The sequence below is a fragment of the Diadema antillarum genome, unplaced genomic scaffold (assembly GCF_040938485.1).
Source record: "Diadema antillarum isolate AM-2024a unplaced genomic scaffold, OU_Dant_1.0 seq00002473_RagTag, whole genome shotgun sequence".
Classification (NCBI taxonomy): Eukaryota; Metazoa; Echinodermata; class Echinoidea; order Diadematoida; family Diadematidae; genus Diadema; species Diadema antillarum.
Genome location: NW_027273079.1, coordinates 5,503 through 77,591, shown reverse-complemented (window position 1 = coordinate 77,591; position 72,089 = coordinate 5,503). Strand labels below are relative to the sequence as shown.

At 38.2% G+C, this 72,089-nt stretch overlaps 1 protein-coding gene across 1 annotated transcript; it reads right to left on the bottom strand.

Annotated features, from left to right (window-relative positions):
• Positions 1-23,262: 23,262 nt before the first annotated feature.
• On the bottom strand, positions 23,263-63,778 carry LOC139714851 (probable E3 ubiquitin-protein ligase HERC4). The gene is made up of 14 exons (XM_071626498.1): positions 63,694-63,778; positions 62,260-62,430; positions 60,497-60,599; positions 58,939-59,149; positions 57,021-57,166; positions 55,793-55,951; positions 53,648-53,743; positions 49,610-49,864; positions 40,649-40,753; positions 36,724-36,845; positions 26,807-26,992; positions 26,159-26,333; positions 25,263-25,365; positions 23,263-23,510 (listed from the first exon to the last, which is right to left on the bottom strand). The coding sequence occupies exons 2-14, from the start codon at positions 62,421-62,423 to the stop codon at positions 23,263-23,265; spliced, it is 2,073 nt and encodes a 690-aa protein (XP_071482599.1). The 5' UTR covers positions 62,424-62,430; positions 63,694-63,778.
• Between the last annotated feature and the right edge of the window lie 8,311 nt (positions 63,779-72,089).

The following is a 72,089-nucleotide window of genomic DNA, read 5'->3' as shown; positions in this document are numbered from 1 at the left end:
AAACTTACCGCTAGAAAGGAGCAGTAGGTCCAGCGGTAAGGGTTTTATGCAACAGGGCCCAGGCTTTAACTGGTATCAGATTCCCAGGTGGGTTCATGACTTTGAATGTTGTATAAACCATTTGTTGTCGACTGACACCCAAAAAGGGAAGCCATGCGTGATTTGTTGTCTCAAGGTCGTGCAGTATCGTACACATAAAAAGTGATGAGATATTAGAGCTGTGATAGAAGTTTACCAGTAAATGAAGTTTATCAAGATCAGCATGTTATAGCCATATGTTTACTATGTGAGAGAGAGAGAGAGAGAGAAAAAAAAGAATCAAACCCACAGCTCCGATTCTCAAGTAAAACACGTTTGTAGAAGAGATTTGAAACGATCGTTTTATAATGTGTTATTTGGCACAAAATGATTTCACTTATTTTTAATAATGTTAATCGATAACCAAATGAAAATCAATTTGCCCGATATTAGCCAAATTTAAGATCTTTTCATTAAGTTGGAGCAACGAGCATTAGTTCAGAGTCACAGAGGCTACTTTCGAGTTTTTATGAAATACATTCATAGGAAACTGATAACTATAAGTTTGAACGATGATAGCACCCAAAATATCATGGTTACAGTTCGTATTGAGAAGGTTCGTTATTCAGAAGGTTCGTTCTTCCAAAGATTCGTTATTCCGAAGGTTCGTTATTCCGAAGTTTCGTTTTCCAAAGGTTCGTTAATCCGAAAATGAAACAAAGCTCGTTATTCCGAAGGTTCGTTACAGACCCTATTTCATTGTCGGATCAATGAACCTTCGGAATAACGAACCCTATTTCATTTTCGAATAAACGAGCCTTCAGAGAGCGAACCCTATTTTTTCGGATAAACGAACCTTCGGAATAACTAACCTGCGAAATAACGTCACAAATGTTCGGAATAACATACCATATCTGATTTTCGGATTAACGAATCTTCGGAATAACGAATATCCGAAACACACAAATTCCTTATATACTTACATACTTATATATACCGAAGGTTCGTTAGTCCGAAAATAAAATAGGGTTCGCTATTCCAAAAGGTCGTTTATTCCGGCGAAAATGAAATAGGGTTCGTTATTCCGAAATTCGTTAATCCAAAAATCAAACAAGGTTCTGGAACGAGTCATAAGACTTTTTTTAACGTTCTAGAGGGTTTTCAAAAGTTATCTTGATGTCTATAACGTCCAAACGTTTTTCTGTCGGTCCTTAAAACGTTAGAAAGTTTTTTTTAGTGTTATCTTACCGTTCAAAAAACATTTTTATAACGTGCAATTGAAACGTTTAAATACGTCGAAAATCTTCCACCAGAAGACGTTCTGAAAAAGTTTTGACAAAACGTTCAAATAACGAACTTGGAATGTTTCAAGAACGTTTAGAAAACGTCTTTGTGTTAGCTGGGTTAAGACGTAAAATTCAAGTCAGTTTTGAGACGTATTATTTACTTCATATTTACGACGTATTAGTGAAATAGAATCTACTTTGCTTTGCAACCTATTTACCACGTCATATTAATGACGTGACGTTAAATTTACGTCAGTTTTGCGACGTCTTTGTGACTTCATATAATAAGGCCTACGAATTATAATTCTATAGAGTTATATCAGTTTGCAACATGCATACTGTCGTCAGAACGACGACAATTTCACGTCAGTCAACTGTCAAAAATAAGATTTTATTTTTTTTTGCTCAAATAGAAGACATAGAGAGACGTCATTATCTAGACTTTAGAAAGGCGTCATAACTCTCGTTTGTTTGCGGTAAATAAGCAGAGAAAACAGACGCTGTTTAGACGTCTCAAACTGACGCCAATAAGTCGTGTTGTTGTTTGAAGATGTCTAAAAGACGTCATATTTGTGACGTCTTTCTGACGCCTGGTTGGTTATACGAAGACGTTGTAAAGACGTGTAGATTACTAATTTAAAGTCTTATAGACGAAAATAAACACAGATACTTGACATCATATAAACGTTTCAAACTGACGTGAATATGTCGTATTTTTCAAACTGACGTCAATATGTCGTATTTTTGCTCAAATAAAAGTTGTCCCAAAGATGTCATTGGTGGTCATTAGATTCGTCTAAATGACGTGTAAATCACAATTCTAAAGACAAGATTTACGTCAGTATAACGTCATGAGCACGTCATCTACACGTTAATTCATGCCTTTTTGGTGTAAATTGGAAAAGAAAAAAGGAAGGCGTCTGAAAGACACCTTTTTCACGAAAACTATGTAAACAAGGAAAATGGACGTGATTTGACGTCATTTTTAGATCGTGGGCGGTTAAGGTCTAATAAAGCGCATGTGAGTACCTCAAAGTACAACCATGATACAAATCTGGGTCCTAGCTGACATTTAGACGTTTCTAAACGTTCTTGAAACGTTGCAAGTTCGTTATTTGGACGTTTTGTCAAAACATTGTGCAGAACATCATTTTTCTGGAAGGTTTTCGACGTATTCAAAACGTTTCAATTGGACGTTATAAAAAAACTTTTTTTAATCGTTAAGATAACAAGAAACCTTTCTAATTTTTTAAGGACCGACAGAAAAACGTTTGGACGTTATAGACATCCAGATAACTTTTGAACAAAAAAAGTCTTATGACCCATTCCAGAACCCTGTTTGATTTTTGTATTAACGAACCTTCGGAATAGCGAACCCTATTTCATTTTCGAATAAACGAGCCTTTGAAATAGAAACCTATTTTATTTTCGGACTAACGAACCTTCGAAATATGTCACAAAATGTTCGGATTAACGAACCTTTCTTGAATTTAGGGTTAAGAAACCTCTAAGTATAGGGAATTTGTGTGTTTCGGATATTCGTTATTCCGAAGGTTCGTTAATCCGAAAATCAAAAAGGGTATGTTGATCCGAACATTTGTGGCGTTATTCCGCAGGTTAGTTATTCCGAAGGTTCGTTTATCCGAAAAAATAGGGTTCGCTTTCTGAAGGCTCGTTTATTCGAAAATGAAATAGGGTTCGTTATTCCGAAGGTTCGCTAATCCGAAAATGAAATAGGGTTCGTTATTCAGAAGGTTCATTGATCCGACAATGAAATAGGGTCCATAACGAACCTTCGGAATAACGAACCTTTGGAAAACGAAACTTCGGAACAACGAACCTTAGAAATAAAGGACCTTCGGAATAACGAATCTTTGGAATAACGAACCTTCGGAATAAAGAACCTTCTGAATAACGAACCTTCTCAATAATGAACTGTATACACTGTATAACCATGATATTTTGGGTGCTATCATCGTTCAAACTTATAGTTATCAGTTTCCTAGGAATATGAATGTATTTCATACAAACTCGAAAGTAGCCTCTGTGACTCTGAACTAATGCTCATTGCTCCAACTAAATGAAAAGATCTTAAATTTGGCTAATATCGGGCAAAATGATTTTCATTTGGTTATCGATTAATATTATCAAAAATAAGTGAAATTATTTTGTGCCAAATAACACATTATAAAACGATCGTTTCAAATCTCTTCTACAAATGTGTTTTACTTGAGAATCGGAGCTGTGGGTTTGATTCTTTTTTTTTTTCTCTCTCTCTCACATAGTAAACATATGGCTATGCTGATATTGATAAACTTCATTTACTGGTAAACTTCTATCACAGCTCTAATATCTCATCACTTTTTATGTGTACGATACTGCACGACTTCGAGACAACAAATCACGCATGGCTTCCCTTTTTGGGTGTCAGTCGACAACAAATGGTTTATACACATTTAAAGTCATGAACCCACCTGGGAATCTGATACCAGTTAAAGCCTGGTGTTTGTTTCTATAATGTGATTATCGATCATGAAGTTTATAAAAAAGTTGCGAGTATAAAAAAGAACTCTCGAGTTTTGGAGTGCGCTCGGTAACCAGCTATTTTGTACGTGTGAATGCGGCTAGTGTTCTTACAAACTAAGAAACAAATCAGTGTTTTAGTATTCAATCGTTTCTCTTCATCATTCAATTACGGGTGCTAGGCCATGTGCGCATTGGAGGGAGGGATCGAGTATGAATATGTTGCCAGTCGCAATGCTTATTTAGACTTATGATAATGATGATGATGCTGAATTTGAACTTTGAAAGAGATTTCGTGAAGTTGTTGTTGATGGATTGATGACATGGAAAAAAGTATTGATAGTGGTGGAAGATACATTGCTTGTGGTGATATGTATACAATGGTAATACAAGTGATAATCGTGGTGATAAGATGATATTATCCAGTTGTGAAATGATAGTAATGATGTTTTGTTATGGTCGTGCATGGTAATCTAATAAAAGCAATGATGGTAGTGATGATTGGTTGATATTAAAGGAAACCAAAACCCAAAGACCAATATGGATTGAGTGAACGCAGCAATAGCATTATACATCAGTGAAAGTTGACGAAAAATCGGGCAATCGATGCAAAGTTTTTCATTTTTATATTTTTTGTGTTGTGATCACTGAATAAAGAGTATTATAGAGACCGTGATGGGCAACAATATAAAAAAAAATATGAAGAGAATTCCAAAAAAAAAAAAATCGATGAAATTATACATTCCATCAACTTAATTGATACTGACATAATTTACGTTAAGGATAGTAATCATTCCCTCTATTTTCTGAAAGTGGTTAATCAAATGCTCTTCCATTACTCAAGAAAAGTGAAAACATGTTTGCTTTCTTTATATTTTCTTTTTGTTATTGCCCACACATGATGTCATGCATCCAGTGGTTCTAACATCCAAACTTAAAAAAATTCATAACTTTTGCATCGATTGCCCGATTTTCCTTAAACTTTCACTGATGTGTTCTACTAATGTTGCTGCTTTCACTCAATCCACATTTCTTTTTGGGTTTGGGTTTCCTGCAGTGATGGTCGTGATGGTAGAGGTGACGATGGTAAATGATGAGGAGGACTATAGGGTTGGCAATAATAAAGACGGTAGTGAACATCAAAAAAAAAAATATTGATAGAGCAATTCAAACCGTGATACTAGAGCAATTTTGCACATATATATGGACTGGGAAAATGAATTGATTTTGATGGAAATAGCACATCTTTTGATTTTTAAATGCCGATCCACAATGCCTTTTTAAAGCTGATAAATTCAAATATTTATAGAGAGATTTCATCGTTCAAATTCGATGATTACTAGCCCCCCCCCCCCTCCCCCGCAGTTTCTCTTCCCTTCCCCATCATGGATGTTATTGCATGAGAATGTAATCATATACGTTGATATGAACCTGAACTAAAAAGGAGCCTATTACTACGCCTTTCTGAATCATTGTGAAGTTGGAGGATAAACCCAAATTAACCTATAGGAGTTCATCCATGTTACCAAAGACCAAGTGCCCTCTTCGAATCTGGTTTTGTGGGGCTTCATAAACATGATCAATGTTAACAATAGCAATCGCTGCAGACCTAAATATTTGTGAATTTTGTGAATCTTATTGACTCTTTCGACCCCCTCTTGGGGTATGAGAGTAGCAAACAAAGAGTATAGATAACAATATACCAGTGAATACAATACTCAAAGATTACACATGACACAAAAGATATACACGATTATAGTGCTCGCGAGACAAAGGAAAAGTGTCAGCAGACGGCGAAGAAAACTACAGAAATACCATCTAAGGCAAAGCCGAACGCGATGGCAATGACATGACGTGAAGTGGAAACACACACACACATGCACACACGCTCACACACACACACACACACACACACACACACACACACACACACACATACACAAACAAACACTCACACACGCGCATACACATACCCATACACACAAACCCGTTGAACGTTTCTGGTTGAAGGACGGCGTCCTATTCTCACATTGTAATCTGATTCTGTGGTTAGCAGACGACCATGCCAATGTTACTCTGTATACAGCTGTACTGTGTAACAGTACGAACTCAACGCCTAACTGCGTGAAGTCCACGCCCATGCGTACAAAAAACCAACTTGTACACTGATAGTCTTTGCTCAAGTGACACAATGGGGAATTTCGACGCGTTAGGGTTACGGAAAAAAAAATCGCCCCCGGGACGCTCCGTATACACAGTTACACACTGTGGGAGCGTCCTGAGTCAATAGAGTGCTATATCGGTAAGCTTGAAAAACATACACAGTCTGTCACAGATTTTCGCACCTCCGTAGGTTTCGAATATCACGAGGAAAAAACGTACTTTTATAGTATACATAAGATTCTTATCTAATTAATACCCTTCGTTCACCTTGTTCTTGTTCACATTGGTCCAATGATCTTGAAAAAACGTTTTTTTCACGGCCATATACGGGTCCGTAGTCCTAGCTCCCCATCCCATTCACCATTTTCGAAATCAGTATGCAGTACACTGCGCACGTAAATATTCATGTGCTGGCGGAGTCGCAATGCGTTTAGCCTTCTGACAAGGCGTGCGCGCGCGCACCCACCCAGAAAGCAACGCAATATACAGCGAGAGGGTTTGCCAACAGTATGATAAGGCCTTACCACAAAGCTACACGACTTGATGGCCAGCGCATGCGCACAAATCTCAAATCCATTTACTGTATAAGATGTAGTTCTCCCGAGTTCCTCTCGACCGAGTCGCATTTAACTCATCAAACCGAGCAGAAAGGGACTATTACCAGAACCAAAAGTTGAACGCAGTCAGTCTTCAACATTACATCTTCACCTGTAAGTCTTCATATTGCGGAATTTTTGCGATTTCATATTGATTTTTAGGCGCTATACTTCGCCTGTCATGATCATGTCTGCTACAATGCGCAGCCCCAACACTGCGTGTTGGGGCTGGTCGCAGTTAGTTTACCACCAACTACCAAAATATGCAAAATAAAAAAAAAAATCAAGTAGGCCTAATTTAGGCCCTGGGGCTATACACTCTGTACGTTGTGTGTTGGGGCAAGCAGCTTTGTACATGAAAAAAAAAAAGTACTATCTATTTATGTAAATTTGAGCTTAGGTGTAAACTTTACACGTAGATTTATTCTTGTCTAGCTAGAGTCACAGTACCAGTGGTGGGTCAGTGTCAGTGACAACACTACAGTCGTTTAGATACTAGATTGTCTAGACTGACTGTGTACTCTAGTATTAAAGTAGAGTAATAGTAGTAGTAGTAGTAGTAGTACGAACAGTTATAGGGTAGACTGAAGTTCCAATGATATTGATAATACTGAATAAATTTAACTATTCTAGTATATTACTCAAATTACTTACTTTGTACTAGGTAATGTCAGTGTCACGTCAGTACTGAGTCTGTAGATTCTAGTTTCTGCCCAATTTCTGGTAACCTTTATCTGTTTATTTTTACTTCTGTCTGAATTAGCTAGACCTGACTGATGCGTAACTCACTAACTGTTATTGCGCTGACATGTAAGTCTCTTCTTACAACAAAGTTAGGGGTGATATTGGATATAAACTGTCAGCTGCCGGTGCCTTGTTATTAATCTTATCAGGAGCTTTCCATGGACCATGTCCATGCATGCAATCATCATCATGCTTGCCATAGTTGTATTGTAGGTACACATGTTTTATGATTATGAATATGAGGTCTATGCAAATCTGATATGGTAATAATTTTCACATGTATTATGTTCTCTGTGTGTTAAAAATCCTAGATTTCCAAGAAGGAGTGTTGCTCTTCGCCAAAGAAATGGATTGTGAACATGAGAAGAGACCACTGGATTCCAAAACCATACCGGTACTCTACCTTGTGTTCTGACCACTTTGAAGAGAAGTACTTCGATCGCACCGGCCAGATAACAAGGCTGCGGGCAGATGCTGTACCAACTTTATTCAACTTTCCACAACATCTCATGAGGGTACATGCAGAAGAACAAATTTTAATTTTGCATGATAGGTGTTTGAAATTTGAGTTTTAGGTTTGAAATCCGTCCGACCAGGAGCAGACATATACCCTTGTGTGTATGTCTGCTTCAGAAACGGATTTTAATCGACCATCACATCGCATCCTGGTCGCTGATGAAGAATGCGATATCTAAATAATGCGCTTTCCTCGCCAGGATAAAGCGTCTTGAGGTCTATTGCCATTTTAGATTTTTATCACATTCACTTCTGTTCTTTCAAACTATATTGCAGGATTTCATTTTAAATGGTGCTTAACCTAACAAGAGCAAGTGCAATTTTGCACTACATGTGGATATGAATGTATTGCCTTCGTTATCATTGCCAAGAATGCCTTTCATATTCTTGCCAGACAGTGTCCATTATTCATGGATTTATTTTTATGTTGTTGCCACATTGCCAATTTAATGCATGTTCATAAAACATTGCTTTCGCAATATGCAATATTTGCCATACATGTATTTGCGAGACTTGTCTTGCCTACATATTGTTGCCACGTTAACATTTCGTACTATACCATAGTATGTTTTCACATTCATAAGGATTTCATTTTGAATTGCGCTTGAAGCGAACCAGTGCAAGTGAAATCATGGATTATACAGTACAAATTGTATTGCCTTTGATATTTTTGTTAATATTCTTGCCAGTGTCCATTATTCATGGTTCTATTTTGCTGCCATATTGTATGCTAAGTGATTGTACATGCATTTGCTTTCATGATATACAAGACATGTAGTTGTCATATTTTGTGACACTGTCTTGTTTTGCCTACATGTACATACTTTGAGATACAGTGTAGTATGTTTTCACACTCTTTAGATTTCACTTTGAATATCGTTTGAAGCAAACGGGTGCGTGTGAAATCTTGCATTATACAGATGTTCATGTATTGCCTTTAGTTGATATTGTTATGCCAAGAATGCATTTGATATTCTTGCCCGACAGTGTTCATTATTTATGGATTTTATGTTGTTGCTATATTGCATGATAGTCGATTATACAGGCATTTGCTTTCGTGATATACAACATTTGTTGTATATATCTGTGATACTTGTTTTGCTTACATGTTGTTACCAAATTATGTTTTCATACTACACAGTGTATGGGATAGTTTTTGTTAAACTCATTACTAAGGATTTAATTTTGAATCATGCTGAGCTAACAAGTACAAGTGAAATCTTACATTTACAAATGTATTGCCTTTAATACTGTTGCCAGGAATGCCTTTGGTGTTCTTTTCAGTGTCCTCAATTCGTAGATTTATATTGCCATAGTGCATGCGGATCAACACAATATGTTTTCATACTATACCATAGTGCGTTTTTACACTCATTAGGATTTTCTTTTTGAATCACGCTTGAAGCTATCAAGGGCAAGTGAGCGTTGTGCACTATATTGATGTATTGCCTTAGACAGTGTTCATTATTCATGAATTTTATGTTGTTGCCCTATTGCATGTCCATTATAGATGTATATATGCATTTGCTTTTGTGATTACAATAGTTGTCACAAATTTGCGACACTGGTGGTCTTGCCTATCATTTGCATAATATGTTCCTGACGCATGTACTGCCTGTGATTATAGCCGCCGTATTAGGTATGATAATGGTACGTGTACTTCAAGCAAATGGTATATCACTGTACTGTGGTTGATTCTCAGCAATCAACTTTGACCTTGATAAATGTCAAATAAATTGTAAAAAATCAGGAAAATTAACTCTGTCCAACTTAACTTCCTTTTTTTTGTGGGAAGAAATCTTGAAAGGAGTTCATGCTTGTAATGTGTGTGTGTGAGTGTGTGAATACATATATATATATATATATATATATATATACATATATACATATATAATATATGTAAATAAATATAAATATATATATATATATATATATATATATATACATACATACATACATAATTTTATATATATATATATATATATATATATATATATATATATATACATGTATATTGATTGAGTACCGGCTAGTCTACATGTTGGTGCAGCAATATCATGATATCGAAAGTAAAACAGGAACCAAGTTCATGTTGATCACCAACAATTTATTTACAGCACACAAATATTTGAGCGATTCGCTCTTCTCAAGTGTTGTTGCAAATCGCTCAAAAATTGGTGTGGTGAAATAAATTGTCGGTGATTAGCATGAACTCGATTTCTGTGTTATTTCATGTATACAGATATACAGTGTATATATGCCTATAGGCCTATTGCTTCCTATATCAATATGTGCAATAGTGATAACTACATTGTACAATGTACTACACACTACTAATGATAATGATCACAGCAGGAATATAGATAATTAAGGTGATGTTGTCTTCCAAATTTCTAATATGTTGAACGAGTATATGTCAAATGGGGAAGATGTATTACATGATCATATCCACAAATCATACATTTTTACAACTGGACTGACTGGAAATTTAATTTGACCTGTTTAATGGGAGAAAAATCAAAAGCACGAACACACATCTTCTTACAATATCATTGGAGGGGAAAAAATGCAAGACATAGGGTTGAGAGGGGTATCAGAAAAATGGCAGGACACAGACAAGGACAGGCGCGCGTCTTAGATTATTTTATACCAAAGCAGATCACGTCTCCGAAGTCAAATAGATCTATCCGAAAGGGGAAAAAACACCTGTTTCAATACAGACAACTTTCAGGGAAGAGTGTGAAATAAATAACACAAATGAGTACATGAATCTGTGGTCAACGCTGGATTGAGAAGTACCAGTTTGACAGTTTACAAGTTCAAGTAAATATCAAGGGCTATAGCGGCTGTCATACTGTCCGATCAGTGAGTTGACCGTACCGTACTCGCGAGGAGCTGCGGAGGTTCCGCTTAAAGCAACATGGCGGCGTGTGCACTGAGGCGTCACATCCGGGGCGCGCGGTGGCGACACCGAGCTCAGCGGGTTGTGAATGGGTGTGATTCTTCTATGCGTAAGAGTTCTGTGGGTACGAAGAACGTATTGGAAGCAGCTGTGCATGTATAATAGAGGTCATATTTCTTAATTGACTTTTTAACATCATAAATGTGTTTTTGATGATATTTGCCCCTACGTATGAGAAATTGCACATTGAAGGGTTGTAAAGCTTCTCAAAGGGACACTCTTGAAAATGATGCCCTTTGGGGTTTTTTCAAAAATAAATCTTGCAGTGTTGATCAGTTCTTCATAAGATGAATACATAGATGCAGGCAGTTATTCTTGATTAAGGGGGTGTCATCATCACCTTATTGCCTACAAAGTACTTTAAAAGACTTTGTTTTGTCAAACAGATTAACTTTATGTCTTTTGAGCTGTTTAAGTGGTAGCCAAAACAAAAAAAAATACATTAAAATACCACAGTCATTCAAAGTTGTGTGATACTGATGATTGCTATGTACCAAGATCTAGTACAAGAACATAATAAGAAAACAAATTGTAGTCAAGCAGAGTTAGGGGTAGAGGCGGAGGAGGATAGGAGGGGGATAGAGGAGGGGGGGGGTAGAGGAGGGGGTGGGGAGGAGAAGGGGGAGGGAGGAAGGGATCTGACACAATAGATCAACATAAACCAGCAGAGCTTGTATGGGATGAATACTTTCCATTGACTGGTGTGCGTTACGTGCATTCTCTGTAGGGCTCACACGGGTAAATAATTCCCCATGGGAGACGTGTGTTAAAATTCAAAATTCAAAAAATTCTGTAAAATAGCTGGGAGAAATGAGGTGTTTCATCTTCACTAAACTGGATAAGTGAGATATACCCTTTCATCCATCAAAATTTCCAAGGGGGGTTCTTCGGCTCAAACTCTGTCTGTCTGTCCAAGGGTCAGCAAAGCCAGACTACGAGTTCTTTTCACTCAAAAAAAAAAAATCACCTATTTTCTGTACATGAAGCCACTGAAATATAGTCCCCTCAAATTCCAGCAGAAAAGCTTTCATCTTCCAACAAAAATACAGTTTGTAGAGGAATTCATACTCAATATTTACAGCTATTCAGTTTTTTGCCAAACTGCATCATTGGTGTTTAATTAATTTTTTTTCTTCATTTATTTTGGTATCTTTGGTACGAATTTGTGATGGGGTCTGGGACGTTCCTGTTTATTTACAGGTGTGAGCCCTATAGGTGTATCTAAGAAGCAGCAAACATGTCATGTGTTTAGTTTATTTCGAGCATATTTAATTTTCAATGCACATTACGTTAGTTACTGCATTGCACACTATAAAATGAAAGACAAACAAGCACAGAATATTAAAACACACGTCACGGCCAAACAGGAGTCGAGGGAAAACACAAAGGAAGGTGTAGTACATGAAATGCGAGATATTCTCTCAATGACCAATGGACCGTGTCTGATGTTAATGTACTCGAATTCTATGCATCTTTGTTCATATAATATTGCCTTAACAAAAACAAAGCTTGACGAAGACATGCTCTGCAATGTCTTACCTAGCAACAGCTACATTGAATGCCAAGTAAATTGCCGCTACAACAACAAAAAAATTAATTGGAGGGAACAGGTGAAGGAGATCGGTACAAAGCTGTGGAAAAGAAAACATTCATGAAGTTTGACATAGTTTTTTGCTGTTCATTTGGTGAATACACCAGTCAAATTGATTTTGCGTTCATTCAGTTTAGCAGGTTTTAATCATACACAGCCGATTTGTTGTTCAAAGTCATTCTCGAGCAGTAAAATTTGTACATGTACGTTATAGCTCATATCGAAAATGTCTTCATTCAAATTGGTAGCATACTTCAACTTCGCGAAGTGGTCATTTGATTAAGCAAGAGACGGTGATGTGATTGCGTAGTGCTACTACTCCAACATTTCGAGCAATCAAATTAGCACGATAGTTGCTTCAGTTATATCTCATAATCATTGTTATCACAGTCATGTGTTTCATCTATTCTTTTATATTTATGCACTCTTTTCGTGCCTATGTCTTTTCTACTTATTCTTTAACTTTTGCATATAGGTACATGTATAAGTATTTACGGGTTAACAAGAAATCTTATTGAAAACATTATGTAGTGATCTGGGTTCTTCCTTTGCATAGTACGTCTTGTTGGAAAAAGTGTATAATTTGATTTTGCTTCTTCTTTTTTTTTCATTGGGAAAAAGGTGCTCGGAACACTTAGATAATGAATGATTTATTGATCAGAAAAGTTCATTTGACAGGATGAAAAGGAAACCAAAGCCCAAATCTTTAATGTCGATTGAGTGAAAGAAGTAATGTTAGTAGAACACATCCGTGAAAGTTTGGGGGAAAATCAGACGATCCGTTCAAAAGTTTTAAATTTTCAAAGTATTGCTGGATAAGGATAAGGAGACTACTACACTTCATGATGTCCATATTGACAACAATATAAAGAAAGTATGGGTCTGTATAAGGAAAATTCCACAAAAATTAATTTTTAATGAAAAGTACACATTCCGTCGATTTGTTTATACTGCTATATCAACGGTAATATTCTACTGCTTTCTGAAAGAAGTAAGCAAGTGTGCTTTTTCATGAAGTTAGAAAAGTGAAAATATTTTGAATTTTCTATATGAAGTGCGGTAGTCTCCTCATGAAGGCATGAATTGCAGAAGTCTCCTAATCCAGGGATGATGGCACCGAAACTTTAAAAATCCATAACTTTTGATTCGATTATATACTTCTCCTAAAACTTTCACTGATGTTTTCTACAAATATTGCTTCACCCATCAACCCATATCTATATTTGGGCTTTGGTTTAATTTAATGTCGGGTGTGTCTGCCATAAGCATGCAGGTTAATCGGTTTGACGCCTCTCGACGGCGCCATCAACCTTGCTCTATCTTCGTCCGATGTACGCATGCACCTTGCGCATGGATCCAATGTGACAAGTTGGCGTGAGAGAAAGGGATATTCAATGTAACTGATACCGACCGGTTAAGAATGTTACATCGAAAAAGGCTTTCATTTCATTTCATTCTATATGAGAATTTCTTTTATTTCCGACAAACAAAAATACAATTCCTGCAAAACAATCATTTAAATGTACATAAGTGGCGCAATCGCACAAAAATCAATGCAACATAGTAATACGTAAAAAATACTGTGAACTAAAGTAAAATAAAAATGGCTTTTATGATATATTTGCGAACAGAAGAATCACGTAATTTATTTCTTCCTTGTAGCTATAGCAACACAATGAAAGTCGTATGAAAAAAAAAATGTATTTCAAAAATTTCATTTTTAACATTTACTTGTTACCATAGGAGTAAAAACTAACGTCCAATAGTGATAACTTGCAGCAAGTTATTCAGAACGCGAATGTTCACATGCAAATTTGTATGACCGAGAAGACAATTCTTTTCATTGCGACTAATCTGAATGCTCTCGACCGGCATCCTTATTTAATGATGAAAATGATAAATTCTTTAACCGAAATGGGAAAAATGAATTATTAAAACACGAATTTTTTAATGTCCAGCTGCATATCGCTATTTTTTTCCTCGTCTTTGAATGACCCTGCCCTTTGAAAGGGCGAATTCAAAAGACCTCCTACGTCAAAAGACCCATCCATTATGGTACAAACAAAAAGACTAGCTCCAACTTCTGAAAGTCTTCACCTACACCAAGTTTTTGTGCAGCATACCTTAATAGCTATAATGATTTATGTCATTTATATTGTCTTCCAATGCTATTTTTTTCGGCGACTCAATGAATGACCCGACTATCAAATTCAATGACAAACGAACGGCGAAATGTCTGTAAAAACTTATACGTTACAGCAACGGTACTGGTACAGGTGACAATGATAATTCAAAAAAAGCACCCGTTAAAAAGAACCTGCATTAGCCATTGTTAAACCCAAGCAGAATGAGCTCAAAGCACACATGGACGAACGAATAGATTCATTTAATTAATGTACATTCTTTCCTTTGCAGAAACAGTTATATTTTGTTTCTGTTCAACATTTAACCAGGTGATACTGACCAAATAAGTTCATGATTATAATGAATAATAGCACACATTTTGAAAACATCATAGATAAACAGCATCAACCGGATGAATTCATTCCTTTTCTGTGCCCAGTTATGTCTACACGTAGACTGAAATGGATCTGCTCAAGTGCCTGTATCTATATGTTTACATTTCACAGTTCTTTAGAAGACGAAACTTGTTTATCAGTATATGGTCTGTTTTGTTTGTTCGTTTTTTACTCATATGCAGTGCGATCTACAGTCTATCGCACTAAGCAAATTACCATACCAATTAGGATGAGAGGGATTTTTTAAATCTCTTTTATTCCAATTGAATCTATGAATGCAATAGAACCAATATTGAATAAACCGAATATAAAATGCATAGTTGCGTTTATTTGCCTTGGTATTTCAGTGTATGCATTCTTTTCAAAGGTTGTTTATCACTATCACCCTTCAAATGCAAATTAAGACAGTATTTACTGAATAATTATGTTAATTCAGCGCATTGAAATTCTGTTTTGTGCTGTCCAGGACTATCCCGCTATATTAGTCCAGTCAATCTAGCGATTTTTAGGGGGTAACCCACCACTAATTGCAACAGTAGGAATTTCACTGCAGAGCAAGTCGTTGAGGCCTCCTGAACACCATACTAAAAGTCCCAAAAAATCCAGCGGGGCAAAATAGTAAAATTTGCATAATATGCAAATTAGCACCTGAAATGAGAGGAAATTGACAGATCTCAGCTTCCCGTTATCCAATTTTAAAGATTTAAATGTATAAACTTATATTTTGTAGGTCAATGAACACGATAGATGCCTTTTCGAATTGGTCGTACAAAAATAATTTACATAAAATGCAAATTAGCGGTAACTGTAAGAGTACATTCATAACAACAGTACTCACGTTGGCATAATGCACGTTTTGCATATGGGGACGCGGGGTTGAGGGGGTAACTTTGGGCGCCTCCCAAGGGGCCGCTTTAAATGTGCATCACTTTTTACTATATAAGTATTGTAAAGCAATGTCTCCTGTATTGATTACATTGCATTTCTTGAAAACAAAAATACCCTTGCTATAAGGCACGATCGAATTTTGACAGTATGTACTTTTGGAACATATATATTCGCGTTATATGATATTATATGTTTTCTATATTGCCAAGAGGATAAAGGGCATTTCGGGGGCACACGCCACAGGGTCACCCTTCAATAAGCACCCTCTTTATTGTGTAGATCTTGTAAAGCAAATCTTCTTCTATCATATTCATGACTTTTCATTTATATAAGAGTGTATTTGCTGTATTGCTGGACCTACATTTAAAACCATTCACGCTAGAACAACTGCATTTGCGTTGCTAATATCCGTATCTTGTCATAAAGGGCGTGAGCGTAGGTGTAAATTTAGACACCTCCCCAGGGATTACCTTTGCATGTCCATCTTTTTGACAATGTAGTTATTGTAGAGCAAAGTTTCCTCTACTAATTAGTTGCATTTTTTTTGGGAAACAAAAGTGCCTTTGCTATACGGCACGATGGAATTTCGAAAACATGTACGTTTGGAACATATATATATTCGCGTTATATGATATTATATGTTTTCTGTATTGCAGTGAGGGTGGAGTATTTTTGGCACATCCCACAGGGTTGCCGTTTGATGCGCACCCTCTTAAGTGTATAGATCTTGTAAAGTTAAGTTTCTTCTATCATTTTCATAACTTGTCATCGATGAAAATTGTATTTGATGTATTGCCGGAACTACTTTTACAACCATTCACGCTAGAACAACGGTATTTGCGTTGCAAATATCTGTGTTTTGTCTTAAGGGTGCGTGAGCGTAGGTGTAATTTTGGACCATTCCCAAGGCATTGTCCTTTAATGTTCACCCTTTTGACAATATGGATATCGTTAAGGGATGTCTCCTCTATTAACTACAATGTATTTTTGAAAACAAAAGTGCCCATGCTGCATGGCATGATCGAAGTTTGAAACATGTACGTTTGGAACATATAGTATATTCGCGTTAATGATATTCAATGTTTTCTATATTGCCGTGAGGGTGGGGTACTTTGGGGCACATCCCACAGGATTGGAATTTAATGTGCATCCTCTCACTGAATAGATATTGTGAAGCAATGCTTCTTCTATCATTTCCACGACATTTATCGATATAAAAGTGTGTAGCTGTATTGCCGGAACTACTTCTAAGACCATGCACCAAAGAACGTCAGTATTTGCGTTCATAGTATCCGTGTGTTAAATACGGGGCTTGAGCAGAGGTGTAATTTTGGACACTTCCCAAGGGATTGCTTTGAAATGTTCACCCTTTTGACAATAAAATTAAGGTAGAGCAATTTTTTCTTCTTTTAATTATATTGCATTTCTTGAAAACAATAGGGCACTTGCTGTACAACCGTTGGAAAATTGGAACATATTTGTGCTAAATGATAGTGCATGTTTCCTATATTGCCCTAGGGGTTGGATGATTTGAACACATCCCACTCGGTGGGCTTTGATTGTGCACCCCTTTGACTATATGATATTGAAAAGCAGTGTCTCTACCATTTAAAAATCATGAAAAGTAAAGTGTTTTTATTTACAACCCGGCAAAACGACTTTCTACGTGCATGTACAACTGAATTTGCTTTGGCATATAATACATGTTTTGTTAACCTGTTTTGGGACCACGAAGGTCAAGGTATGGGTGATTTGGGCACTTCCCAAGGGCTTGCGTTTGAATGTCCAACTTTTTGACAATTTATAGATATTGTAAAGCAACGTCTTCTGTATTACCTGAATTGCATTTAACGAAAATAAAAGAGTATGTGCTAGACAGGCGGAAGAACTTTTCAGAGGCATGTACCCATGGAACATTTTTTTTTCGCCGTTGTATATACTGCATGTTTTTCATTGCCCTTAGGATTTCACCTTTTCATCTTATAGATATTGTAGATTAATAATTCTTCTATAACTTCCACTGAAATTTAATGGAAATGAAACGAAAAGGACGTTATAGAGGGTTGTTTGTTTGTTTGTTTTTTCGCTTCAAACAGCTGTATTCACGTGTATATACTGTGTTTTGTACCGGGCTGTGATGGTATAGGGATAAATTCGGGTACCTCCCTCCGAGTCGCTTTGACTCATGTTCACCACTTTTTAAAGATGTACTTTCATGGAAATAGTCTTTGCTAGACGGCCAAACGACTTTAAAGAAAAAAAAAATCTTGTACGCTTAGAACAACGGAAATCGCGTTGGTTGATGCATATTTTGCAAATGGCCTTGGGGATAATATGATCGATAGGGGTAACTTTGGTCACTACCCACAGAGTTTCCTTTGACTGTGCTATCATCAATATCTCAAAACCCTCAAGGGTGCAAGAGCTGAATCATCCAGAATCGAATAAGCAACTCTCCAAATTGGACAGGTTATAGATGTTGACAGTTGTTTATATTCGTACTTTGATTCTACGTAATTAATGGATAAGCTATCATTATCTGTCTGATAACAAACTATTATTCGCTTAAAATCATTTATGCTAGGTTTCTAATGCTGAAAAGTTTGTTTTTGGTGAAGAGAAACTGAAATATCACATTTGAACACTCTTGATATGCTCATATCGGGCACTTTGGTGCATTTGAATATTCCGTTGGCTCGGTACCCTTTGCATATTATGCAAATGAGGCCCAGATTATGTTACATGGAATTGTTTGCATCGCACTAAGTGACATTGCAAACATATGTTTCAACACTTTCGGTGTTCCAATCTGAAACCTAGAAGCATAGTTTTCATGGAAACACTGTATTATTATCATTATTGGAGCTAATTTGCATATTATTCAAATGAGTCCATGAATATGTACATGGGAATGTTTGCATCGCACTAACTTACATTGCAAACATATGTTTCAACACTTTGGGTGTTCCAATCTGAAACCTAGAAGCATAGTTTTCATGGAAACACTGTATTTTTATCATTATTGGAGCTAATTTGCATATTATGCAAATGAGGCCCAGAATATGTCCATGGACATGTTTGCATCGCACTAACTGACATTGAAAACATAAGTTTCAACACTTTCGGTGTTTCAATCTGAAACCTAGAAGTATAGTTTTCATGGAAACACTGTATTGTTATCATTATGAGGAGCTAATTTGCATATTATGCAAATGAGGACCAGATCATGTCCATGGAAATGTTTGCATCGCACTAGCTGACATTGTAAACATAGGTTAAAACACTTTCGGTTTTCCAATCTGAAACCTAGAAGCATAGTTTTCATGTATACACTGTATTTTTATCATTATGGGAGCTAATTTGCATATTATGCAAATTTAGCCACTTTACCCCATTGGATTTCTTGGGACTTTTAGTATGGTGTTTAGGAGCCCATAACAAGTTGCACTGCAGTGGAATTCGTACTGTTGCAATTAGTGGTGGGTGAAACCCTATTTTGACTGGACTATATAGTCCATGGGCCAAGAGCCGAAAAATGGGTTGTTGGTACCATCCGAGGTGGCAAAACCTTTTTGGTGTCATTTTGTTTGTCGGACATAGATATGCTTATCAAGCTATGATAGCATTTCCAAATGAGTAGCTTAGTCATAATAAATGAATTTTTAACCAATTTGGTCTCGTTTTCATGTCCCTATACTTCTGAATCGAAACTAACCGCTATACAAATACGAGCACTGCCTTCTGCATGTCCACAGGTGTTCTGCTGTAAACGCGGTGCGCTTAGTCTTTATTCAAGGCAGCGAAGGGAATATCCAAAGGGTTACGATGTCCACAGCTGTCACGCGGTGCGCTTAGTCTTTATCTAGAACAATGTACCGTTAATCATATCTAAAGTTCCTAATAAAAGGGATTATCTATACTGTTTTTATACCACCCTCTCAACAAATACATCAGTTTTAAACAAAAATCACTCTGTTCATTTACAACATTGTTAATTATAATGTATTGTAGTGTACCGGTACATTGTTTTTGCATAATCTTTCATTGTTGGATGGAAATAAAGCGACATTGGCGTGGTATTAGCGTTTTCACTGTAGCGTTTTCATCGGAAAATGATAAATAATTGAAAAATACGCTAGAATTCACTAGAAATTGCTTTTTTGTTGTTGTTGTTTTTAGATAAAGGGATATACACTGTATTATAAGCTTTGGATATTCCCTTCGCAGTCTTGAATATTAGACTAAGCGCTGTGGACATCATAACCCTTGGATATTCCCTTTGCTGCCTTCAATAAAGACTAAGCGCACCGCTTTTACAACAGAACACCTGTGAACATACAGAAGACAGTGCTCTTCTTTGTATAGCGCTTGGTCTCGATTCAGAAGTACAGGGATATAACAACGAGACCAAATTGGTTTAAAATTCATTTACTATGACTAAGCTACTCATTTGGAAATGCTATCATAGCTTGATAAGCATATCTATGCCCGACAAACAAAATGACACCAAAAAGGTATTGCCACCTCAGATGGTACCAATATCTGGCCTGGCCCATGGACTAATACTGTACTCCATGTAGGGTTGTTGTCATGTTAAACCAGACTTTAAGAGCCCAGCTGTTTGCGCCCTTAAATTCTATCACTGTGTTCATGTATATTTTTCTTTCTTTAAAGATAGCTGGGACGAGGTAACAGCTGGTATTTCACATTCTCACTGCACTGTAACTGGTTGTTGAATGTCTTTTTTTTTCTGGATTTGCAGGTGCATGTGTTCCCTTCTTAATACACGCAATGTACACATTTCTAATACTGTCTAAACGGTATCATTGTTATTTTATATTAAGTCATATTGTATTGCCAGAACGACAACGGTTTATCTGCCTACAGCATGTGGCTTTTCCGACCCCTAACCTGCACTAGAGAAGAATTTGCTATATAACTGTAAAATTGTACTCTTTTACTTTGTTTTTCTCTTATGTTCCGGTCATTGTTGTACCCGTGCTCCCCTTCTCAATCTTAAACTCGATTTTAACTGGGACCTACGCTCAACAAGCTCGCTTTTAAGTAGGTTCCGCCATATTTCTTAAGCATTCATTCGCAGATTCCAAATTTAACAGATCGACCACTATTATGTTTTATATATTTGCAATATTCTATGTATGTCATGTATTTCATTTAATTTTGTTATATTTGATGTAATTTTTCATCGAGAAATATGAAAATAAATTGAAATTGAAATTGAAATTCTTTTCAGTTGATATCTTTGTTATTTACTTTATAAATTATCTTGTCTCTTCCGTATTTTGATTATGCTGTAATGCGCAGGTAAGTACATTCCCACAGAAATTGCACAATACTAATTTACAATCATTATCTTCATTATCATTTGTCTGAATTCGACATCCAGTACGGCGATAATGTTCTGCTACAAGCTAGCAACTGTAAATGGTGTTAAGTGACAAAAAAAAAAAAATGATGTGGAAGCCAGATCATGCTAAGCATTATAATAAAACATGACACACGGAGAATCATTCCAATTGTAAATATGCCAACAGACAGTAAAAAATAAATCCATGAAAGAAAGTTCGTCTAAAAAAAAAATGAGATTTGATTTTGTTGACAAAAACTTGTCTTTGAATTAGATGCTGTACAAACCCTCACTACGTAATCCTATATTGATTTATCATTGAAAATCTTCCTTTCTGCAAATGTAAGATATTCACCTGCATGATTTCAACACCATTGCCACACTGAAATTTGAGTGCTGTCTGCTCTTAAGGTCAATATTTTAGTTGATGAAGGAAAGTAATTAACCCCCCCCCCCCCCAAAAAAAAAAAAAAAAAAAAAAATTGCGACCATCACTCCAAGTGCTGTCGAGGGTGGCATATACCAAACTGTATACAGCCAGGATCTAACACCAAAAGATGACAATGACATATTTTGTGTTACTCTGCAAAATTTGCTAAGTTTAAACGATGTAATACATATCAAAGTACTAACATTATATCTATAATACAATTAATCTAAATATAACCATCTTCTTACACTTTGCACAATCTGAAGAAAACAATGTGTAAGTAGCTGTGTAAGTATCGTAAGGGTTTCTTGTGAGTTTCATGGGTCTTTGTTGTACATCAGAATGTGTGTTATACTATCACACATTACATCCCGGTAGCACAAAAATGATATATAAAAAATGTACCAACATGACACAATCATTATGATTGTGACGGCGATCAAATGTTTTCCATTTGCCATTTCTGAGAACTTTGTTGGCTCAAAACACATTTACGATGGGCCAAAGTACTGGAATTCACTTCCCAGTAACATTACAACAGCTCAATCTCTGAATTCCTTCAAGAATAAATTAAAATCATTTTTATTGAAATTTTACAACATCCAACAGAGTTAGTTTCCCTTTATCATCTCAGTCAAGTCATCATTCTTTTTTACATAAGTCCTCCTAAGTATGTCCCTGTCTGTGTTCTAAATATAACGATGTGTTTTTCTCTTTCTCCTGCATTCTTACCAACATAACTACGTATAAAAAATGTTTTGCATTACATTCAATCCAGCTTGTATTTTATCACTTATTTTACATTATGAAATCTAGATTGCTTGCGTCCACGATGGCACATGCTGTAGTTCCCTCTTTTTTATCCCTTTTTTCCCTCTCTTTTTTTCCCTCTTTTTTTTACCTTTCCTTTTCTCTCTTTTTCCTCTTCCCAATCATTTTGATGTCAGTTGACATCGGTTCGTTTATTGTGTTTTATATTGATGTTTTGTGTATTTTCTGAGGGTCCCATATCGTACAAGCTTTGCTTCTTAGTGGGACCCTCCACTTCCATCCTCATCCTTAGTTGACTTGTATTATACGCTTTATGTATTTAACAAAGATGTAATCGCATCTACTTTTCATTTTCATAATTTTCTTATGTACCTTTTCAAATTTTGTTATGTATCACAAATATCCCGTGTATATGCAATGTACATAATTTCTTTGTTCATTTTGATGGAGGTGAAAATAAAGTTGAAAGTTGAAAGTTGAAATTATGTGAATTTCTATAAGGATTTTGCTTGAAACCGCAGTTATAGGCACGCATCAGTTTTCATGACTTATTTGTCTGCGTGCCTTCTTATGCAGACAGCAGTAGCAAGTTGAAATTTTGCCAACATCTTGCTGTTTTAACTAATAACTTCTGTATAGTTCATTTGGTTCCCGCTTTTCCTCACATATTAAAAGTGGGATATTACATGTAATATGATTGCATCCATAAAACTTAATGTCTCTGTAAGATACGGTCTCTGTCTTAGACACCGGTCTGGTTTTTTTTCTTTCTTCCAGCATCTCGCCATGGATTTACAGGTACATCAAAATCTTGAACATGAAATCAGAAACATGTCATTGTATCTTGGCTTGGAAGCAAATGACTGGTTTTTCCTCTATTCTTTCCTTCAAGGAATGTGTAACTTGTGGAAACCTGTGGTGATATTGAGAGCTTTTCTCAGCCGAAATTCCAGGTGTTCCTTGCGTCTGTACATGGGGAGATGTAGCACAACGTACCCCTGGCAGGTGTTCACTTCCGGGCACATGTCCTCCGGTGGTCCCCCGCGACAATCTTTTTCCCCGCCCATGGGCCACATTCGAGGACCGATCACTCCGAATCCACCAATAGGTACATGTGTGGCTCCAGTGAAGAATCCTACAGGGATATAAAAGTACCCATACGCATATGCTCATATACAGATACAATGTACATATAAACATATTAACATAATTATATATACATTTAAAAAATATTCATCATGCTAAAAGATTCAATTCATTTGACACCTTTTTTCTATTTAAAAAAATCCAAAATTAGGCCTATATACACATCATTTTATATAAAAGAGAATGCCTGATAATCACCTGTAATATTCTCTTGGAGAGGTGTAAAAGCAGCTTTATTTCACCAAGATGAAACTTTTTTTTCACAGATGTAGCAATTGTTGCTTTTAATGCAATTTCTATCCATTTACCTCATTACTCTGTATGCATTTCCGCAAAGAGAATGAAGGAAAGGAACTATAGAAGCCATAAAAGATTCTCCTTCATTCATGCCATCATTTTACAAACCATTTTATTTCAACGCTTCGACTGTAACGTTTTGTCATGGTGACTTATGATGATAATAATAATGATAATGCCTTTATATGACGCTTTATACTTGTGTTTCTAAGCGCACACGTGCTATTCATACAAAGACTATAGAAAATACAATAACATTAATTACAGTCAAAAGACGATGAACAAGAAAAACGATACGTGTGATTCAGTGGTACAAGAAATAATAACTGTGTGCACCTCCAGCAAAAAAAAAGAAAGATAATAAAATAAAAAAAATATATATATATATGTACAACTGATTAAACAGATGAGTTTTGAGAAGGATTTAAAATGATTCAATAGATGATTTGATTTGATTTGATTTGATTTGATTTATTGATTCCTGTATTATCATTGTACATGAACATACATGTACATGTACATATACAAATGTACATACATCGTTGGAGCCATACATATATACATAATCATCAGTTGTTAACAAAATAGTTTTTCTTCATTGCCTTTACACAATGTACAGCAGAAACATATCAGTAATACAAGCGTACAATGAATGAGGCATTTTGAATATGAAGAGGGAGTTTATTCCAAAGGGTGGAGGCAATGGAGGAGAAGGCTCGGTCACCATAATGGGTTTTTGTACGTGGGCCATGAAGTAATTTGAGAGAAGAAGATGAACGGAGGGGTCTGGCAGAAGAGTTTGAGCGAAGAGAGACTAGGTTTGGAAGATACGTCGATGCAAGATTACATATCGGGTGCTTATGGTGTTGCCCAGTGCCGAATATACAACGACGATGAAAATGATAAATTCAATTATTCGTACAGTTTTACAAAGACTCAGTTGAATGATAACCCACAGCAATAGCCAGGAAGAGAAAGGCAGACCATAAACAATCGTCTGATGTAAAGATATTAACCCTCAAGGGTCTAAATGAGGACCACAGGAAAAATTGCTTCAACCAAGCAGATGCTGGCTTTTGATTTAAAAGAACACTGTGTTGCTAACCATGGTTTTACTTTCTTAATCTGTGTACGACTGCAAACGACAAACTGAATCTTTGTACTCTATTTATTGCAGTACCTGCTTAAAGATTGAGGAATAAAACTCTGCGGAACATTTTTATTGGATTCCCAACTTGACACTGTCAGTTCCAAAGTAGTATGACATGGTATTTCACAACAGAATATTGAAAGACTTGTGCAGGGGTGTTTGGGTTTTTTTTTTTCGGGTTTTTTTTTCAGAATACATACGTGGAAGTCTTAACCTTAGCAAAGCTATTGACTGTTGTGATATGCAGGGAAAAACTAAGGATTGTTTGAAAGCTCCTTAGTAAGACCAACTTACTCAAGAATTCTCTCTTCTCTTCCTCTAGAAGACTGTGAAAGACTTCCCAGAACATCTTGATGACTCGATGTTCTCTGGTGTATCCTTGCTCGAACCGAAAGCTCTGAAACAAAGGTTTTCATGTTTGTATTTATTTTTTACTTAAAGTCGATGTATTTTGTACATTTCGACAGGTCACTTTTAGCAATAAAACAAACAGACTCTGACGACGACAATTCGTGAGAAAAAGAAATACTGGGCGTAAAATTAATATTCACTTTACTGCAACATCAGAATCACTCACACACACACACACACACACACACACACACAAACTGTGAATGATTATTGTCCATAATGATGGCTTTAACAGGTGGATGCATTTCGTATGGAGATTGAAACGTGATTCGCTCGTAAAACTATGAACATCAGTTTTGAGCCACTACAAAATCTGTCATCATTCATGTGGGTATTCCACATTTACATTAACACTGCAAGAAAAACAGTCGACATGATTACGTACAGAGGATGATGAGATCATTTTATGATTTTACATATTTTACCATTGATGTCCTCTATGTTTACGTGAGTACGTAAAATCTAACATAAATTTGCTCTATGAGCATATTGCAGGCACTTTGACAGTGTATTTCATTCTTTAAGGATACTGCATTATGTATCCAAAAAGTTTTAAATTTCTTAAATTTGGGAACTTTATTTGCAAGTTTCTTAAACTCCTTGAACCTCACTACACCATATTCTCGACAAAGACCTGTTTGAAGTCATGGTTGACCCATTTATGACTAAAAAATGATAACTGAACCGAAAACATACAAAACCATAGGGGAAAAGACCTCTTCAGAGGGGGCAAACGTGTCGGGGCAAATGACGAGAGAACAAGACGAAACAGAACGTACCTCCTCAAACGTCCTCCAGTCGTATTCTCCACCGAGGAAGAGCGCTCTCATCTCCTCCCACTTAAAGAGCTCCTGGAAGCGGTTCATCAGAGTTACTTGCAGAAACCCACTTTTGAATGCCTGCACCTGCTTTTCAGCCGTGTGGTATCTGGAGTACAGCTCGATGTACTCTTTGCTGTTGGTGGGGTTAAGATCGTGGACAACTTTAGAATCACTAGTCACAAGAACATTACATCGGAGATTTAATATGTCTTAACATGAACGGGGAAGTTTCTCCAAACATAATCTGCGGATTCAGTGAATTTTGCTGGCAGATGTAGTGAAAATCCGAGAAAACTTGACGATCCGTTCAAAAAATCACCTATTTTTGAAGTTTTCTCTGGGATTATACAACCGTAAGTAATTTGAGATGTCACAATAGGACACTACATGTTTCGTATGTACGTCCACATGAAACAGTATAAATTCAAGTCACTTTCAATACGTCGAATTCTTAACAACAATTTCATGAACAGTCTGAAATGTCTGTTGCTATTTGTTTGTATGATTGAAGTTGCCTGTATCAAAAGGTTGCGCCTGAAATTACGTCGGCTGTCTGAAAAATTGAACCCAAGGTTAAAGAAACAGAACATTACTTTGCAAACCTACACATTGTCTTTTGTCACCATCACTGCTTCACCACCTTCTTTTAGCTCCTTGGTCTCTCCACTGGAGTCGTCTACAAGAAACGTCATCTCCATGGCTTTAAGGTCTTCTTCAGACAGCTGTGATAAGGACTGAATGCTCTTGGCCATATCCGGTTCTAGAAGCTGCAGGTCCTTGGTGCTGGATACTCTGTGAGACATTAATTGATTTTGTTTTATTATTACAGCTACAAAACCTAGAACTTCATCCATTCAGATAAAAACATACAGATAACAACTTACAGGTTACGGATATAGACGACACATTTCATCTTGATTCACACGTTATTTCCATAAGGGTTTCATGAGTATAGAAATTTATTTTGCTTCTTAACCTCGTACACACTGATGCTTTGTATGACATCTGTTCTTTCTAGAACAATTATTTCACTTATTGGGGTGAGTTAAACTGCAGAAAACTCCTAAGTTTTGTTGTTGTTTTTTGTAAATTTTTATGTTCTATCGCATATATCCAAATATTCTGCCTCTCATTAGTAGATCTCTCAGAAACACAAGACTTTGTAAGAAGTGGACACGCGTGAGATGAGAGGGAACCATCTCTTCATAATAATGCCGTTCTAGTATAAATTTTCCCGCACAATTTCGTCACATTTGCATTTTTGATACATAATGATTCGTGCAATTGCGAACGAATTCGAATGATCACTGAGATCAACATTCAAAAAAGATAACTAGTTCTTTCAATTCAATTTCATCAGCGTGAAATTTCATGATTTTCTCACATAAACGCGTATCAAGCGCGTTCAAAATAAAAATGCTCGTGAGACGCATTCAAATTCGCACCATCACCGCCCTGATGAACGTTAAGGAATTCGAATTCACGAATTCTAGTCAAGCAATTTATAGCATTTGGGCAATGTTTTTGTTCCTGCTTAGATGTGCTATTTGTAGCTCTTCATTTAACGTTTGAATATACAGTTGTATTAACAGACCTTGTGATAAAACCTTTGCATTAGGCCTATAGTGAAATGTTTCATTCCTTTAATCTATAGCTTGTACATAGAACGCCACTTCAGTCATGGACCTAATAACATGGACTATTCGCGGCAGTCTTTCTTTGATGTAATGATCATCTCCGACACATGATTATGTACATCTTAATGAGTACATTCAGGTGTCTTGACAATAACGATTGTGTAATCATGTATCGTCACCAAAGAATCGTTTCCCTCATTTCAGTCTTGTTTCTCTGATGTGCCTTTTTCAAATGTCTTTGAATAAATACAGATGATGAGGAGCGGCAAAACCTGAGATCATGACAAATATTGTGTCAAAAGATGGGCAATTGTTGATTCGCACATTTTCGCACACGCATAAGACCTTGCCTAATGGCAAGATATACCTGTTCTCCACCATTACCATTATCACGCTGTCACCCCGTTCAGAGAGCTGAAAAGTGCCCGATGTGCTCCGATGTACCCCGATTCGACTGTCGATCTGCAGTCAGTCAACTTATTAGCATGCAGAACCGAAGAAATATACTGTGGACCTCGAAGAGGCTCCTAACCTCACGGTTCTTTTGCAGCAATGCATTGTTATAAAAAAAGACGTGCTGATTTTTCCAAGGCTTTTTCTTGATGTTGTTATGAGGTCTGGTGCATAGACTAGCATCATATGCAAGGTACACAGTATAGTAAGCAGTACCCAGCACTTGAATGTAGGCCTGCAATGTGGAGTACTTCTAGCATAGAAAGAGCTAACATGTTGTCTTGGAGTGGAGATCTCCGTAGCAGAATGCAATATCTGCCTCCAAAAGGAATTTTCAAGGTGGGATCAGAGAGAATTTGGATGTATGTTCGATTTGCCCGGCATGAACAATTCAACATTGCATTGTGCATGCAATCTTGTGACTGTACTGCAGCTTGTATGGTGATGAAATCGGCGGGTGTACCCAGTCACGGCAGTTCGCGCACTGAAATGCTAGTTTGAATTCGTTATTAAAGTGACTTTCCAAGCCTCAACTGCTAGAATGGCATCATATCAGATTCCCCCTCCTCCCCAAATGCAATGCAAAGGGAATACAGAGACGAATTGGCTGAATTTTGAGGAAGCATGGAATGATTATTGCATTGCCACTGAACTTGATAAAAAGGATGTCAAAATCCACGTTGCTACACTGAAGACGGTGATGGGCCAAGATTGCCGCACAGTGCTTACCGGTCTCAAATTATCCACGGAGGAAATGAAAGACATCACCAAGATTCTGAGTAGCCTCAAAGAGCATTTGTTATGAAACGAAATGTACTATATGAGAGGTACATATTTCACACAGCAGAGCAACAACCACAAGAGACTGTTACTCAATTTGTTGACAGGCTGCGTAAGCTGGCAGCTACCTGCAAGTTTGGAGAGCAACGCTTGGAAAATGAGATGATACGAGACAGACTGGTCATCGGCTGTAGGGATCAAGGGCGAGAGCAAGACTGTTTCGGGAAGATGAATGCACATTACAGAGAGCCCTTGATACCCTGAAGATCAGTGAAGCAACCACACAGCAGTTGAAAGTTATCAATAGTGGTGAACATGAGCAGCAGCGAGAACTAAACTTTGCTAAGAACAAGCAAGGACGTCAGTCAAAGAATCCAAGAAAGGAAAAAGATGACTGGAAAAAGAAACAACAGCGAGAACAACAGCTCCCGTTGGGAGGAAGTGCATGCCTGTACTGTGGAGGCAAGCATAAAAGAGGAATGAGGAACTGCCCAGCATATGGCAAAGAATGCAGCAGATGTAAGAAAACGAACCATTTTGCAAAGGCCTGCAAAGCCAGAATTGAAACTGTACATGCCGGTGACCAGGAAAGTGACACAGACGATACAGATGAGTCGAATTTCAGCCTGGAACATGTTGGATCCCTAAATGAAAAGAAAGGGCGTAAGATTGTAGTCCCTATCATGATGAAAACTCAAAAGCATGTTCAGAAAGTCATGTGTCAAGTTGATACAGGGGCCACCTGTAATGTAATGTCCTACAGAGAACTATGCAAACTTTAAAAAAGTGACAAACCATGCATGCACCCATCAGCCACAAGGATAAAATTATACGATGGAAATTACATACCGGTCAAGGGTGAGACAGATCTGATATGTAGCTATGAGGGGAGCTCGTACAACATCAACTGTAAGATTGTGGAGACATCGAGGGAGATGCTCCTACTTAGTGGACAATCCTCCATCCAGATGGGCATGATACGAATCAGCGGCGAAGTGGAGACTGTGCAGCTGACACAATCAAGAGACCTGATTGCAGAATACAATGACGTCTCCGAAGGTCTTGGCTGCTTGCCTGGAGACTACAGCCTGACCTTGGACAACAATGTCATGCCTGTCAAGCATGTTGCACAAAAAGTTCCAATCAAACTACAGGACGCAAGCAGCTATCTTACCACTTTTGCTACACCATTTGGACGCTACAGGTGGAAGAGAATGCCATTTGGGATCTCACCGGCCCCAGAGGAGTTCCAAAGAAGGCAACATGAGATCATCGAAGGGCTCCATGGTGTTGAAGTCATAGCTGATGACTTCTTGGTCTTTGGAAGTGGAGATACCATGGACGAGGCAGTAGCTGACCATGATCGAAACCTAGAACAATTCCTACGTAGGGCCAGGAAGGTCAACTTGAAGCTAAACAAGGCCAAGCTGAAGTTGAGACAGACCACCGTGTCATACATTGGACATAAACTGACAGCGGATGGACTTCGACCAGATCCGGCGAAAGTCAAGGCTGTAGTTGACAAGGTCCCACCTGAAGACAAGAAAGCAGTGCAGCGTCTACTAGGCAGTGTGACATATCTAGCGAAGTTCTTGCCAAGGCTTTCTGAAGTAGCAAAACCGCTGAGGAGGTTGACGGACGCAGGAACACACTTCGAATGGCTGGAACATCACACAGAAGTCCTGAACGAAATCAAGCTAATGCTCACACAAGCTCCAGTCTTAAAGTACTTTGATGAGGCTGCTGAAACGACCATACAGTGTGACGCATCTGAGAAGGGGTTAGAAGCTACACTCCTGCAGAATGGCCAGCCGGTGACATTTGCTTCGAGGGCTCTATCCCGAACAGAGCAGTGCTACGCACAGATAGAGAAGGTATGTCTAGCTATTGTTTGCTTGTGAGAGGTTTGATCATTACATTCAGTTTGAGTTCAGTTTGAGTTTATTTTATTTCACCACGGGTCACTCACTTCAGCCAATGGCTGTTCTTCTGTGAGTCCGTGAAGTAAAAAATCATACAATTACAAAATACAACATTTTATACATAGTATAGGAAACTTTAAAAAAAGTAACAAAAAAAAAACAAAAATCAAATACAAAAATCAAACAAGCAGACACACAGACGTCACAAGGCAAACCTGTGACGGTAGAAACAGACCACAAGCCTTTAGTGCCGATTTTCACGAAGGCAATCCATGGTGCCCCCAAGAGACTACAGCGAATGCTTCTTCGGCTCCAGAAGTATCACCTGGATGTCCAGTACAAACCTGGAAAAGAAAAGATGTGCTCCTTGCTGATTGGCTGAGTCGAGCATACCTATCGGGCACATGGGGGTCTGATAAGATATACAAGGAGATAGAAGAAGATACACTTGGTTTACGGTTCACCGTGATTCGCAAACCAAGTGTATCTAATATACCACACCATGCAAACACCTTCTCTCAAAAATCACGAGATAGAAGAAGTCAGCAAATGGACCTCCTGAAAGTTAGCGAGTCCACAGAGCACCAGATCAGAAATGGGACAACTGCTGACCAGCAACTGCAGGACCTCATGTTGATGATCCAGCAAGGATGGCCTGATACAAAGGAAGCAGTACCTGGCAGTATAAGAGAGTACTTCAACTTCAGGGATGAGATCACAGCACAGAATGGAATCCTGTTCAAAGGCCAGAAGGTGATTGTCCCCCAAATACTCCGAAGCAGAATGGTGGAGAAGGTACATAGCAGCCACCTAGGAGTCGATGCATGTGTGAGAAGGGCTCGTGACACACTCTTTTGGCCAGGCATGGCAAGCCAAATCAGAGATAAGGTGGAGCAATGCTCAGTCTGCAACGCCATGAAACCAAAGCAACAGAAAGAGACAATGATGACTGCTGAAATCCCTGCAAGACTACGGCAGTTTGTGGGTCAAGACTTGTTTCATATGAACAACAGAGAATATCTGGTGACAGTGGATTTCTACTCTGACTACTGGGAGTTGGACCAGCTAGAGAGCACCACGGCCCAGGATATAGTAGAGTGCTCAAAACGCCACTTTGCACGACATGGCATACCTGAGCGGGTCATAACAGACAATGGACCTCAATTTGTGGCCCAGGAGTATGCCAGATTTGCAGCAGAATGGGACTTTGACCACGTTACCAGCTCCCCCCGGTAGAGTCAAAGTAATGGTAAATCTGAGTCGGCAGAGAAGATAGCCAAAACACTTGTAAAAAAAGGCTATCAACGATGGAAGTGATATTCACCTTGCCATGCTTGAGTGGAGAAACACGCCTGACCATGACAGAGCAAGTGCAGTGCAGAAACTAATGTCCAGGCGTACTCGAAAAAGGCTTCCAACGCCAGAGGTACTACTCATGCTAAACGTAGTGCTGGATGTACCAGAACAGATCAGAATGATAGATATGATAGAGGGGCCAAAGATCTACCAGAGCTGCACATAGGCCAAGGGGTACTTCTACAACCAGACATGGCTCACCTGCCATGGAGACCCGCAATTTGCAGACAAATCCTTGGTGACCGGTCATATGTGGTGGAAACGAAAGACGGACGTCAGTATCGGCAAAACCGGAGGTTCCTGAGAGAAACGGCTAACACCAAGCCAGAGTCTTTAACCACCGTAAAGGTAGCAGAACATCCAAAACAGCCAGAAGGCAGTCAACAGCAGCCAAATCATCTCGGAGATACTGCTATGAACGTCACACATAAGCAGCTGGACCAACTACCACATGGGACCGACCAGAGAACGGGACAAAGAAGGCCCAGCGAAACAGCCCAGCAAGCTCCGCTCCCATCATCTACTGCAGGCAGACCACAGCGGCAGAGAAAAATCTCAGCAAAGCTTAATGATTTTGTCCTTACTAAGTGATTTGTGGGAACCCAAGAGCAGCAAAGGGATAGTGATTAGTCAGCTAGAGTCATGACATCGGGCAGAATAATCCTGAGACTCTTATCTGTGGGCCAGTACCCTCGCTCTACTGGTCCAAGGTGCTTTTTGTTATTTTTTTTTTTTGCTAGTAGATTGATATTTTGTAGCTGCACGTTAGTTGTTAGTCAGCAAGAGTCATGACATCGGGCAGAATAATCCCGAGACTCTTAGCTGTGTGCCAGTACCCTTGCTCTACTGGTCCAAGAGTGCTTTTTGTCAGTTTAGTTTAGTTTTTTAGTATTTTGCTTCCACGGTAAATTATTTGACATGGTGTTGAACTGTAAGATTTAACAGTTAACAAGCATCCAGATTGAAACAACTCGCCTCGGACACAGAGAAGCAGCGAGACACATTTCAAGACTGATGGACCGACTTAAAGAAGCAAAAAATGTATTAGGTATAATGTTGGACAGACATGTATGTTTGTTATATTGAAAGGAGCCAACTAGCTTTCCCGACACCTTCCCAACTTGGCAGATAACAATGACCTTCATGCTTCAATGAATTTACACAAACATGAAGGGAGGGGGTTAAAGGGGTTGTTAGAGACGGTTCGGTTGTGAATAGGGTCGTAGATTAGCACATGATCATGAGCTTGCCTGACCATGCAGCTAACTACAGAGCAAAGGGTGTCCATCAAGCTGTGGTCACAACTCGCCGTACTTGCAAGTGCGTGCTGTCTACTTACAAAAACGTGGGCAAAATTTGGGGATCCGTACGTAGTAAGTTCCGCCTCCGCACGAATTTTCGAGCACGCAGACACGCCGTAGCACTTTTAGGACCCGAGGAACTTTCGCTGCGTTCGGGCTACGGATTCACCCTAAGTGCGGGCAACGTAAGTGCACTCTACAGCGAACGTGCGTACAACGCACTGATTCCGTGCGTTTTTTTTAATTTTCCCACCGTCACTTGCTCGGCTGACGGCACACGTAGCACGTACGTGTTGAGCACGTAATAAGTGCGCAGCCCGTGCTTATTCGACAATTCCCTGAGTTCAACTGTTCAATAGAGCACGCAGACTGTACCGAACTTGCCGAATAAGCACCTGCTCCGCACTTAAAACGTAAGTTGTGCGCAGTGATCTCTGCAAGGTACTCGAACCGAGCCGACGGACGAGTATCATCATTTTCGTCTCCAAGATGTCATGATGATGGCAATTATATATTCATACTGTTCTATTTCACCTACCGGGCAGAAATTCCCTGTAAGGATTATAGGATCGAAAAAAATCGCATACACAGTAAAATGATTGTTATATCACTTGAAAGGGCTTTCAAAACTCTTTCGAATTGTGTCACAAATCGAAATTATTATGTTATAGGACCCTTCTGCATGGTAGGCGATTAGTAATATATTTATATATATGTATATACACACACTTGTATACACTTGTACCATATTTTGTGGCACATAAGACAAAGTAAAAAAACTTCTTGAAGAAGCAAAACATATAGAAATCTTGGTCAATGCATGAAGTGACAGGATTTTTGGGGTTACAAAAAAAAAATACATTTAAGATCTGCACAAGCGTGGTTAAAAGGCATTGATCATCATTGTATATGCAGAACAGTGATAAAGTCAGTACCATTCTCTGAAATTGAGAATGTGTATATTTTGAAATTAAGGAAGGAAGAATTTTCTATAACAGTATTACCTTATATAGGGCCTTAATTGCAAACGTGACATCTTTAGTCTCAGATGAAACTGCAAACTCATAGGCCTACATTCATTGTTCTATTAATATGCTGATGAATCTAGCTAAAAAATGCCTCCATGTCTGAAATGCCACCACCTCTGAAACTGGGTATAAAGATGGCAGACTTAATAACAGTAAATTATACGCATCTCACCTCAAGTGCCAATGTGTTAGGATGTTTTAATCCAAATAATGTTATACAATGTCATTGTATACCTGATATTGACATTAGCCTATTAGCCTACATCAGGTAAACAATGCCATTTTATACGTGATGTAACCTAGGTCCTATACATAGAGCTGTACAGCTCTTTGGTCCTATACCTGATATAGCCTATTAACCCTTTCTCTGTCAATGAGTCAAATATGCACACATTTCACATATTTCACTTAGTTTATTTATTTCAATCTCATTTCTTTCAACTGAATATATAAAAACCTATAGACATGAAATGAATATGACACACAGAAGGTTAAACTACTATACAACCATGGAGAAGAAGTATGATTATACATCTGAAGAACCTTGGAAGGTGATCCTATAATTAGGCCTACCCCTAGTAGCATCTGACGGGGAGAAAAAAATCATCGCACTTGCACGCACTTACAACATGCGACAGAGTAGGGATACCTTACGTGAGCAGCACGTGTAATTACAGCCTCCGCAAGAGAACGTAGCAATCTCACGCAGATTGTAAGTTGTAAGCACGTACAACTCACTTACCACGTGCACAACGTACGATGCACGTAACCCCTCATTGCCAGGCGTGGCGTGCGGGCCACATACTTACATCCTGCACAACCGTGCGAGTGTCGTGCGTTGACGTACTTCCTCCCTGCGCTAGTCACTTCCTCCCCACGTTTTTAGAAAAAACGTGAACGCCGTGGCCTCCGCCAAGAACGTACGGACGAAAAGCACGCACGGCGAGTTGTGACCAGGGCTTACGCGAAATGTTTGGGAAGGCGGGGTGGAAGTAACGGACCGAAAAAAAAAAAACCTTCCGAGCCCTCCCCCCCCCCCCCCCAAAAAAAAAAAAAAAAAAAAAAAAAAAAAAAAAAAAAAACACACGACATTCTGCCCTGCACTTGCACCTTTAAAATGTTAGAAGCGCAATTTCAGTGATAAATAAAGTGATGCAAATTCTCTGTAAATACCCCACTACCCCGAACAACATTCACTGTAGCACTGCGGTTGTTTTGTGTAAATTCAATGGTGCAGATGAGCCCATTGTCTAATGCTAAGTCGGGAGAGCTGAATGCTTGTTTTTCGACTATCCGTAGAATCGATAGAAATGAAGCATGTTTTCATGCAAATTTTTCTCAAGCATGCGATATTCACATTTAATGCTTAAGGTCTCATGACAATGAAAGAAGAAAATATGAATATTTGGTGTATGAACATTGTTTTTCGAAAACGTAACGTTAACAGTCTGAAAACTCACTCAAAGTCACCATTTGCGCGTGCAAATGAAAATTTGGAAGCACCATTGTTCGTTGTTCTAACTTAGTCATGCATGAATGATGAACATTAAGTTGTACATCAAATGAAGGCAGAAAAGTTTATCTTTCCATTGATGCTTATCTCATAAAGAAAATGTATGATTTCGATAGTAAAAAGTTGCATGGAAACCCGGTTCCGTTTTTTCTGGGACACGCTGTACTATATGTTATTGAATCAAGACAGTGTATTTGAGAGAAAATTGAACGCCAGTCGTGCTGGCGCGAAATTGAATGACAATTGAATGACAATTTCGCGTCGTTAATATTAAATGAGTTGCTCTCTAAGTTGAATGAGATAGAATTGAAAAGGATTGCTATGAAACGAATGCTTAAAGAATGTAAACGAACCAGGAGAGTATAGTGTTGACGAAAATCATATGACCTCGAGAGCCTATTCTTGAATTCGAATGCAAATCTCATAAGAATAGGGCGGTAAACCTGCATAATTATCAATTTCCCTGACTCAAGAGTAAATGTAGCACAGTCAATATACAAAATTAATGCATTAGTGCGAAAATCGGTACTGACATGTCCACCACGATCTTCTTGTAGAAGAGATCCGGGAAAGGAAGAGTGATGATGACTTTGTTGTAGATCATCAGACCAAAGAGTTTCCCAATGGCCTTCAGCATGTCCAGGTCATGGAAATCCTGTATCAATGGATAAGAAATAACGTAGCGTGGTTTCATTTGACCATATACAGGTGGTCTTGCGATTACGTTTTGTTTCTTTTTTGTTTCCTGCTGAGTAACACATTCAGTCACAGCTCGTTATTCCGAAGATTCGTTATTCCGAAGGTTCATTATTCCGAATTTCATTAGCGGATTATCGAATCTTCGGAATAACGAACCTTCGGAATAACGCCACAAATGTTCGGATGAACGAACCCTTTTTCATTTTCGGATTAACGAACATCTAGGTATAGGGAATTTGTGTGTTTCGGATTAACGAACCTTCGGAATAACGAACCTTCGGAATAGCGAACCTTCGGAATAACGAATAGCACCCAAACATTCATTTAGCTCCAGACATGGCACCAAAAGGATTGTTTTACTTTTCTTTTGTAATCGACCTTGTTGTAGCCGGGAACTTGCTAAATCGAACTCGCTTTAAGCGTGGCGATTTGTCATCATTGAACACGCACGGAAAATCGAGACTGGTAAATTCACCTCTTTTAAGCCTCGGTAACTGCATGTTGCGTATGTGGGCGAAAAACATAAGGATCATAAATGGGTGAGATTTACCTTAGAATGAATGAGAAAACAATACTACAGTATCATTACACCTTTTTGAACCCCACACATAAAACTTCTCGAAACTATTATATTTGCTGTCGAGTTCAAGCAAGTTGTGATATCCATACCCCCTGTAGAATGAATATCTTAGACTGGATATTTTTTGTAAAATCTATGGTATGGTATGGAATGGTATGGAATGGTTTATTGATCAAACTTCGCAGCCAAACGGCTGAATTGTGTCTGATTTATATCGATAAAAAATACAGTGAGACAAAATAACTTACATACATTTGTATACAACACACGAACAAAATACAGCCATTACGACAACAACAAAACAAATCATCGATACATCAGTAGTGGAAGTACATTCAGTGTATAAATTACATGTATATTGGAACAAAAACAGAGTTGAGTGAAAAAAACAAACAAACCCGTTTTACATACATGTATGTTATATCCTCCATTAGTGACGTATCACAACCCTTTAAGCTAATAAAAAGGGTATAGAAGGATAAGGGAGGAGGCGTGGAATCACACCATTTCATGTCTTTTAATAGTAGTGAGTTAGTGTAGACCTATTAAAATCCATGATTGATCTAGTATTGTATGCATCCGCTACCAAAATTTTATCAAAAGTGCATAGCTAAGCTTAAATGTGATAAAAAGTAAAAATCTACACCTTACTGAAACGAGTGCAAATATCGTGTAATCATCCAATAGTCACATCACGTTCCTCAGTTGAGTTTGTGCGCATCCTAGCTGCGCAGGTTGGCAGTGACGTAACAAAGAGCGTAGAAGCGCACGCACGAGTGATGAGCTGAGCTCGCTGAGCTGAGCAGCTGCTAGAGTAGATCGACGTTTTTACATTCCCCGTTGATGCAATTTTTCGAGATTTTTATATTTCCCGGCGATACGTTTTTACATTCTATGACACCTATCCAGCGTTCTGGGCACTTACTTGTACAGTATCTTACTGCCTGGTGAATATTCATGATGAAGCGGGACGGGTACCCAAATAGTGCTTACCGCTAGAGTGTGGTACGTTCGGATACCCGACAGCTCCCGACCGCGGCCGCGCTGGGCGGCCTCGCTCGGCTCGCGTGACGACTGTACGCGTTACAATCTGTACATACTACGCAAAGTTCAGCGGTCCGAGCCGCATAGGCCCTATACATGGTCATGGTAGCACAACACTGATCGACGGAATCGGGAAGCTTGGAAGTGGAACTCCGCTGTTTCCATTTTCAATCCATAGATCTGTTTTGTGACATGCAGTTCATTATCTGTTCATCAACATGGTCAAGTGGAGTACTAAGGTACCTGGGCCTGAAGGGGATAGGCCCTACTCAGGGCTACTAGTCTACTAGTCTAGGTGTTAAAAACAACAACAACAACAACAACAACAACAACAACAACAAAACAAACATATGACACACATTTCATCTTTAGGTCCAACAACTAATTCAATCTGAGTATCTCTGTTAAAATCTAAATTAGATCTAAACTTGTCTTTACTAGTACAAAATATTTTTTTTTTGTTACAAAATACAAAGTCACGAAAGTATTATCAAGCAAGTATTTATCACTTTCACCATTCAGATATTAATTTTTGATTACCAAATCTGGTGTAACAAAAGGAGAATTAAAGAATTTTTTCGGGGGGGTACTCAAGGTACAACTCCATAGTTTACAACACGCACTTTACCAACCACTGCAACAACCAACACATGCAATCTACAATCAAGTCATTATATTAAGATTTGTTTTTTCTTTTGGAGGACCGTCAGACTAATGCCAAAACTCCCATTTCCTTATATTTATTCCTCTTCTTCCATTATCACTTTCTGCACATGGTTACAAGAAGTGGGTAAAACAAACAAACAAACAAGCATGTCAATGTGGAGTTTTCCACGCTTGCGTCCACATAATATTATTATGCTAATATGGCTGCATAAGGGAAATAATAACAAAAACGCACATGGACCTTCCTTTCTGAATATTTTTCCTCCATATCACTGCAATTGTGATACGTATTTGGCTAGTTTGTTTTAAAAAAAATGGGGTTTTAAGTGACCGCATGAGATTCATGCATCCTAGCAGGGTATATCCCTGCATTGGTTCTTGACCAGATTTGGGGGGTCTTACGATGATTTCTGTCGCAGGGAGGCTCTGCTAGCATTAAAACGAGCACATGAACCCCCCCCCCCCCCCATTTTTTTTTTCAAATGTTCTGCATTAAGTAACCCTTCTTCTACAATTTGATAAATTTTCGAATAAATGACATGGGTTTTGAATGTACAGGCATGACATTAATGAACCCCACCTAATCAGGGCACCCACGATAAGTTTATAACCAGATTTTGGGGTCCTAGGATGACTTCTATCGTATGGGGATGCTGCCATCACAAAAACTAGCACATGAATCCCCACTTTTTATCGTTTTTCTGGAATAAGTAAGCCTTTGTCTACAATTTGGTCAAGTTTCGTGAAAATGACATTGGTTTTAAATGTACAGCATAAGTTTGATGAACCCAACTTGTCAGGGCATCCCTGCATGGGTTCCTGACCAGATTTTGGAGACTTACGATGATATATGTCGCATGGGGGCGCTGCTAGCACAAAAACGAGCACATGAACCCCCCACTTTTTATTATTTTTCTGGAAATAGTAAGCCTTTTTCTACAATTTTGTCAAGTTTTGTGAAAATGACATGGGTTTTGAATATACAGCATAAGTTTTATGAACCTTGCCCTTTAGCTCACCCCGAACAGAAAACGTCGATGAGAAGGATTTTAGAGATTTCGGTGTTTCCTGCCGCGTGAGGGCGCTGCTTGGTCAAGAATGAGAGTGTAAACCCTAACTTTAAAACCTTTTCCTCGTTTTGGGTACCTTTTTCTGCAATTCTTGCAAATTTGGAGAAAATAACGTGGATTTTGAAAGAATTATGTAGCTTTAGGTTTGTCATTGCAGATTTTGTTGCCAATCATGGTCTTGATCCTGTAACGCTATCATTTTGGTACAGGACGGCAGATTAGTCATATTCTTCAAAGTCCCGTAGAAGAAAAACAAGCACGTGAACCTATGGTTTTATTTACATATTTGGGCTTCGGATGGGTCAAAGTTACGACATGGAAAGTTTGAAGAAAATGACATGGACTTTACTTTAGCTGAGGAACGTCCTTAAATAAAGTCGAGTGATATTATCTACACACCTTGTTGAACCAGCATGTTGTAGACATGGCACAATCCTTTATTCTCTTGAAGACAGGATACTTTCCTGGCTCGAGAAGCTCGTCAAAGATCAGCTGAAAGAACTCCTGGTAGGAAGTAATAAGTTAAAATGTTTTGGTCAATGACGTAGCAACTTCAAACCTTTTCCCTATAGGTCATTGCTTGCTTAATTTCAGTTAAGATTACGATAATAGAACACAAAGGATGCAGCAGTTCTTATTTACATTATGATAGCAAGAAAACGCAAAGATGATTCATGTGTAAGACAAGAAAAGATTGAAGAGGTGATTACATTCCCTGTTCTACTTTGTGCATACGTCTGTCACAGGGGTATGTGTGTAGATTATATTCATATATATGTATGCATAATTATATCTATATATTAGTTAGAGTAAACGTACATAATGATTCTTAACAAAGAATTAAGCTTCTAGAACAAATTTTTCTGCCTTGAGCATATTAGAAGGTCTCGTGTTTCTTCTAGGGTCTCCTTAATCCAGAACTACGTTAATATTGGTATGTCTTGTTAGAAAAGCTGAGCCCGCGAAATGAGAGCAGTGGCCACGTGATTAGTTTCATCATCCATTCATTAGAGCCTCCAACTTGAACAATACATTCCCCTACAAGAGATCGACACCAAAGAGTCATATAGCCCGCGAGTCACACATCCCCCGAGTTGGACACTACACAAATAACGCCCATGAGTTCGACAATATAACACGGGGCTTGTAATGTTGTCGGTCTCGTGGGCCTTGTTTGCTTAGTGTGGAAATCATGGACTGTATAACTCGTGGGTTGTATGATTCGAGGGAGTCGAACTCGTAACATGCACCCTACAAGGGTGTGGTTATTGATGACGGAACATTCTTATCGTTGCAGCATTCTCTATTTTATACAAATAGTCCATGGGCCAAGACCAGGTTTTTACGATATTGGTACCATTTAAAAGGACAAATTCTGCTTATGCATTTTGAAATGGTATGTATCTGTAGATGATATTTTGCTATGATAGCAATTCCAGAGAAGTAGCTTAGTCTCAGTATCAGCCGTTAACCCTCATAACTCCAAATACCTTTTTTAAGCTCGGTAAACCATGGAGGGCACAATCCGCTCCCTCTATCATTTCAATATTTTTCTATCAATTTCTCTGAAATGTGGCACAAATGTAACTCAAGACATACTCTACAAAATGGCACCATCAAAACTTTTCTTGGAAACCATAAAGAGGGAGCAATTTGTCAAAATACAAAGAAAACAAAGAGAATTCCATTAAATAATATTAAATTAACTAATTTTAAGACATATGTCGGGCAGTCAAGGCGAAATTGCAAATAGTTTTTGCTGTTGATTTCTATTTAGACATATAAAGACGCATTTGAACTTCATTTTAACCTTTTCGGAGCATTTACAGGTCCAAATCTTAAGGTTGAAGGATGGCGTGTGGTGTTTGAAGCATCGCTAAACTGAAACATCGCTAAACATCGCTAAAATATGTGATTTTTGAAGTTTCACAGAATTGTGTCTTTATGTTACTCCGCTGCAATATCTATGAAGGAAACATTCTGAAGCTTTTGGGGAATCATGTCGAGTTTTTTGAGGACCTTTTCGTCAGATTTCTGTGAGCGAAAGTGAACTGAGTCCTGGGAGTAAGGATCTGCGTAGTCCCATGTGTATACAACAACGGCCGTAGCCGATTCAACATGATGTGCGCAGATTCATCTGCGAGCAAAAACCAGAGTTACCTGTTATGTACCCATCACTCTTCATTCTAAGAAGTGAACAGGTGAGCTCATATTGTTATATACATCTTATCTCTCGGACAATGTGCAAGATGAATAATGACGCAGCTTAAAACGAACAATTGTCACGGAACTCCCGGAGAAAGTAACTTTCGATACAAACTACCAAAATACGTGACGAAGTAAGCCTTACGAAAGCAACGAATTATCTGAAAACTACAACTGAACTTCTCGGCAAGGAAACCGACACAGATAGTGTCGAATATCTAACAAATCTACTGAGGGACATTTTGCCTTATCTACACATTGATATATGCAAGCACTTCGCCTGTCTGACTGATCGAGAATCAAACGACTCTAGCGAACATGATGCTAGCCGCCATATTGTCACAATCTCAGATGACGGCATAAGCCAGTGCCCTCTTTGTAGAAGATCCCCCGCCTCCGACAACAATGGAATCGGATTATGTGAACAATGTCTCTCCCTGCCGGACATGATTAGGTCCATTCAAACCCGACTTGATCGTCTGGAATCCGTTCGACGTCCAGAATTGTACAATGGGACAAATACCCCCGATAGCTCTAAACACGATGATGTCAACAGCGAGGGTCACAATGAGGAGCAATTGGAGTGTGACGATGACCATAGTTACACGTCACCACCATCATCACCTGTCACGGAGCTCACACACCATTCCAACGATGTTCCAACGAACGACGTAAACGGGTCACTCTGTTCACAGCTGGATGAATACAGGAGGAAACACAAACAAGTGTTCACGGCTTCTTGTTCTGCTTCGGAATCGAATCATATCGATGATCCCCGCTTGAGTGTTCAGGCACCTCAGACAAATACGGAAAACAAGCCAGTGAATTCTATTACGTCAAACAACACCCTGGCCACTCAGACCGATGACGAAATCAAAATGTTTGTCAATCCATCAAACAATACTACCCAGGCATGCCAAACAGAAGTGAATGATTTTGCCTACAATGACGCATCTAGCCAACCAGACAGCGACTTCAAGGCAGATATCTTGCTAGTTGGAGACTCAATGGTCAAATACATTGATCCGAAAAAGCTATCACGAAGGAAAGTGGTATTGTGTAAATCTTTTCCCGGTGCTAGAATTGATGATGCCTTTGACATAGCCAAAGATCTAGCTGGAAAACACAAAGCATCGGAAATCATTTTCCATCTTGGCACCAATAACTTGGCCGATGACGAACCTAACGAAATCGTCGCCAAATTGGCATCACTCTGCGACTACATGCAAAAGTCTTTTGCAGAGCTCAAGTCAATCACAATCTCGACGATAATTCATCGTAGACAGGCCCCGCAGACAATTTCCTGGAAGACCCATCGCGTAAACGCTGACCTAAAACTTCTGGCCAATCAGCGAGCATGGAACATCATTGACAACGACTGCATAGATACCAATACCCAAATCGCCGTAGATGGCGTACATCTAAACGCACACGGGATAAAAGTCTTTGCGCAAAACCTTGTCCAGCACATCAGGTCAACAATCAGTGACGATGCATCGCCTTTTCGCAGACGGCAAGACTGGCATCGCAGGAAGAAGACTCCGAAGGGCAGGGTTTTTCCGCGAGATTGGATGGACTGCCTGCAGACCGCGAAAACACTGCTAGCTCAGCAGAATCAGTGAATTATGTCGCGAATGAAGAAAACGTAGAAGAGATAAAACGTAATGAAAGAGAATCTGTGGAGAACAAGAACAGCTATCACGAACTCATTGATGGTATAATTCCCAACGTTTGTTATTCTGGGTTTAAAATATGTCATGTTAACATAAACTCTCTTCCGAATAAAATAGATGAGTTGAGTTTGTTGTTAGATAATGATCCTTTTGATATTGTAGCTATTAGTGAAACTCATTGTGATGCAACAATTTCAGATACGGATTTATCGATAGACAATTTTACTGTAATACGTAAAGATCGGTCAAGATATGGGGGAGGAGTCGCACTGTATGTAAGAAAAGCTTAAATTTCTGTGAAATAGATAATATTGTGGAAATGATTTGGAGGTCATCTGGATTAAAGTTAAACTAAGACGAATAAATCCAGTGTTTGTATGTGTAATCTACCGACCTCCTAACTCATCCAACGATTTTTTGTAACATTATCAAACATGCTTCACTGTATAAGCGAAAACGAAGGAGAAATCATAATAGTTGGTGATCTAAACTGTGATCTTCTTCCCGATAATCACAACTCACAGTCTCGCAGTCTTTTGTCAGTTATGAATATTAATCTCCTACACCAGCTTATTGATGTACCAACTCGCGTAACGCCCAACTCTAAGTCATTGATCGATCACGTGTACTCATCCAACCCCGAAGGACATCAGGTGACTGGGGTCTTTGAGACACACATAAGTGACCATTATTTGACTTTTACTGTTTTTGGTACAACGAAGGTGGAGACCAAACAGTTTGATAATGTAATTGAGTATAGATGTTATAGACATTTTTCACACGAGAATTTTATCAATATGTTACGAAACTTACCTTTTTTAGATATTGTAGATGATACCGATCCGAATAACGCTATAAAAAGGTGGTATAAATTGTATATGACAGCTGTCAATGAAACGCTCCCCTGAAGAGGAAGCGCCGTAGGTCAAAGTTATGTCCGTGGGTGACTGGTGACTTAATAGACACCATGAATAAGCGTGACTGGTACTACAAGATGTCTAAAAAAGCAAGCAGCCCACAAAACTCTCATTTCTGGCTCATGTATAAATCCCTGAGGAATGAAATTTCCACTAAAATCAAGGAAGCCAAAAATGATTACATAAATACTTTATTAAGTGAAAATGGTGGTACTCCGAACGCCATGTGGAAAACATTAAAGCTTTTTTCATCATCGTAGAATGATAATCAAATTAAGCTTGAGTTAAATGGTGAAGAAGTGTCTGATGCAGAAGAAATAGCTCAGCAATTCAATGATTACTTTGTAAATTCTGTTGATATGTTGTTTAATCCAACAAACTTTGATATCTGTGAAAATAGCGGTGGTATTAATGAGTTTTATGACGAAAGGGCTGTTGGTTATGTTCCCCCTGACATCTCATTTGATCTTCCTGATGTGACAGATGAATTTATTGTTAATGAAATCAACCGTATTCCAGTTAAAAAAGCCGCTGGTCCTGACGATGTTTCTACATACTTATTGAAATATGCTTGCAATGCCCCGAATGTAATTCAAAGCTTAACGCATATTCTTAATTTATCATTGGACCAGGGTGAATTTTTGGAAGATTGGAAAATCGCACGAGTCCAACCCATACACAAAGCCGGAAGTAAATCAAATGTTGAAAATTATCGACCTGTTTCATTATTATCAATATTGTCTAAGATACTAGAAAAAAATTGTTAATGTATCATTTCAAGATTATTTGATCGGAAACGAGGTATTATCAGATAGACAGTTCGGTTTCCGACCTAATCATTCGTGCGAAACCGCCTCTCTTTGTATGGTTGATCAGTGGTCTCGGAATGTAGATCACGGATACGTAAATGGTGTTGCATTTATTGACATGAGAAAAGCTTTTGATGCAGTAAACCACGAAATATTGTTACTGAAATTGAAATTGAAGTCTGTAGGTTGCACAAATAGAAGTGTACGATGGTTTACTTCATATTTGAAAGGTAGAAGTCAATTTGTGTCTGTAAAAGGGAAAAAATCATCTATTAGAGCAATACAACACGGAGTTCCACAGGGTTCAGTGTTAGCGCCAATACTTTTTTTCCATATTCATTAATGATTTACCCATGAGTATCCACAACGGAGAAATGTTTCTTTTCGCAGACGACGCGACTTTATCTGTGCGAGGTCAGAAGCGTGGATGAAATTCAGTCAAAACTGAACCATGCTCTTGAGGAGGTTTACATAATGGACCCAAAAAAACAAACTGCTTGTGAATATTAATAAAACTAAAGTAATGGTAATTGGGTCTAGGCAAAAAGTTCAAACTTTAAATGTCAGCAGATTATATGTACAGATAAGATCAACCCCAGTTGAATGTGTTTCTCAGTATAAATGTCTTGGAATTATGATAGACGATAATTTGCAGTTCAACAAGCATGTTGATAGAGTCGCCCTGCAAGTAAAGCAGAAATTAGGTATTCTTCGAAGGCTCAAGGGAGCGTTCAACACTCACTATCTCAGTCTATTATACTGGGGTTATATCCTCCCACATGCCTTGTATTGTTGCAATGTATGGACCAACAGGTCACAACAAAACTACGAAACCATCAACAGGTTACACAAGCGAGCCGCTTACATTATAGCTGGCTGTTCATGGGAAACCCCATCCGCGCAAGTGCTCAATCAACTTAATTGGCCAACGTTACAAACATTGTATTCAAAAGCAATGGCATGCATGACATTTAAATGTGTGCACCATCTTGCACCCTTTTTACTCGCAAATAAGTTTGTTATGCATGATGCAGTAGCCCAACGCGTTACACGCAACTCGGGGCAGTGCAAACTTGAGATCCCGAGATGTAATACCGAATTTTACAGGAGATCATACAGCGGTATCTCACTGGAATAATTTGCCATTAGAGACGCGATGTTCCCCCAACTTAGGTTTGTTCAAAAGCAGATTATGATATGTGTGAATCTAGAGACACGATGTTCCCCCAACTTAGAATTGTTCAAAAGGAGCCTATGATATATTATGTGTGTTTTATTATCGAGATTTTTTTTTTCAATCACTAACACGGTCTTTCACAGTTTTATCGGTTGTTTGAATTGTGCAATAAATGCTTTTGCTGTAGTTTTTCCCAATTCATTTTTGTTCATTTAGAAACTTTGTAGTATTTACATGTCTTTGATATTGTTCTATAAGCGTTATATGTTGATTTTGATTGTATTGAATGTAAATGATATTTTTTTTTCTTTTTCTATGTTTGTTAGTAAATGTAATTCTGGAATGTTTTATGTGTTGTGTTTTTAAAGGGCCCCGATGAAAACCAGCCAGTACTGACTTGGGCTACCCTTTTTAAATATGTGAAATAAATAAATAAATAAATAAATAAATAAGAAAAATGGTGTTTACCACAGAAAAAAATCAAGACAAAACACAAGAGGGCGCTGTAGTTTTTTTCAAACATAATTGAATACTTCCTTTAAAAGTATAAAATTGTATTATTTTATGTTGAGAATACATAAGATAATAAGTGACAAGAAGCTAACAAAGGGTCAGAATGTGAAACGGAACTTGCTTATGTTTATTTGTTGCCATGGTAACCAAAATACGTTAACACTAATTAAACATATCTTATACAACGTATGATATGCGTAATAAGTTTCGGGAAACGACATAAAATTTGGAGGTGATCAGACAATGTATCAAACTTATAGTGAGCAAAATTTAAAATTTTCAGTATCAGCGGAGCACCTCTTTCGATATCATTTTGACATAGACACCTCAACAAACAACTCCCAAGTACCAAAACGTCAATAGCGAGATATCTACATATTCAGCAAAATCACGAGCGCAAAGAGAGATAGCAAAACATCCTTGTTAATACTAATAATTCTGCAAAACGGGTGAGTTAATGTTACTAAATATACGAAACACTCTTCAGAGCAAATTTACTTCGACACCTAATGGAAAGGATAAAGTGACGGGAAATTGGATAAATAGTGCCATGATAATCATACCAAAAGATATACGAAAAACGAACATTAATTCCAATTCAAACAAACTAATGAGCAAATACAAAATAGGCACGCAGATGTATAATAAATTATGGACGTTAAACGAAAAGAGAGAGTTTTGGGGCGGCTTTGTTCTACTGTCTTGTTTTTATATACGATTTTCGATATACTGGGGAGTAGCAAATCTCCGCAAATGCAAATAGAGCTATGTCGACGGAGCAAATTAGTGCTTGTTGCAGAGTATTGTCAAAATTTTCAGTGCAATTGCATTTTGGTAGAGTTTCATAAGTCTAGAACAGGGAAGAATTATTATGACGATCCCTTCTGACACAAGGTATAAAAAAATTCCAAGTAGATACCGAGAAACAAATAGAATTGCTAAATCGAAATTACTTTGCTCCTTGCCATGCGTCATGCTAGAATAACAAAGTTGCGAGAAGCAAAATTAACAACCCCTCCCCCCCCCCCCCCAAAAAAAAAAAGGATAATTTCTTCAGTTGTTGAATGACTTACTCAAAACGTGATGTACATGTTAAAAAAAAGTCTGGTTTTGGGGGTAAAAGTCTAGGAATGGGAATGGACAAAACCCTCCAATTCCCTTGCTGTATACAACCCATATGGGGTACGACCGCGGTCATTTGCTGGTATCAAGATCTGCAAATACCTTGTTTGAGGCTGTTATCTAACTTTATATATAATGGAATTTACATCTGTACTCCGCTCTTCCGCTCTGTATAATCTCATCATTTTGAACTGCCGTCTTTATTGTGATTACTCCATAATTCCAATTTTCATTGTTCTTCCAAACAGGAAATTTATTATCACTTATCTTATTATAATAACATGTAAGCCTTGATTAAGCTATGTCTTAAAATTATTCATTGATTCGATAGTAACTCATCCAGATGTAGCCCTTGAATTGGCTATAAAACTGTATGAAAACCTTAAATATTGTTAGTTCTTGCTCGCCAAAGATATGGAAAATATGCACAGTCGAATGTAGCAATTTATCGTAGAAATAATTTTCCATGGGGATTTTAGCGAGAAAATGGATGGCAATGAATGATAAGAAAATACCGTTTTGCGGTAACGTCTCCCATTCCATACATTTTCCTACATAAAGAGAGGTATACCATGTAGAACAGCATTTGGATATGACCGCGGATGCCTTGAACGTAGACTATCACTCCACAGAGAGATACACCGCGTTCAAAACAGCGCGCTCCGTAGAGACCGTGCTTTATCGTTCTGTGTATAGTCTCGGTTCAGACGCGCGGGCTGATTATTAAAGCCAAGAATGCATTGATTAAAGACTACATTTTTTATGACTAAGCTACTCATTTGGAATTGCTATCATAGTTTGATACACTTATATATCCCTAACAAACAAAACGGCACCACAAAGGTTTTGTCCCTTTTGGTGGTACCAATATCTGACCTGGCCCATGGACTAAAAGGAATGATCACTCAAGCGACAAAAGATGAAACATAAATTATGACTTTTACCTTCATTGGTCCGCCGCCATTGACGCCCAAGGCCACATCATTTACAAAGTGAACTTCCAGTGGCTTTCCGCTTTCTCCTGTGGCCCTTGATCGAACATTTTCAAGTGCTGATTCCACAACCTTTTCCCTGTTGACCTCAAAGTGAATTTGCTCGGGGACAAACATCCTGTTCCCTGGGAAGAACGGGGCGAAGGGGTTGCCTGTTTTCATCATCTCTTCAACGATATCGAGAAAGCACGCTGGATATGCCAAAAGCTGAGTTGTGTAAGAAGGTAAACTCATATATTATGTTAGATAGTCTTTGGGGCCTGTTCTGTTATAGATAACAAGTAGACATTTAATTTCATGTATACACATATTGCCTGTATCGAGCTAAATGTTAATCATGGATCGCCAAGTTTGTCAACTGCCTTTGGGTCACCCAAATGCGAGGAGTGCCTACAGAGAGGTGTTGTAGTGCAGTATCTCCACGAGGATCTCATATTCAGGCGAGGCCTCTGTTGACAAGTGACTATTATGAAGCGGTGGCCACTACGGCATTGTTGATTACATTCTTTTCATTGTTTGACAGAAATTCAGTAAAAATTCAGTCAAAAATGGTCTCATCACTCCGAATACGCTTGTCTTCAAAACATTGAGACGGTGTGGATAAAATCACTCTTACTAATGATAATCATGCATGTGTTTACAAAATTGAATGCTAAGATGTAAAAATCGATGGCTCAAAAAACGAAATTGCAAGTGCTTTGAAGTGTTTATACAGTGGATCGCATTAATCTGAATTTCCCCAATTTGGAAATTTATGACCAAATACGAATTTTGTACTGTTAATTTGAGTGCCTACAAACGAATCTGAAAGCACTAAACATGAAATCATCGAACCAAAATCACTCCACTGCTTGAAAACCTAAATCTGAATGCACATGAAATCAAAATGTATCATAATTTTACAAAATTGACTGGGAACTCTGTAACAAAATGTCTCCAAATTTTCTAAATATAATATGGTCAGAAAGCACCTGCCTTTGTACCTTGGAAAAACAAACTGTTAACACATACAAATCCTTACATAGGAATGAAAATATCTTTCAACAACGTGACCATGAAGGGCTAGGTCTTCCCAAAGAGATTTTTCCCGGTGGTGGGGAGGAGAAAAATCTCTTTGGGACTTCCTGATCGTTTGCAGTGCTAGGGAAGGGTAAAGGGCAAGGGTCATCCGGGAAATATATTGCACACGTTCAGGCCTACCTGCTCGTCCGTCAAAAATTTGAATTTTAAATTCCAATTTATTTCATATTTCTCAATTGATGAAAAGAAATACATCAAATGTAGCAAAATTAAATAATATATGATATCCAGCTAGGAGGCATATTACAAGATGAAATAGGGCCAATACATAATATCCAGCTAAGAGACATACATAAAATACTGCAAACATACAAAACACAGTGGCCGATCTACAAAAGTTGGAATATGGGAATGAATGCTAAAGAAATATGAAGGAACCTACTAAAAAGCAAACTTATGGAGCGTAGGTCCCAATTAAATTCGAGCTATAGATTGAGATGAGGAGCACGGGTACAATAAATGACCAAAATATAGAGAAAAAATACCAAAAAAAATACAAATATAAAGGGATATTTCAAATTCTTCTCTCATGCAGGTCTGGGGGTCGGATAAGCCACATGCTGTCAGTGGATGAACCGTTATCATTTTGGCAGTAGTAACAGATATGAATCAATGTATAATGACAATGGTATTATACGGTTTAGACAGTTTTAGAAAATCATACATTTCGTGTCTTCAAAAGAGACGGGGAAGTATTGAGAAGAGAACACATACACCTGCAAAGCCAGACCCCCCCCCCCAAAAAAAAAAAAAAAATACATCCAACATCCAGCTGGATAAAAGAGGGTATAAAACTCAGAGAATTCGTTGGAAAGTTGAATTTGTAGCCGCACATTTTATTCAATTCAATTCAAAATGATTTTATCATTATAACAAAAGGAAGACAATAACTATTGTATCTTCCACTAAGAGCCCCATTACCGCTAGATAGTGAGGGCTTCAAGGGAGGCTTGGTGTGTATATGCTATCACACTGGCATATAATACCTGCCAATTTGAACAAAATTTGATCATTTTTTGAAGTAAACAAACTTTTGCATTTTTAACAACAATAACAGAAATAAAATGTAATAACTGGCCCCCAATTCGATTGAGGTCCCGATGGGGCCTAAATCTGTCATAAACAAACTTGAAAGTACATCAATTTTTTGTATTTACTCAGAGTATTCCTGGCATTATAGACACTGTTCTTTCTTTTTAATATTCTCTAATTTGGGGGTTCTGGGGTCAGTGGGTGGCGGCATAGTGCCAATTTATCATGTTTATACAGATATATATCCTATCACCCTAGCTACAATAACTGCTAAGTCTGGTGACAAATTTGACAATTATTTGTTCTGGCAATAAAAATGTGAAAATTGGGCCCCAATTTGGTCCCCACACCACAGAGCCCACCCCTAGATGCGCCATAAACAGACTTACATAACATAACATAATATAATTGACAAATGTTATTCTTTGCTATCTATGTATCATTCCTTCAAACGCATGCAGAATCTATATTTTTTTGTACATTCTGTTGAAAGAAGTGAAAATAAAACCTTTGAATTGAATTTCTGGGGCAAATTATTTGTATAGGGCCCCATTTCTCTCTCTGTCTTCTTTCGTTCTTTAAAACAACAACAACAATTGAATTTGAATTGAATTGAATTGAATTATAACTTACATGATAACCATAATTTACCTTATTACTTCTGGCTCTAAAGGAAACAATTTGGTTAGATTTATTAATCTAGGAGCTTAGAATTCCCTCCACACGACCTCAAGGGGGCCACAGGGGCATTACGTCCTGTCCTTCCAAAAGGAACGATGACCATTTATACAGGTACGTGTATATTCTTATATCATATAGCGATATTACCTACCAAGTTTGATGAAAATCTGAAGATGCCTTTTTCACGGAGGTGAACATGTGAGAATTGGGCTCTCATTTTACCCCCCCCCCCCTTCTACACACACACACACACACAGAGACACACAACACAGGGCCCACCTTTTGACATGCTGGATCTGCCATGAGCAAACCTGAAGCTACAGCCACCAATCTACTTACTTCAGGTTCGAGAGAAGATTTGTAAAAATTACTTAATTTTAAGACTCCGCCCGCTCCCCCCCCCCCCACCCTCCCTTTCCGGCCCCGAGTAGGGAATGGTGCCCATTTTAATGTATTCATGTTCTGTCACTCTGGCAATTATAACTGCTAAGATTTGGGAAAATCTGGTCATGGATTTTCAAGAAGATGAAAATGTAAAAATCGGACCCAATTTGATCCCCACAGGGAATCTGCTATAAACAAACTTGAAACTACAGTCAACAATCTTCTAGGTTTGATTATGGCATTTACTTAGCTCTATTTCTCCTAGATCTAGAGAAGAAGATAAAAAAAAAAGATTCAGTAGCAAGGGAGAGGGACATTGTGCCCATTTGAGCAAATTGAGATCCCTATCCCCACATGGATGCTACCTGCCAATATGGTGAAAACACTTAATAGGGTTTTCAAGAAGAAGATGAATCAATGCGAAATGTTTACACAGGATATACGATGCAAAAGCTCATCTGAACCTTTGGTGAGTTAAAAAAGATATATGTGTATATATATATATATATATATATATATATACATATATATATATATACATATATATATATATATATATATGAATAATATATATACATATATTTAATATATATGTACATATTATATATTATGTAGGTGTGTGTGTGCGTGCACCGAATACATTTATTTTCGATACTGTTATTTTTTTTTCTACCCGGTAAAATCTTGATTGGAGGTCATCCGACCACCATCCCCAGTAACGTGCTACTGACAGTATTTATAATTCTGCTTCACCGCTTTTTACCGTTTTGCCGCTACTGCTCTAATTTTTTTTTTAAGTTATTCAATACTTACCACCTGTTCAACGGTGAATTCCATACAAGCTATCCTCCACTTTATGGACACAGGAAGCAGGAAAGGAAAGTCCACCAAGGTAAATGGCCACTCAAACTAAGGGAGTAATTGGAAACATCAGCAGTATGAAAGAGAACTCTGCCATCACAACGTGGATATCATTTCAAATCGGCTCAAAGAATTCCTAGATGTCTTTGTAGCATGACGGTACATCGGTGTATAACCACATGGAACATTATACTGTTACACATAATCTCTCCCTTGAATTGGCATAGGAATTTTCTTCCCCATGCATAGATTAATTCTATCTCGGCCGTCGATCGCCATGAAAAGTGGCAAATACATTACCTGCGGCGCAATCTACCAAATTATAACAGAAGAAATTGAAATTTTCATTACACTAATTAATTATGCTAATATAGGCCAATGCGTAAAATCATACATTTTGCTATAAATCAGAAAATAAAACTCATAGAATACTAATTTTTGGTGATAACATTTTTGAAGCATTCCTATAGGAAGGTACTTGTAACAAATAATATGGTATCAAAACTTATTTCTTTTGTATTGTATTTTTCTATGAATTTATGTCTTTCTTTGTTTTTCGACTTTTTGTTTTATATTTTTTTCACAAAATTTATGACAGCACATATTTCAAGCATAATTGTGCTAAAAGTAATAGATTTCAGCCAATGAATGTGAAAATATTTATATCATTTTGAATAAGGTAAGAAAACTGCATTTGCATAGCCTTTATACCAAATCACGTTTTGAGCCAATTGCGGTCTGACAAGCATGTATAAAAGGTCGTGCAGCATCGTATCGGTATGGCTGATTTTCGCGAAAATGGTATCATAAGATGTGCGAGACTAGAAAGTAAAAAGTCAGCGAGCAGCGCAGTCATAATGCGTGGTTCTCCGAATAAGTCTAAAGCACAATGTCTTGACAATGTGTGATGACGGTTTCACATAACTGGCAAAATATTAAAATGACAGGTTTGTCACAAATGCATTGAATGTTCACTTTCCTTGAACTAGGTGAATTTGGATGAATGGTTATACTGTCAAAGAGTGCATGTATTTGAGGGTTTGAGGATTTGTACCCAACTTTTGTTCCTTTTATAAGTTTAAAGAGGAAATGAAATTTAGCCCTTTCACTTGAACTTTGATCTTTCGACCTTTGAACTTTTGGCAAGAAACTTCCAAGAGAATCTGTATATGGTTATACATGCATACACTAAGTTTCAAGAAAAAATCCTGCAGGCTTCGCATAGATAAGAGGGAAATAATGACATTTTGATGAGTTGACCTTGACCTTTGACCCCTGACCTTTGATCCATGACCCCTAAATTCCCTTCATGATCACTGCCAGTCAGTACATGCATATATACTAAGTTCCATGAAGATACCTTGAAATATTTGTGAGATATGGAAAAAAAGTGAAATTTCAACATTTTCACTTGATCTTTGACCCATGAACTTTGACCTCATGACCCGAAACTCTCTCTGGGGAATCTTTATTTGGTAGTTCATGTATACACCAAGTTTGAAGAAAATGCCTCTAGTCACTGCATAGATACAGGGGGAATAGTGAAATTTTGAGCATTTGACCTTGACCGTTTGACCTTTTTACCTTGAGCATGTGCGTCCAAAAGTTGATAGGCACAACTGCGCCCACTCATGCATAATTTTTATTATACATGCCAAGTTTCATTAGGATACCTCTAACGTTTGTTTGTTTTTTTTTTTTTTTAGATACGCTGTCCACAAAATTGATTACGAACGGAAGGACAGAAGGACGGACGGACGGACGGACAACCCGAAGACATTTAATGTCTCCGGCGACACTTCGTGGCGGAGGCATAAAAATGGCATGGTAGTTCACAGTCAACACCACGCAAGCTCGCTTTCCGACACTATTTGTATGGACCTAAATCAGCTACTTAAGAGATTTATCTGACGGAGTTCCTTTGCGATAGACAGGTACTTGAATTTGATGCACTGCTACAGTTGTACAATTATTCGTATCTTCTTATCATAATATATCACCAAAATCAAAATGATTCCACATTCTAAATGCCCCTCTTCCTATGCATTCAACTCATGGAGAAGGGGAAAAACGAAACAAAACACAATGCTGTCATACCAGTTCGTATACCCATGGTTGCCGTTGATATGTCAGCGTGGTTTGCTTGTTCTGGAAGTAGTTGTCAAGATGCTTATCCAGCACATCATCAGACTCTAAACCCTGAAGGTAGAAACTTTCGTCAGGAATGATTTTGCCGCCCGATTGGGCGCCATTCACCTGGAGAAAAAAGGACGCCATTGACAAGATGCTACTAAGCTGATGACACTGTAGGAAGGATAAGATTTGATGGTAATAACATCCTTAAAGGCAAAATATAATCATAGTTCACAAATGACCTCAGAAACTGTTAAGTTTTACTCTCAAATCGGACATAGATATGCTTAACAAATGTATGTGATAACACGATTTAACTTGACACCCCCTGCTGATCTACATTTTTTAACAAGCATGTCGGATAAAATGAAACCCGTGTGATTCGAACGTGAAACCTATTACTGCTGCTGGGCAAGATACCTGACACTACACCATCAGGCTATATCCCAGGCTTTCGGCAGTGGCACGTTGAACTTTATCGACCATCGGCACCAATATTCTCTTTCTATCACTTTATCTTGTCTGCCTTGGACTATTTAACATACCAATGTCGGAATTTTAGAGCTTGGGTATGTTGATCAAAGTTCAAATCGCGTAAGTCAGACAAGTTTCATGGTAGACCCTTTCGATGTAATAATTGCATTGCGTGACGAAACAAAATTCCAAATGGTGGAAGATGAATTTTGAACCCTTCTGAGAGCTGCTCTTTTTTAAACCTTTAAAGTGAGAATCACCTCCAGAGTCAAACTGATTTTCATGTATAGAGTTATATTACCTGAACTAACGGAGACAGTTGCATTTAAATCGGAGGAAAAAAGTAGGAAAGCTATAAGAAATCATTCTTTAATGCCATTTTGAATAATGTCGTAGGCTCTGGTATCTCCCAATAGCTTAGAAAGAAACTATCAATAATTTCCTCTTTAAGTCACGAACTAAGGAAGAAAACGTATGTGATGCCGAGGGGGTTATAATTGCTGAGGTATATAGTGACAGTGATTTTCAAAATCTAATATGTTCGTGCCATATATGTAGGGGTATAAGTGATTAGTTCGGGTGATGATGTTATGTAATTCAAAACTCTCCTTTACTCCGAAACTCTCTCCTGACACTGGGTTTCCACGACTTAATTACCTTAAAACATCAGTATTCATTTGCACTGCGCAACAGTAAACGTTGTTTCCTATAAACCTACCGCATGAAGAATATTCAGTGTTTCCAAATATAAATCTTCTCTGTCCAGTTGCAGGTACTCCTTTGGCCCATGCTCGCATTGGAGAGTCTTGAGAAGCACCCTGACAGTCCTTGCCAAGAGTTCTGGCTCCTGGTACCACCACTCTCCTGCGAGTACCAGGACATAACAAAATCAAATCGACTATAAAAGCTCAAGAACGATTTTCAAACAAAAAATAATGATAAAGCAACACAACTTAACTGATGCACATATACCCTTGACAAAAATCAGGGCAGGTGAAAATATCAGAGGCAAAAGTGCCCCCCAAAAAAGGAAAAAAATCATAAATACAAATGTCAGACGAACTTTTCTATTTGTTTGATCTCTAGCATTTTACCTATACATTATGATAACTTCAGAAATTTTTTCTTTTGACATTTTTGTTTTAATATCTAGCATCATTAGCTCTGACAGTTTTACCTCTGACATTTTCCCCCGAGACATTGTTTTCTCTTACATGTTAATATCTGATATTTTTACCAGTGGCATTTAACGTTATCGCCTTGGGGGTCCCATTAATGGTACTTTTACCCTTTTTTCCACTTTGGCATTTTAACCTGTCATAATTTTGACCTCTGACATTTTTACCTCCGGCGCTTTTCCTTATGTCATCTTTACACCTATATCAACAAATTATTCATCAACATCGCTCGACGTCTATATCAGATTTGTCCCACCCTATTTTGTGGTTGGATATTGCCTTTCCTTCACAGGCTGTGAAATCGAGATATTCTAATGTCCGCTAGCTGTCATCGTTCTATCCGGTTCATGGAGGGACTGCTTCTCTGGTCCTGAATCGGATACTGAGCTTTGTAGCCTTCAGAAGCTAATACCCAACAGCTCCTATCTTTGCTGCTATCGGTGCACTCCCATAATAACAAAAACAATTATAACGAAATTCCGGTCACAACAAAGTAAAAATTCACGCCGCAACGTTATCCGCTTTATGTTTTTTTTTTCATTGTTTATTTGTTTGGTTGTAACGAAATTTCGATATAACGAAAAAACAAAAGAAAGAAAACTGCTGGTCCCCCGAGGTCTTCGTGATGAGGGAAGTCCACTGTACTCCCAACGAACTTAGAGAGTCTTGGAGGCATGCATTCCCTTTTCTGTCTTGAAGGGAGATCCTGCCATAACTCAGTCCTGCCTAGACCAACATCCTGAACAAAGCATTAATTGCTTGCAACAACCACTTCTCAACACCAACTTTCTTGATCACCCATCTCACCATTTTCCTCGAGACATGGTCAAATACCTAGTCCAGATGGACAAAGTCCAAGCCTAACTTTTTCTCAGTCTTGCGACGCACTTATTTCTCTTTCTGTTCATGCATAGCAAAATATGGCATCTATCAAGTCTGTAGTTTTTTTTTTTCTGACGTGAAACCAGAGCAAAATCAGTCAGATAAAAAAAAGAACAGAAAACCTGTAAAAGGAAGCAATATCAACTCCTGCATTTTGACATCTTATTGACATCAACACCTATGTTGAAGCAGCATTCTCCTAAAGAAACCAGACCTGTGAGTAGTGCAATGTAACGGTATTATACTTGGTTGCTTGTAGGCATAGACATTTTGCTTTGTATTAACTTAGTTACTATCACGACTACTAGCTTACACTGTGGAACAGGATTGAAAGATCGGTAACTCCGTCCATAGCATTTACAATTGCAGGATACTTCTAAAAAATACATACGACCTACATGAATACATGAAATCAAGAGAAACACCAGGCTCATTCATTCTACTGAGCAAATATATCTTTTACAAAACAGGTCTAGCAAATAGGATATACTAACTCACTCATAATCTTAGTTTGAGTTGGAAGGAAGTCGTAGAGATACAATAATACAAGAACATTTCTATGAAGAAAACTCTCACCGAGAAGCTTGAATTTGCACTTGTCTTCCTTGTTCAATTTGAGAAGCGTCTTGGCCAGGTCCAAGACGATCTCTCTGCTCCATTCCTCTTCCACCCTATCAAAAGTGGGACACTCCAAGAGAATGGGGATCAGACGTACGTCCTTCCTGTTGGTAGATTCGCACAGAAACGTTCCCAGATCCTGGTACACTCTGTGGATTTCCTTGGCCATCTGAGCAAGATGGAAATACCGTGGGTTGCGTTATACTACGTCCAGGTAGCATGAGCTTACATAATTCGATAGGAAGAGAGTGATAAGGAATATAGATCAAATGTGGGAGGAACACTATTACAGTCTCAAAGTGACTGATATCTTGAGGTCAAAATCAAGCTATATGAGCTGTAAACTGTAGGTCAAAGCATTGATTCCATTTTAGATATATATATATATATATATATATATATGTCCAACGGTTTTATTATACATCATTAGCCCATTATTTTGCATGAAACGATAGAAGCTAATGATCACAGGCCAAGGACAAAGGTCATTTTCCAGTCATAACTACAGCTAAGAAGTTCCAGTTGAAATGAAATGTGGTAGAAAGAATATGAAATACCGTTAGCCGTGAAGACAGTGATTAGCATCCTATAGAAAAATGTTATGCAGTCAAATTGCTCCAGTTCCTGACCAGTTTACACAAAAACAAAAGTAGTGAAATGATATGTTCACACACTCTGAGGGGCAACAGTTCTCAATTGCAGGTATTGTGATATCTTACAGTACACTGTAAAAACATCGGTGTTAGATTTAACACCACGGGTGTTAAATCTAACACCGATCAAACTTCAATAAAGGACCACACTCACAGGTGTTAAAAATGCACTGTGATGGTGTTGAAAAGTGTTCACCTGACACTTCGTGGTGTTAATTTGACACTGTACCTGGTGTTATTTTGACACTGTACTGGTGTTAATTCGAAAATGACACCACATGGTGTTGATTTGATATTTGTTGGTGTTAATATCAATGGTTTAACACCCGTCCAGCTTCAATAAGAGACCACACCAGCTGGTGTTACTTTGGTGTAAATTTATTTTCACATTTTTTCAAAAATCTAGTATTTTAATGTAAAATTCTTGATCGTCTTGTTTAAATTAAAAATCAACAAGAAGTGCAGTTACTAAGAAACTCTTCAAAAAACAGTTTAAAATTTGGAAATGACACCCGGAGGTGTTAATTTAACACCATAAATAAGCATCGAAAATTTAACACCAGCTCGGTGTTCACTATTTAACACCGGACTTTTTGCAGTGTAGTATTGTGTTAGCATCAGTCATGAGACAGGAAAAAAATAAAAGGTTAACAAATATCACATTTATATGTATACCCTATTTCTCTATATTGTATCTAAATATATATACGTGTGTCTATATTATTCATAGGTCATACATGTATATATACATATATATATATGATTATAGATAGGGTATATATACAGATTTATTTATATAATATTATCATACAGATACTTTTGGAATAAATGCCTATATGCATTAAGGGCATAAAGAAACAAACCTTCTTCAGGACATGCTCCTTGTCAGCGATGTGATGGTATGCTTCACGCAAAGCATCCAGATCTACATCAAAGTACTGATCATCATCCTCGGTGTCTGCAAAGCTATAGAGGCGAAGGCCAGAATATCCAGCTTAGAAATATAGAATAGTGTATAGTCCTCCTCATACGGTCCTGCTCCATCAACAACAACAAAAAAAAAACTAAACAATTTTAATACAATGTGCATACATGTATATGTAACTGATATAAACATGATACAGCATAAAATAATCTTCATCTAAGTATAGTGTCAAACATCTAGTGTCAAGTGATGCTTAAAATAAAGTTGACTGATCCGATGATTATCAAATAATACTGGCATATAAAAGAAGGCAAAAGCTGCAAGGAATAGGAGCAATAAGAACCTGTGGCTGCTGTGGGGTAAGAGGGTAAGTATGCACCTTCTCCGCCTTTCAAAGCTGACCCTGAACATACAGTGTCACTACGATGACCTAAAAACTATCATCCTCGTCATACCATTATTATTGTGAAATATCTTACTTGTGAGAACCATTCAGTCACCTGTTAGGCTACCGCACTTAAAGGGATGACATAATTTTGGTTGAGATGGTGCTTCATTTTTCCAGCTTTATTCCTTGCGAGGTAATGAGAAACCGCTTATGAAATATGAAAGAGTGTATAATTCTAAGAGGAATTCAAAGTTTCTTTGATGAAAATTGGTTTCGGAAAAGCTGAGCTTTCACAAAAGCATCAAGCTAAACCATTTCATAAACGATTTTCATAGGACTAGACTTTGAATTCCCCTTAGAATTGTGTGTTCTTCAGTATTTCATAAAGTGGTTTCTAAGTATCTCGCAAAATAATTAAGAGCTGAATCCTCCACTCAACCAATACTATACCATCCCTTCAATCTGCAATTAATATGTGATATTTGCTGGGCGCTATAGGTTCAATTCTTTTTACATCACTCCTGCTCTAGGGATTCTATATGAAAAAAGAAAACATTTGCATTACCTTACTGTAGCGATTTTTGGGTTTGCTAGGTGCAGCATAATTTTGTATTTTGATTCAAGTGGGTAGTTACAACGTACACGTAAGCTGCGATACTGCTCAATATTATAAACACCTTTTTCATCTTTATCTATTTATGTGCCAGAACTATTCTGACGACAGGATGTTTTCTTTTTCAACTTGTTTTTTTTTCCATGATATCTTTTGTGCACTTATCATCGACTGAGAAGGGCTTTATCGCAATTGTGGAAGGATGTATTGAGCTATTGGCATTATCTTGTTTCGATCTCTTCATTATGGTGTCAATTTTAAACAACTTTCATTTCAGCAAAATTTAAAAATTTAAACCACAAGGGCGCTACTTTACCCTAAATTAGGAACAATGCCATAAATCTACGCACTTTCGATTAAATGCTTTTTTAGACGTCATGAAAATTGATTATTTCGTGCTTATTTACGCTCAAATCTTAGAATGCGAAAGCGTTGTTCTGGTTCTCAAGTGAAGTTATATTCTTTATTGAAAATTTAAAAAAAGGAAAAAAACAAACAAACACAAAAAACATAAAAATATTCATTGCAGGTCATGCTGCAAGTCATACGAGAAAATACACTCTGGATCTGCCCCCCCCCCCCCCCCCCCCCCCCGCATAAAAATAATCACAGTGTTTTTTACTTATAAATATTTTAATTGCCTATTGAAGCACAACAGCACCTCCTATTATCAACAGACTAAAGCCTATGGAATACTCACCAAGAGCTACTGCTGGAGCTACTGACACGGAAATCAGAGGATAATGAAGATGGAGAGAGTGCCTGCACCAGCTTTGAGTGAAGGTCTGCTGTCAGCTTGGTGTCATCCCGGCTTCGATGGCTTATTTTTTGCAGCACCTTCCCCAGCTTAGAGTCACTTGCCATGACTTTACTGATTCAACAGAGCAGAGCAGAAGTGGTTAGCTTAAACCCTTGACCGAAAGATCGGTCTGTCTGGTCGTCGGGAATAATAAGTTTCGCGGAGACTACGTCTGGCGTCACGGAGGAGAGCCGTAAACGTCAAACAATTCCTTGTTTTGTTTTGTTGGTTTTTTTTTCTATATATTCCTCCGGACAGACGGATTTTTTCTGTCTACTTACGCTGTTATTTACCGCTGGCAGCCTGTCTCTATACAACTTTGATGACATTATTTTCATGATGCTGGTTTTGAGAAGTTTTACACTGATGAATGAATCAGCATCTGAGATGGAATACTAGTATTGTAGATACCACGGCGGAATGTAATACGTATATATATATATATATATATATATACATTCCGCTGTGTAGGCCTATGATATATATATATATATATATATATATATATGAACAAAAGCTAGATATTTTCAAATCATGTCCAGAATGATGTCAAGCATGAAGATTTCTGTCGTGGTCAACTCGCAAGACAATGGCAAAGTGAGCCAGTGTATGAGTCCATGACTATGACAGGAAAATCAATATGAGACAATTTTTAGATCATGATGAACTGGCATTCAAACTAACAACGCGATATTCAAACTAACAAGTCTTCTTTTCATTCAATGAAAGCAATATATTTGTCATAATTTCCTTTCCAAACAATTTCTCTTTGCTTTGTCGCTCATACATTAATATACTTCAACTTTGTCCTTTTTCCACAATCGTAATACCCCCACTCCACAGATATTTTCCCTCATCGGCCACTCATCAGAAGCCAAGTTCATCGCTTCCGGCCACGCACAGAAGTGCATCGGACCGCAGTCCAATGAATCCGACAATTGGTCGACTATCACTAGTATCAGGTCAGAGTCAGACATGTCGGGTGGTGATCCGAGGAAGCAAGATTGTCCGATGAGGATCATTAGACTGAGAGACATGTCTGACACTCGCCTGATACTCGACCAATCAAGTCGAATTAATCAGACTGCGATCCGATACACCTCGGTGGCCGGATGCAACAATCTTTGCTTCCGAATGAGAAAAAAAAAATCTGTGGAAAGAGGGTGTAAGTGTAAACCCCACTGAAGTACGACGTGGGGAGTAATTTTGAGCTATATACGACTGGCACTTGTTGGTGAACTTACGATCGATCTCCACCTTGATTCTGCAGCATTGTGTGGTCCTGTGGATATCACACAAATGAAGTTTAAATAATGTCATCAGCAGCTCACTTACCACTTCTCTTCACTGTATGCGTCTACGGAGATCTCCGGCAAATCACCAAAGTTCTCAGCTAACAGAAACGATCCGTCACCTTGCTGGTTACTTTGGCCAACAGTGTACTCACCTACTCACTGCACTTCCTATCATCGAAGTTACCGTATCAATGCATTTAGACGGCCACAACAATGTAGCAATGCCATATATATACTGCTGGACTGATAGAGCAATACACTTGTATTTGGGGCGAAAACCAGTGCGAGTGTCGCAACCATCTCTCGTGCTTCATTGTGATTGCGCAACAACCAACACAGCCATACGCAAGTTGTTGCTGATTTGGTTTTTAATAATAATAATAATAATAATAATAATAATAATAATAATAATAATAATAATAATAATAATACAGGGTACTTATAATGCGCAAGTTCCACATAGTTAACGTGCTCAAGGCGTGTATCACTCAGAATTGAGTATTTACAAGTTGTTGTTGTTGTTATTATTATCTTAATTTAAAGGCGTGTGTCATGCAGTTATGAATATTTACGCCTAATACCTACTATAATTTATACTAATATCTTTTTTTTTCCTTTAAGAAACACAGATTCAAAATTTCACTGCATTATTGCCGCAATTTTGGAGATTCTAAAACAGACTGTCATCACCCATCATGGTCCGTTTTTGTGTATTTTCTGGCCAGCCCGGTGGGCTGAAGTAGCCTGGCTGAAGTAGCCTGGCTTCCAGACCGTCAGCAAGTGCCAATTTCCTTCTCAAAATATTAACGACAAAGAAGTAGGCCTACTGAATAGCAGGTTTGGCTGGATGGCTTTGACAAAAGTACAGCGGAGACTTCGTGGGCGGCAACTTCATCGCAGTGGGAGGGCGCATTTTGTAAAAGGAGTACAGCTGGCAAAGGGTCTGGAAATGAGACTAGGGCTAAAGTGGGGGAATCCCCATAGTAGGAGAATTCAACATTGCGAGCAACGTGGGTCAGTGGGTTGCGAACAGACTACCATACATTCTACTTCTGTTATATTGCGTGCATCTGACACTTGGAAAGATGGAGAAGGGAAACATTCAAAGTGTGTCGTGAATAGTATCCCAAAGCTTCAAGTTTTTTTTATTACATAGATTATTATAATTTATTATCGGTTTGTTTGTTTGTTTGTTTGTTTCTTATAGAATTCCACCCCCTCCCTTACATGTTTGTGAATTCCCATTTACGCGGGAAGATGTACAACTGTATGATCCCTCGACTTTTTTACAGCAAATCATGTAGAGCGTCAAGATGAGGTGTATTTTCAAGTGACTTTAGCCCCATTAGCTGGGATAAACAATATTCTTACCGAGCTTGTGCAATGGCCAGAAATAAAAATATCTCAAGGAACGATCAGGAATAGCGCACGTCCATACATTATGGCGAGACTATACTGACCCAGGGAATTAACTGACGAACTCAATGAACAATCTCAGGGGCGTCACCAGCTTTTTTTCAAGGGGGGTGCGTTTTGACACTAAATGTTTACGAGATTTTTTGGACAGACATTTGGAATATAGGAAGCTCTCAATCCCTAGACTTTTACTGTTTTTTGAGGGAAACCAAGCGGGGGAAGGGCACCGGCGTATAGCTAGGATTTCATCTTGGGGAAGGGGGGGGGGGGGTGTTAGTATGCGAGGGAGCGAGCAAGGGTGGGGGAGGGTGTGGAAGTGCCGGAGGGGGTTGTACCCCCTATAAATGGATTATGGAATGACGGTGTGATACAACAAATTACTGGCGATATCAGGAGAATGGCAAAACGACTACATGCGAGCGAGCGGAGCGAGCGAGCTTGAAAATTTTGACATTTTACAGTCCAAAAACTGCCGTTTGTATAGCCATATTTTTTTGCTCTGTAAATGAAGGGGGGGGGGGGCGCACCGGGCCCAACTGCTCACAATTACTGGCAGCAACATGAGGTGATTGGCATAATAATTAAATGCGAGCGAGCGAAGAGAGCGAGCTTTGAAATTTTGACATTTTACAGTCCCAAAACTGCCATTTGGAGCCATATTTTTTCGCTTTGGAAATAAAGGAGGGGTGGGGGCGCAACGGGCGCAACTGCCGGTAATTACTGGCAGCAACATCAGGAGAATTGCTTAAAGGGAACGCAAACCCAAAGAGCAAGTTGGATTGAGTGAAAGCAGTAACATCAGTAGAACACATCAATGAAAGTTTGAGGAAAATTGGATAATCGATGCAAAAGTTATGAATTTTTTAAGTTTTGGTGTTGGAACTGCTGGGTAAGGAGACTACTAGAGGTTATGACGTATGAGTGGACTACAATATAAAGAAAATGAAGGGGAATTCAGTAAAAAAAAAAATCATCTTTCATGAAAATTACACATTCCATCAGCTTGATACTGACATATGTTAGGGGTAGCACTTATCTCCCTGCCTTATGAAAGCGGTTAGTCAAGTACTCTTTCATTTTGCTAGAAAAGTTAATTTTTGTGGAATTCCTTTTATATTTTCTTTATATGGCTGTCCACTCATACGTCATAACCTCTACTAGTCTCCTCATCCAGCGGTCCCAACACCAAAACTTAAAAAATTCATAACTTTTGCATTGATTGTCCGATTTTCCTCAAACTTTCACTGATGCGTTCTACTAGTGTTAATGCTTTTACTCAATCCACATTGCTCTTTGGGTTTGCGTTCCCTTTAACAATTAAATGCGAGCGAGCGAGCGAGCTTGAAAATTTTGACATTTTACAGTCCAAAAACTGCCGTTTGTAGCCATATTTTTTTGCTTTGGAAATTAAGGGGGGCGCACCGGGCGCAACTGCAGGCGATTACTGGCAGCAACATCAGGTGAATTGCCTAACGATTAAATGCGAGCGAGCGAAGAGAGCGAGCTTGAAAATTTTGACATTTTACAGTAAGAAAAACTGCCGTTTGTAGCTATATTTTTTTCGCTTTGGAAATTAAGGGGGGGGGGGCGCACCGGGCGCAACTGCTGACAATTACTGGTAGTAACATCAGAAGAATGGCATAAAGATTAAATGCGAGCGAGCTTGAAAATTTTGACATTTTACAGTCCAAAAACTGCCATTTGAAGCTATAGCTTTTTTTGCTTTCGAAATTAAGGGGGCGTAGGCCTACCTGGTGCAACTGTTGGCAATTACTGGCAGCAATATCAAGAGAATTTAAATGCGAACGAGCGGAGCGAGCGAGCTTGAAAATTTTGGCATTCTCACAGTCCCCAAACTGCCGATTGTAGCTATATTTTTTCGCTTTGGAAATTAGGGGGGGGGGGGCGCACCAGATGCAACTGCCGGCAATTACTGGCAGCAACTTCAGGAAAATGGCATTACGACTAAATGCGAGCGAGCGGAGCGAGCGAGCTTGAAAATTTTGACATTTTACTGTCCAAAAACTGCCGTTTGAAGCTGTATTATTTTTTTTGGAAATTAAAAGGGGGGGCGCCCGGTGCGCCCCTCCCCCTGGATCCGCCACTGGTAGTCAAGGGTGTGGGTTTATGTTCATGACTGGGGGAGGTATGATCAGCGAGGGGGCGTCGAAGTGACCAAGCGGGGGAAGGATGTCCAAAATCTGCACTTTAGAGCATCCCCTAAACTAATTGTGCGTGTTTGTTTGTGTGTGTGTATTATATACATGGAAAAGTTAGGAATTAGCCCAGGTCAAGTCTTTTTATTGGCAATGCAAGACATTTTTATATAGACTAGTATGTAAAGCAACACTGCAAAATCAATGATCTAGCTTTGATATAACGAAGCGTAAGGTACAAAGGTGTACATTCTACATCACATTGCGCAACATTGTAGCGACTCTTCGTTCGGATGTACTGAGTATACTGCGCACATCCTGCTTATATGCAGAATGCCAACCAGGAATCACGCTGAATCACAATCTTCTGTCGAGTCCGGGCTTTAATTTTGAAGGATGTTTCACACTATATACCTATTTAATTATGGTTAAAAGAAATCATAGAAAAATATCTTATTTCTTGATCACCCTTTCATTCAAAAGCAGTTTACTAACACTTGAATTACTATTTCGGTAAGTCTTTTTTTTTAGCAGCGGATTGGGAGGGGGCGCACCCCCCCCCCCCCCCCTCCGTAGTTACGCCACTGCTTTTGGGTGAAATAATTGGACAGATTTCTTGAATTCTAACAAAAAAGCAAGAAAATCTTTTCATCGCGGGAATTATGATTATGTGGGGTGGGGCAAATGGTGCGCTTGCCTTCCAATATTTTTATGGGGGCAACATTATTGTTTTCTTTCAAAAGCAAGAAAATCTTCTCATTTCGGGAATAATCAATTATGGGGGGGGGGATTAAAATATGCTTGCCCCTCCAATATTTTTATGGTGGTAACTTTTTGTTTTTCTGTCAAAAAAAAAAGATAAAATCTTCCCGTCTCTGGAATTATGGAAAGGGGGGGGGGGTGGGCAAAATGATATGCTTGCCCCTCCATTTTTTTTTCATTTTTTTTTTTTTTTTAATGAGGCTAAGGCTCGCTCTTGGGCTGGCAATATGGATTGGTCAGAAGTAACGTACATAGACCCTACATACTTGTAAGTAGCACACGTACATGCAAACGTGTATAAGTGCTCCGTATCGTACGGATGTACAGTACGGTCGATAAATAGTAAACACTGTAGAATACTAGTAGATATGTATAAAATCAGTGCTGCCAGAACCAGGGGTGCGAACTGTTTTTACCGACGATTTTTTTTTTTTTTTTTTTTTTTTTTTTTTTTTTGTCTCTGGGCCAAAATATGAAAAAAAAAAATTAGAAAAGAATAATTATTTAGCGTTCGGCGTTGAGGTCGCTCGCGGACTGATTTTTTTTTTTTTAAGGATCTAAAGGGGGGTGCGTTCGCACCCAACGCACCCCCCCTGGTGACGCCCATGAATCTAAAAACATTTAGCATCAGTATATCATTTGGTGCAATGGAGCACTGCAACAGTTTCATTAGCTATTGATATATATGTAAATTATATAACAACATGTAAATTGCACTCGGATAGCTCAATTCAAAAAGAGAATTTGATTATATAACAAAAGTGACTATCTGGTGGTGCTAATAGAAAGAGATGAAAGCATTTTCTCCTTTTACTCTTTTTAATTCATCCTTTATATTTGATTGTTGCAATAGCTTTGCATTCAAACAAACATTTTTTTTTATTTCCACTTAGCCATGATATTTTAAAAACACTATTTCTACCTCAAAAGGAGTGTCACAACGAGGCCTTCTTTAGAACTGCACCAGTTTCATGGCAACTGAACATCGCGAAAACATTTAATCATAATTATAAAACTCGCAATTTTTCAATAAATATGGCGTACTTGCATATTTTCTCTTTTACACAAATTGTGAATATTTCAGAAGTAATGTGTGTATGTATAATGACATGATATAACATTTGGAAAAATAAACAGTTAAAATCATGACATATTTGTTTTTCCTTTATACCATTTTCATTACTTCAGTATTGTCTTGGATATGTCAACGTAATAGAATGTACTTTTTATGTACATCTAACCACTTGACTGCTAACCACGTCTATAGACGTGCTTTCGATTTCGCCTGCTGGTGCTGAGCACGTCTATAGACGTGCTCAGGGTATTTGTACTTTCAGGACTATAGCACCGCGTCATGCTTACCCCTAATGTGTAATTAGCACTGCAGTGATATCATTCAGATCTTGAACAGTAGATGGCGCTTTCAAAAAAAAAATCTGGCTATTTTCAATCACTGAATGGACAATGTGTTACTGTATTGACCAGTGTACTGAATGGAAAAAAAACAACTTTCAACATGGCGGCCTCCTGTTCACGTTGGCGATCTCATAATGCGGCTTATACTCTCGATGATATAAGTGAAAGTAATTTGAGTGACTGTTCGGATATTTATGAAGGAGAAGAGGAAGACCTCATGGATCTTCAAGTGAATATCTATATTTTGATGGTGAAAGTGGAAGATCTGATGATATGATAGTGATATCTTAGTCCCACTAATGAATGTCGGCGAAATTCCAAGCAAACATTCACCTGACACATTCACCTGACACAGACCCAAGATATCAGCAAGGACATAGCTGGGTTGGTGGAAAATTTAATAATTATGTATATTAATGGCTCCATTCAATTATGACTTCTGTCCAATAAAAAAAAAATATGAAAAAAAGAAAAAATAAAGGTAAAAAACAGATATCTATGCCATGTTAAACATGGATATCCTATTTTCCCCAAAATGCTGTAGCACAGGGTTATGAATGTGCGTGTTTACCCAATAGCAGTCAAGTGGTTAAAGGGATGGTATAGTATTGGTGGAGATGAGGATTGGGCTTTTAACTTTTTGCGAGATATCAAGAAACACTTGTGAAATAGTACAGAGCCTACCATTCTAAGAGGAATTCAAAGTTTGTATGATAAAAATCGGTTTTGGAATCGCTGAAATATCCAAAGCCAAAGTAAAACAAAGCGATCGTAATAAAAGGTGAGTCCCACCTTTAGAATTGCTCTGTTTTGGGTACCTCAGCCATTTCAAAACCAATTTTCATCAAATAAATGTTGATTTCCACTTGGAATTACATGCTCTTTCATATTTCATGAGAGGTTTCGCATTATCTCACCCAAAAATGTTTAAAAACCTGAAGTTAGGCCTCAACCAAAACTATACAATCCCTTAAATGTGAAGATTGTTGCAATTTAACCATTGAAATGTAAAGATGATCGAATGAACCATGAATCTGCATTTCAACGTGTATTTTCATGTATATTAATTTACTTCATTTTTTCCTACATCCTACTTTAATCACATTCCATGCCAATGGCTGTGAGATTTTTTTTTCCCGAAAAGTGTGTCTGTGTGTGTGTGTGGGGGGGGGGGGGGAGTGGTGATGAGGAGTTGTCGTTGATTGGTCTTAGGGGTACAAATGGCTCACATTTCTGTTCCTAGAGGGAGCCCCGGGAGAAAGCAAGCAAACCATCAAATAGATAAATGAATAAGCATATAATAGCTTTACAATGTTTTTTGTTTGCGAAGACACTTTTGTGTTTGGCGGTGCTTTTTGTTTATTGGGGGAGGCTGCTGTTGTTGGTGGTTCATTTTTTCTCTCTTTATTTTCTGACCGAACATATATTTACAACAACAAAAAACACTAAGAGAACATTATAGATACACATTGCATCATGTCTCGACTCCAAAATTCTCATCAGAGATAATAATCCAACAAAATCGAAATTTTCCACCTTCACTTAATTCGCATAATTCGCGTGCATTGTGATGTCATAGGCATTAACTTGTTTCATCATTGTGTATCAAGCCTGTTTCCATCTCGAATAGTTGCGTTGGTACGGTGGTGGAAAAGAAAAAAAGCTTGAGAAAGAGCTTTTGCTTTTGCAGATCTAATGTGAGACATTTTGTGTCCTGGAGCAGCCTTTTCTTTAGGTTAATGATTGCATAATTGAAGATGTATCGTGACGTATTATCATTTTACGAAAAATTCACATTGACAAATTTCACGATCGACAGCAAATTTCACGATTGCTTAATAAGTAATCACGTTAGCAGCATAGTTGGCGACATTGGCAAGTGACATACTAAATTTTGGCCTTCGCAGTTTGACCATAAGTCACAGAGGCTGTAGGTGTCACAGATTTCACCATATTCTTTATGCAATAATCGTTCGTTCCTTGTTACGTTATGCTACCTCCCGGGCTCTAGTTTTGGTACTATTGTCACATTATCGATGACCGGAACAATTTCAGTCTGCTAATTTCCTGTTCTTTATATACTTTATTGTTGTAAAGGGAGCAATGACATTGAAACTGTAGTGAACTACTATACAAGCATTCTTTAATTACCTCTGCCACTTCTCCTTCTTTCCTTTAACTTAAAGCGTATTGATGATGGAGAAGGTTCAGGGAACTCTGAAGTGAATTTTTCCTTGAATACGTTCGTTGTGCCTGAATAAAGTCAAAGGTGACGCATGGAATGAAACAAACAACTTCACACATTTGTTTCTGTTTCTTCCAAATATTTCACGCAACATTCCGAGTTCTTCGCAAACTGACGGATTTCTTTCGCAGTCAAATTTTTAGGCATTTCTCTTGTTTGACATGTTCTTCTCTGACTCTGCAGTTGCGTAATTAATTTTTTACAGGTGTCAAGTGTCCAATGCTAGTGTTCATTGCCACTTTTCCCGCGAAAGTTGCTCTATGAGTCGCAATTATACTGATCATCGTATCAGGCAGCTCATCTGACTGCACAATTTGTGGCATTTCAAATAGTAGGAAGTCAGTTTGTAGTTCCACTTTGCTCATGCGCAGAAAAAGGTATTGTTGTGCTATGAGGCATGTCGGTTAATAGATTCATTGAGACAAATATCTGTGAAGTAAG

Excerpts from the sequence above, each read along its gene's own strand:
- LOC139714851 (XM_071626498.1), bottom strand. The coding sequence starts at position 62,423 with ATGGCAAGTGACTCTAAGCTGGGGAAGGTGCTGCAAAAAATAAGCCAT. Across the intron at positions 40,754-49,609 it reads ATGGCGGCGGACCAATGAAG|GAGTTCTTTCAGCTGATCTT; the intron begins GTAAAAGTCATA and ends ACTTCCTACCAG. Across the intron at positions 26,334-26,806 it reads ATGGTGACAAAAGACAATGT|CAAAGAGTACATCGAGCTGT; the intron begins GTAGGTTTGCAA and ends CCCCACCAACAG.